The sequence below is a fragment of the Lissotriton vulgaris genome, chromosome 1_1, assembly GCF_964263255.1.
Source record: "Lissotriton vulgaris chromosome 1_1, aLisVul1.2, whole genome shotgun sequence".
Lineage (NCBI taxonomy): Eukaryota > Metazoa > Chordata > Amphibia > Caudata > Salamandridae > Lissotriton > Lissotriton vulgaris.
This window is the reverse complement of record NC_141685.1, coordinates 1,854,397,585-1,854,469,673: the sequence shown is the minus strand read 5'-3', so window position 1 is coordinate 1,854,469,673 and position 72,089 is coordinate 1,854,397,585.

The following is a 72,089-nucleotide window of genomic DNA, read 5'->3' as shown; positions in this document are numbered from 1 at the left end:
GAGTGCATGCTCGAATTTGGTATGTGCGTGCTCGTGGGAATGAATGCTTCGCAATGGTGTATGTGGCATGTGTGTGTCATGAGTAGAAATGCCATTTCTAGGACTTGGCATATTACTGTAAAATATGCCTGCAGTGTGATTGGCTGGAGCTGGCTGGTGAGCCTGGCTCCAGGAAGTTTGGATGGGTCTGCCCGGTGGTGAGTGCGAGATTAGCATGCTTGATGGCTTGGGAGGAGTGCCCCTGGTCCCTGATGGGCCTGGACTTTCCCCAGACAATGCTGGCTCCACCCCCTGTAGTGCGACTGATGGCCCTAGCCCTGCCAGTGAATCGAGAGGGTGGTTGAGGTAAACAGAGTACTTCAGAACCAGCTGCGACTGGTTTTCCCCCACCCTGCACCCTGAGACAAAGGGGTTTTTCTGTATAAGAAGGGGCTGTGTCCCCATACAATTTGTCCTGTCTTTGGTTTCCTTCCAGGATCCTGCCAGAGGGGGCTGCTGCTGCTGCAGGGGCCAAGAGGACCGCCACTTGGCTGTCTCCCTGCCTGGAGACCCAGTGTGCTGGCTCTGGCCCTGCCTTGCCCCTCTGCCTGCCTCCAGACCCTGCTGGAGCTTTTGCTGTGCCTGGAAGCGCTTTTCTTGGATTTCTAGCGCTAGGAGCGCTTTCCTGGTGTCCCAGCGCTCCATAGCGCTTTGCTTATCTTTTGAGCGCTGAGCGCGCTTCTCCTTAGCCCCTGAGCACTTGGGAGTGCTTGATTTGCATTGCCGGAGCCCACCCGGCATTGGAGCCGACTTTGCCGAATTTCGGCATAGCGAGTGCCACCTCGCTTTATATTTTAATTGAAGGCCGGTGCCACCCGGCATTGCCCCGTGGTATTTTATTCATTTTCGAGCCGGTGCCCACCCGGCATTGCCAAGAGATCACCGCCGCAGCCCAGGAGTGTGTGTTGCCCCGGCTGGGCCGCCGCGCTGCCTGCAGCGACCCGGAAGTCCCGCCTCCTGACCCCCAGGGCCGCGCTGCCATTGACAGCCCCGGCGGAAGTCAGGCGGCGTGCAGGAGAGACAGGCCAGGCGGGAGGCGAGAGGAGCAGCCGGCTCCGTCCACGAGGCTCCCGAGTGGAGGGGAACCCGCCCGCGGTCCCAGCCGAGCCGCCGAGGAGCCGCCCTGTCACCCAGAGACCCGGTGAGTGCCTGAAAGGGGAGAGGGGCGTCGGGACACATTGTCGGTGTCCGCCCCTCCCCCATAGCGCGACCTCGCGCCCGTAGTTGTTTAGAGCCACGAGGCTCTTGGGGCATTGCTTGATCTTGAGTCCCCCGTGTGGGACTCCAACGAAGCCTGCATTTCAGATTGGAGCCCCGAGGCTCCTAGGGGTAAATTGTTGATTTAGAGCCCGCGAGGCTCGAGTGCCAGTTATTTGATTTACGAGCCTGAGAGGGGCTCCACCTGCCCGCATTGGTCCTTATCGAGCCCCGAGAGGCTCCAGAGGCCACAGTTGTTGCCGAGCCCGGCGAGGCTCATTGCCCTACCTGCATTTACGAGCCCCGAGGCTCTGGGGCATTTTGATTATTTTTAGAGCGCTGAGCTCTATTTGCACATTTGCTTTGTGAGCCCCTGAGAGGCTCCTTGCCCACTTTGTTCTTGAGCCCTCCTGGCTCCAACGTTGCCCAGTCCTGTTTAACAACTGTCCAGCACTTAGTGGACAGTTGCCACGTTTAGGCTTTGTGTTTTGTGCTGCCTGCGCAGAACCTCCCGGACACTGAGACTCAGGGCATTCCGCCCCTTTCGAGGCCAGTTGGCCTGAGGGACATTTGTGAGTGTTGTGCTATGTGCACCCCACGCATTGTAATTTCTTGCTATGTAATTGTTGCGCATGTGTTCTAATCTGCACCACTGTGTTTAATGCCTCATGTGCAATTGTTTATGTCCGCTTACCTTTTCTAAAAGTGACCTGATTAGGTATTTCATGTTTATCCACTTTGCTAAATGTGACCTGCATAGTGGATTGTTGATGTCCCATTTTATGTTTAGGTTTCCTTCCCTTTGCTAAGAGTGAATTGCTTAGGTGTTGGTATTCCTTCCCTAGGTCCTGATGAGAAGGTCCTAGTTACCTGCGTAATTGCCTACAGTGTTTTAGGGTTGCGTAGGAGGTCTTGACTCTGTTCCAGTGATTACTGGATGTGTGTTGCATTTATAATTTTGGTGCTACTCATTCTATGTTTACGACATAAGTGTATATCTACCAGTATTATTTTCTGACAAGTGCCTACCCCTGACAGTGGTCCATTGCTGTTTTTATGTTTGTGCTTTTAAGATATGTTTTATCGAAATAAAGCCATTTTCATACTCTTACTCAGTATTGCAATGAGACGATAATCCCTATTCACATGCACGAAATAACAGCTCTGTATGTCAGTTGATAAGAGATATTGACACCACATGATAACATCGCTAACTATAACTTTTAATATCACCCTGATATGGTCAGCCTTGTACAAATATGTGCTCCGTATAGAATCGACAACCAGCAGGCAGTTCTCAGCAAAGCAGGTTGAATGGACACATACGATACATGACAGCACTGTTGGGTGCACAACATTGATAATGTAATAGACAGAACTGTGTTTTATTTGATACCGATGATTTGTCTTTGTGTATCTTGTTTTCTTTCTTTTGTTCTTCCTTGTGACGTATATCCCTCTCCAGAAAAGTTTCCACACCAGGAGGTGGAAATAGCCATACTTAGAAGTTCAGGTGATATGGTTTTTGATTTATTTTTGATGTATTCACTTAATTTGCAGTTGCTTAAACACCTTTCTATAGGTCCTGATGAAGGCAGAGGACACTATTGTCCACCAGTCTGCTGAAACATGTTGACCACATGTTAGATATAGCAGATATTTGCTCGTACTGCTATTTTTGCACTGTTTTTAACATTCGGACAAATGAGAGACACAATTAAACTTTTTTGTTCTCATTTTCTCCAATTTTAATTACACATTAGATATACTTTTTTCACTATTTTTGCTGCACTGCAATTCAGTAGCTGTAAGATTTACATCCTGGCCTCATTCCACGTGTTCACGCCAACTTCCTCTGTCAGATAGGAAATGTGATGAAATTGCTCAGTTTTTCCTAAACAAGGTGGAGTAGATCCACCAGGACATCTCCACCTGTAATCCTAATAACAAAACCATAGCTCAACACACTCCAGTAGAGAAAGCACCCCGGCCTGCGACCTCCTTTCTCCATCCGCTTTTTACTTGGCCTGTATTACAGCCTGAAGGTCTCTATGAAATGCTCTGCAATGTAAAATCTGGTTCCCCTTCAGATCCCCTTCCTATTTCTGTACTTAGGGCGCTCGATCCCCCGCATTTGTCTACAATCTGTTCTATCTTGAATCTATCTCTAAAGACTGCCACGGTCCCTGCCATTTGGAAACATGCAATGGTCACGCCACTTTTGAAAAAGCCAACTGCTGACCCGGAGCTTCTTGCCAACTAACGCCCCATTTCACTGTTACCTGCTTTTTCCAAGGTCCTTGAGCGTCACATCCATCTTCATCTTACTCAGTATGTGAGCTCCAACAACTTACTTCATCCCTCGCAGTCTGGTTTCCGGCCTGGTTTCTCAAGGAAACTACACTCCTGGGCGTCACAGAGAACCTACGGTCCCTGCTTGACAAAGGTGAAATGGCCGCGCTGATATTACTTGATCTCAGCGCGGCGTTTGACACCATCTCACACAAAATCTTTCTTGACGCCTTAGACACCATGGGCGTAGAAGGATTGGCTTTGGACTGGCTGGCCTTCTTTCTCTCTAAGCGCACCTTTCAAATTTTTTCCCATTCCGTCACTTCCAATACCTATTCACAGTCCCATGGTGTCCCTCAGGGTTCTATCCTCAGTCCCCTACTCTTTAATCTTTATGTTACCCCTTTGGTTCACATAGCTGATAACGCCGGTCTCACGTTATTCACATATGCCGACGACTCCCAGATTATCTTCTCACTTACCAACTCTGATATGGCCTCCTCCTCCCGCCTTCAGTTTGGTCTCGGAGAAATAGCAAAATGGATGAATTACAATCTTCTCAAGCTGAATGGCGAGAAGACGGAGGTCTTTGTATTAGGACAGAAGCCTAACCTGTGGACTCCGAGACACTGGCCAGCAAACCTAGGTCCCCTTCCCGTACCAGTGGAGCAGGTACGTAATTTGGGCGTTGTCATTGACAGGGGCCTGACAATGTAATGTCAAGTCAGTAAAGTATCAGCCACATGCTGAACAAATATACGTTGACTTAGAAAGATCCTGTGGATGTTGCCTGATGACACAAGGAGGACGGCGGTGGGTGCCTTGGTCACCTCTCGGTTGGACTATGGCAACATACTCTACCTGGGGGTGGCCAAGGCTGTCACCCGACGCCTGCAGCTAGTACAAAATGCTGCAGCGCGTTTACTCTGCGGTTGTCACAAAACCGACCACATATCCAGCCGCCTCCGTGATCTTCACTGGTTGAAGGTGGAAAACCGGGTGAAGTTCAAGGCTCTCACCTACATGCACAAGATTAGGCACAAGAAGGCATCTAGTTACTTACAGACCCTAGTAAAATCCTATTCACCTTCCTGTTCTCTCCGCTCTTCCTCCCAATGCCTCTTCTCAGTTCCCAGGATCAAGCTCTCCAGAATGGGAGGCCGCTACTTCTCTTATTTAGGGCCCAAGTTATGGAACTCTCTCCCTCTGGCCATTCGGTCTGAGGACAGCCTTATTTGTTTTCGTAAAGCCGTCAAGACCTGGCTTTTCGACCTTTAATTATTTGTCCAACCATCCTTTGTTAGCTGCAGTTTTTAGCGCCAGGAGACCCTTATGGGTAGCTGTCGTGCTTTACAAGCCTAAATAATAAAATAAATAAATAAATAAATAAATAAACGTGCTCTACGCTGGGACCATTGCCAAACTTAAGAAAAGACTTCAGCACATACAGAACGCCTCTGCACGACCGTCCTTTACATCCCCCGACACAGCCACATCTCCGCCCACCCGAGAGACCTGCACTGGCTCCCCGTCAGCAAGAGGATCACCTTCAGACTTCTCACCCACGCACACAAGGCTCTCCACCACATGGGTCCTGAATACCTCAACAACCGCCTCACGTTCTACACACCCGCCCGCAAGCTCCGCTCCGCCAGCCTCGCCCTCGCCGCCGTGCCACGGATCCGCAGAACCACCACTGGAGGAAGATCCTTCACCTACCTGGAGGCTAAGACATGGAACTCCCTCCCCAACCACCTACATCTGACCCAGGACCACCTCTCCTTCAGGAAGCACCTCAACACCTGGCTTTTCGAGCAGTAGCGTTCCCCTCCCCACCCTCAGCGCCTTGAGACCCTCGCGGGCGAGTAGCGCGCTCTACAAATGTCCTTGATTGATTGATTGATACTATAGGAGGTTTGGCAACGAGAATGGCACCACTGTTGTCCCCTTGACTGACCATACCATAAAGAATCAGCCCAAGAAGGTGATTTGGACAGAAGCCTGCCCTAAAACCTTTAAAACCCTATATAGGCCATATGCCCGGAGCCTGTGCTTAAGGTCCCTGACTTCTCCCAAGATTTCATAGTGCAGTCAGATGCTTCAGAGAATGGAATAAAGGCTGTACTACCACAGTTGAATGAGCAAGCCCTGACTAACCTGTATCCTTCATAAGTAGGAGGTTACACCCCAGGGATCAGAGGTGGAATGCTATTGAAAGAAAAGCCTTTACTATGGTCTGAGCACTGAAGAAGCTGAGACCTTACCTGTTTGGAACTCACAAATTCAGACAAATCACAGGCCCATCAAATGGTTCATGCATATGAAGGGTGAGAATCACAAACTGTTGAGCTGGTCCTTTTCCCAACAGGGAATGGACATCATGGTGGAACTATATCCTAGGTCAGACCACTCCAGTGCTGCTGGTCTATCTAGGCTCTTACACCTTATTGATGAGACCTCCCAGGAGGTCGGGTAGTTCTCTCAACTTTCAGCTGGGAGGGAAACATGTTCCACTGTATACACTTATGGTGGTCTTCCCCCAAAACATTTTTCCTTCTCCTTTCCTGTTTTATAAAAATTGGTTTTCATTGGCTTTAGGGCTCTGTGCACTTTATCACTGCTAACTAGTGCTCAACTCACTCCTTTATATATGGTAACATTGCTGACACCAAATTGGCTGATTTAATTTACTACATGTAACACAGGGTCTGAAAATTAAAGGCTGTTAATGAGCCTTCATCTCTTTTTCTGCCACCCAATTATAAAGCCCTGTTAAAACATGTCTTAGGCCTGCCATTACAGTCTATATACAGTTTTAAACTGCCATTTTTACATTTCAAAATAAACCGGGCCTAAACAATCCTTTTGAATATATATCAAATCCACCCCTAGAGTAGGCCCAAAGAGCGATTCAGCCGGGTGCAGTGTATTTAAAAAGCTGGACATGTATTGTTTAGTTTTGCAAGTCCTGATAGTTTTGATTGATAGGCTAATACCATCAAAGCTTACAGCAATACAATTTACAATAATTTTCAAATGCAATCTGTTTACACACAATAGATTAAAACAGGGAAAATGTTAGAACTGGGGGTCTCTAGTTGGCAGAGGTAGGTACCACTGTCCAAATAGGGACCCTTGCTTCTAGTCAGGGCAAGGAGATAACCCTCTTAGATAACCCCTGCTCGCCCTCTAGGTAGCTTGGCCTGAGCAGTCTAGGCTAACCAGAGGCAATGCGTAAAGTATTTGTACCAACACTCACAGTAACACAGTGAAAACACCACAAACTGATTCCACAACAGTTTAGGAAAATAAAGATATTTATTCTAAACTACACAAGACCAAAACGACAAAAATCCAACATACACAGTTCAAGAATATGGTTTCAAAAGAGTTCTTCAGGTTGTAATCAAAGTTCTTTAAGTTGCGTTAAAATAATCCACAGATGCGTGAAAAGTTCACAGTTGCGTCACGTTTACTCACAGTACCTTTTAGATGCAACAAAGTTCCACAAGGAGGAAGCTGGTGCGGTGGAAAACAAGCGATGCGTTACTCCTGAGACCCTGGGGAGGCGATGCGACAGCCCCGCTGCAGCAGCGGGCGTGTTGCGACGAATCCGGTCTGTATGGGGAGGAAGGCCGCTTGCATGGATTCCGGTGCGTAGGTTCCGTAGGAAGTCTGTTCTCGCAAAGGCACGATGCAATGATCTCGTAGGGGCTGCAACGATCTCCGGGGCGACGATGCGCAGTCCAGCGGTAATCCTCTCTCTCTCGCAGCTCCTCGATGCGATGGTTCTGCGACGATGCTCGCAGAGACGTGATGCGGTCCGCAAGCAAGCGGTGCGGTGATCTCACCCAGCGACGACAGGCTCTGCGACGACACTCGCAGCGATGTTCGATTCTCCCGCACCGGTCTGGTGCGTCCCGCAAACGAAGGATGCGACGGCTCCGGCAGCGGCGTCAGGTGCTGCGCCGATCTCGACCTTCGTAGCGGCGGGAAACTTCTCGCACTGTCGGGGATGCGCTCCGCAAGCGAGCGATGCGACACTTTTCAGATTCAAAAGTCTCTCAAGCTTAGTTTCGAGCTTCCCAGTTCAGGTTCAACTTCCAGAGGCCCCACAACTGGATCAAGCACTCTAGGAAGGACAGAACTCTCTCAGCAGAGTTCAGGGAAACTGGGGGTGAAGTACTTTTGTTCCTGGGACTTCAAAAACAGGGAGCCAGCTCTTCTCAGGCCCTTGGAGATTCCTTCAAGACAGGGGACACAGCTCACAGCAAAGTCCTTCCCCTCTCCTTGGCAGCAAAGCAACAGCAGGTCAGTCCAGCAGAGCAACAGCAGGACAGTCTTCCTTCTTCAGAGTAAGCTTTCTCCTTGGCAGAGGTTCTTTCTTGATTCCAGGATGATCTAATTTTCTGTTGTCAGGGGTCCTGTACTTATACCCCTAAAGTCTTTGTTCTCTCTGTGCATGTGGGCCCTGAGCCCGGTCTGAACCAGTTCTGGGTGGATCCTGAGCACTTTGTTTTGCTGGCTGCGTCTTTCCTTTCAGAGTGAGGGGCAGGGTCCTCAGCCGCCCAGCAGGAGGTGGAGCCAGCATTGTGGCAGGCAGGCACAGCCCTATTCAGCCCAGGTGCTAACTCCTCCCACCACTCAGGTTGCAATTGCATTCATTCAGCCTAGTGCTGACTCATCCAGCCTCTGGGGTTATCCCCCAGCCCCTGTCACTCACAAACCAGACAGTCAATACACAAACAGGCCCAGGCACACAGAAGGGTCAGACAAGAGAACAGTAACTTTCTAAAAGTGCTGTTCTCAAACACAGGATTTAAAAACCACCTTTCCTAAAAGATGTATTATTAAATTCTGAGTTCAGGGATACTAGATACTTATGTCCTATCTTGTTCCTATGGGAAGAAATGCTGTTAACCACTGTAGCCAGCATCCCCTATGTTAACCTATGGAGCAAGATAGCCTTACAATAGTGAAAAATGAAAATGGCTGTAATTCACTACCAGAGCATGTCACCTGCACTAGTGCATGCTCTACCTTTCACATACACTGCACCCTGCCCAGGGGGGTACCTTGGGCCTTCCATAGGGGTGACTGATGTGCACGAAAAGGGAAGGGTTAGGCCTGGTCAGTGGGGACACTGACCAGGAGGACATGGCAGTTCTAAACTGCCCATAGGCGCTGCAGTGGCAGGCCTGAGACACCATTTTTAGAGCTACTCCTGTGGGTGGCACAATCAGTGCTACAGGCCCACTAGTAGCATTTGTCCTCACCAGCCCTGGCACACCCAGTGCACTTTACTAGGGACTTCATGGTGATACAAATATGCCAAACATGTATATCCAATCAGAATAACAATTTACATAGGGAGCACTTACACTCTGGCACTGATCAGCAGTGGCAGAGTGTCCAAAGCATCTAAACAAGCAAAAACGAATCCAGCACAGCATCAAAAAAAATACAGGAGGCAGAGGCAAAAAGATAGGGGTAATCACGCCAAAGATGCCAGGTCTAACACGTGTCCCCTCCAGCTGAAAGTGGGGAGAACTACCCACCCTCTTGGGAGTTCTCTTCACTAAGGCGGAAAAACCTGGACAGACCATCAGCGTTGGCGTGTTCTGTACCAGGGCGGTGTTCCACCATAAAGTCCATTCCCTGTAGGGAGATGGACCACCTCAACAGTTTTGGATTCTCGCCCCTCATGTGCATTAACCATCTGAGGGGCCTGTGGTCGGTCTGAACACGGAAGTGAGTCCCAAACAAGTAGGGCCTCAACTTTTTCAGAGCCCAGACCACAGCAAAAGCCTCCCTTTCAATCGCACTCCACTTCTGTTCCCTGGGGAGTAGCCTCCTACTAATGAAAGCTACTGGCTGGTCTCCATTCTCCTCAGTGGCTTTTGAGAGTACTGCTCCCACACCATGCTCTAAAGCGTCCGTCTAAACTATGAACTCACTGGAAAAGTCAGGTGCCTTGAGCACCGGTGCTGTGCACATCGCAGTTTTCAGGGCATCAAAAGCAGTTTGGCAGGCGTCAGTCCAGTCAACTCTTTTGGGCAACTTCTTGGAAGTGAGTTCTGTCAAGGGGGCAACAATGGTGCCATATCCCTTGACAAACCGTCTGTAATACCCGGTGAGTCCTAAAAAGGCTCTCACCTCTGTCTGGGTCTTGGGGGGCTCCCAAGCCAGAATGGTATCAATCTTTGCCTGTAGGGGCGCCACCTGGCCGCTCCCCACCTGGTGTCCCAAATACACCACAGATCCCTGCCCTATCTGGCACTTGCTGGCCTTGATAGTGAGGCCTGCCTTTTGCTGAGCCTTCAACACTTCGCAGAGGTGTTGCAAGTGTTCCTCCCACATGGAGCTGAACACCGCAATGTCATCCAGGTATGCGGCGCTGAATTCCTCCAGCCCGGACAGTACCTGGTTAACCAGTCTCTGGAATGTGGCAGGGGCATTCTTCAACCCAAAGGGCATGACACGGAACTGGAAGTGCCCCTCTGGCGTTGAAAATGCTGACCTCTCTTTGGCCCCATCAGTTAAGGCAATCTGCCAGTACCCCGAAGTCAAATCAAATGTACTGAGATACTGGGCAGCTCCCAACCGATCCACGAGCTCATCAGCTCTGGGGATAGGGTGTGCGTCAGTCTTCGTGACCGCATTGAGCCCACGGTAGTCCACGCAAAACCGGAGTTCTGGAGGGCCACCGGGGGTAGCAGCTTTCTTGGGGACCAAGACCACTGGGCTAGCCCAGGGGCTGCTGGAGAGCTCAATCACCCCTAGCGCCAACATCTTGGAAACCTCTTCCTTGATGCTGGCCCTGACCTTGTCAGCTACCCTGTAAAATTTTTGTTTTGCTTCACAGGCAGACTGTCTCCAGTGTCCACATCATGGACGCACCAGTTGGTGACTCCCGGGGTCAGGGAGAACAGAGAGGAGAACTGACCCAACACTTGGCGACAGTCATTCTGCTGTTCTGGGTTCAGGGTGGGCGAGAGGACCACACCATCCACTGACCCATCTTGCTCTTTGACTGCCAGGAGGTCAGGGCGAGGATCACTATCCTCTTCCATTCCTGCATCTGTAGCCATGAGCATCGTTACTTCAGACCTCTCAAAGTGTGGTTTGAGGCGGTTCACATGCAAGACTCTCAGGGGCTGCCTGGGAGTCTTCAGGTTAACCAGGTAGGTTACCTCGCTCTTCCTTTCCACCACCTCATATGGCCCAGACCACTTGTCTTGGAGCGCGCAAGGCTCCACTGGCGCCATCACCCACACTTTCTGCCCAGGTTGAAATTCGACCAGAGTGGTATTCTGGTCGTACCATCTTTTCATTTCTTCCTGGCTTGCTTCCAGGTTCGCCTGAGCGAGTTTCCTGAAGCGTTGTGTCTGGTTGCGGATGGCCAGCACATAGCTGAACACATCCTGGGGGGTTTTCCCACGGGACTTTTCCCAACCCTCCTTCACCAGTGAGAGAGGTCCTCTAACAGGGTGGCCATACAGGAGTTCAAAGGGACTGAACCCTAAGGACTTCTGGGGCACCTCCCTGTAGACAAACAACAGGCATGGTAACAAGACGTCCCACTTCTGTCTCATGGGCTCCGCTAGGCCCATAATCATACCTTTCAGGGTCCGGTTGAACCTTTCAACCAACCCATTTCCTTGAGGGTGGTGAGGAGTGGTGAACTTATACGTTACCCCACACTCCTCCCACAGAGACTTCATATACTTAGAGATGAAGTTGGTAACTCGGTCGGAGACCACCTCTCTGGGGAACCCCACACGGGAAAAGATCCCCATCAATGCACGGCCCACCACGGGTGCTGTGATTGTCCTGAGAGGGACTGCTTCCGGGTACCGGGTGGCATGGTCCACCAAGACCAGGATGAACCTGTTGCCTAAGGCTGTCTTGGGGTCCAGGGGCCCTACGATATCTATGCCAACCAACTCGAAAGGGGTGCTCACCACTGGGAAGGGTTGAAGGGGTGCCTTCAACTTCATTCCAGTCTTGCCACTAGCTTGACAGGTTTGGTAAGATCTGCAAAAGGAACCAACGTGCTTTCTCATCTGGGGCCAGTGGAAGTGGGTGACAAGTCTGTTTAGGGTCTTGTCTTGCCCGAGATGTCCTGCAAGAGGCACGTCATGAGCCAGACCCATTAGGAAGTTTCTGAAGCGCTCGGGTACCACCAGCACACGGGCTGCCCCGGGCTCAGCAAACTTAGGCTCGCTATAAAGTAGGTCACCTTCCCAGTAGACATAGTGATCTCTGACTGCTCCACCTGCTGCCTGATCTACAGCCTGTTGCCGCAGACCAATGAGGGGAGGGCATTCCTTCTGCGCCTGACAGAACTCCTCCCTGGAGGGACCACCTTCTTGCTGCCAATGGGTCAGCTCAGGTAGGTCTCCCAGTTCGGCCACCTGTTCCCCTGTAGGCTCCAGGGCATCCCCCTCAGGTTCTGCTTCCTCCTTGACCGTGGGAACGGCTGGGGCTGGTTTCCCGCGCCCTCTGCCTCTTCCTCTCCTGGCAGGTCTCTGGGCCACTGTTTCAGGCTCCAGTTCTGCTGATTCACCCTTACTGGCTGCCATAGCACGCGTGGTCACGCAGATCCACGCAGGCAGATCCAACATCTCCAAGTGAGTTCTGTGTTCTATGTCCTTCCATGGAGAACTCTCCAGGTCGTTGCCTAACAGACAGTCTACAGGCAAGGCATCACTGACTACTACTTCCAAAAGACCAGAGACTCCTCCCCATTCAAAGGAAACCTTCGCTAGCTTGCAGAGGCACACTGAACTGTCAGCTGCCACTACAGGGCGGAGTACACCAGGGATGATTTGCTCTTCAGACACCCACTGACACCTCACGGATTTCACGCTTGCTCCTGTGTCTCTCATAGCCTCAATCTCCCTCCCATTGATGGTCACCTTCTGCCCATATTTCTTAGTGTTAGAGGGCAGTAAGGTTTCCTGGACCATCTCTTGGTCTCCTAGAGAGACAAGGGTCATGACTGGTAGCTCCCCCCAGTCACTAGAAACCAAATCCCCACCCAAAGCTACACTAGCTAACGCTGGGGCGGGAGCACCAGTGGGTGCAGGCTTCTTCTTGGGACATTTTGGAGCAATATGGCCCACCTCATTGCAGTGATAGTAGGTAGGGGGACCCTGGTTATTTCTCCTGTCTCTATTGTCCCGCCTGCCCTTAGAGGGCCATGGCTGTTTAGATTTGGGGGGTTGGGAATCCTTTTCCTGGGAACTATTTTGGGGCCCTTGTGAGAACTCCTTTTGGTTACCCAAAAGGAGTCCCCCCCACTCTTCTGCTGGGGACCCTGCCCACCTTTGGCTGTGGTACCCACAATTCCTCTGTGGACCCTGGTACTGGTCCAGCGGTCCGCCTCCTTAGCAAGCTCAATGGGGTCTGTCAGCTTGCTATCTAAAAGATGCTGGCGCAGCTCTGGAACACAAAGACTACTCAAGTGCTCCCAACTGATTAAATGCAACAACCCCTTAAAATCAGTTACTTTACTGCCCTTCATTCAACCTTCCAGTGCACGCGAGTACCCATTCACACACTCCATCCAAGTCTCAGACTCTTTCTTCTTGGAGTTTCTAAACTGCAGTATATACTGCTCTGGAGTAAGGCCATACCTGAGACATAAGGCCTCCTTCATATTGGTGTAGGTCATGGTACCTGCCATCTCGAAGGGCTCTAGAGCACTCCTCCCAGAAGCCTCGAAATGTTTCCACAGGCCCGCGTGAGGTTCCGTGACAATTTGAACCCGTGTTTTCAACATTGTCGTAAATACATAATTTTGGTATCAGTGAACCGCAAATGATCCATTTAGTATATCCTGGTGTTTTCGCCATGCTACAAGCAAGAGCACTCCTGTTACGAACACATTTCTGATCTACCCATGGCATCCATCTTAGATCACGGAAGCCATTTTGTGTTTCTTGCCCTCACATAGACAATGGACACGCAGTGACCTCTTTCACTTAAGGACACGTAAGCTTTAGCCGGAGATTCACCTTGCTAGTGACACGTGCACCTTAGAACAGAATACGCCATGGCTGCATGACTCGACAGAAACTGCCTCCTCTGCCCGAGGCCAGTCCTGCTATACTGGTTCTCGTGTTCGTTGGCCTGATCATGATTAGGCGGCCGAAGCTGGTAGCCTTGCCCATTTATGACCCACAGACATCTTTTATCCTGCTTTTCTATCTTCTGCACCTGGCTCTGCTCCTTTCCTTCTGGGTCTTTATTAGGGGGAGGTAACGAAATTTACGATGAGGCGGTCCGGGTCTTGAATGAAAAGTTGACATGGGATTATGATGGAATAGTGGGAACCCCTCGTTCGTAATGTTTTGACATCAGATATTGGTGACGATTCTTGTGCAACGCCAAATATTTATTGTTTAGGACACAGAGGTTTAGGAATGTACTAACATGTAAAGAATTTGCCCGAAGCCCAATATTCAGTATATAAGGAGCAACCCTTTTTGTACAAATCGAACAGGCTCCTAGATTCTGCCCGTGTGTAGTTTCTGTGACTTCTGTGTCCCTGCAGTAATAAACCTTTGGTCTTTGACGCCACCATCGAGAAGCCTGTGTTTCTGTTTATTTGTGCACCAAGACAGGTAGAACTCCGGGGTCTTCGGGTGTTATCCCTGACACCTCCGGACGGAACCAAAAAGTCCAGAACTCCAATTGGCGCCCAACGTGGGGCGACGTCATTCGGTACCGGTCCAAAAGCCTGAAGAGTTCGAGAAGCTTCGTGTGAAGATTCCTGAGGGAGGCGCCCCACTTCATCGATCCCGGCATATCGCAAAAGTGGCCCGACGATCTCTTCCACGAGGCTTCCCGTTCGGACAGCTGCAGTGGTCCGTTGCCTTGACCGTCGCCCTGTCTTGGACCCGAGGTGCAGTCCTTAGTACGGCGAGACAAGACGGGTTTCTCCTTGGTGACGTCTTCAGTACCTCAGTTAAGTATTAAGTGGTTGCTAGCTGGTTATTTCGTAAGGGTTGTTCCTGTTTGGATAATCGTTTTTAGTTCTTGGTTTGGTTTGGTTTCGTAAGATTTTCACTGGTTGTTCTAGTTACGATAATCATTTGGTTTAGTTTTGGGTACATTTGTTCGCTTTGGTAGGCCTAAGTTCTTGGTTCGAGTGCGCACCTTTGTTCGTGTTTTTGTCTGTTCTGTGTTTGTGTTCCGGGTTATAAAATGGTAAGTCGGAAAAATTGTATGTTGTCGTGTTTTGGTTGCAACAGTGATTCCCGGTTGGAGGATTCATGTTTGGTTCCTCCGATTGGAACTCCTCTTTATGATTTATATTGTAAGTTTGGAGTGGGTCCTATATCTTATAATGAGGTGTGGGTCCGATATACGGAGAAAGACGGTGTCCTTAGTTGGCCACTGCATGGTAGTTTTGAACCCCAAGTTATTGATAATTTAGAAACAAAATTGTTCAAGAAGAAAGCCCGGCCGGCAATGTTTGATTCTCTTCGTTATTGGCGAAAAGAATCTAAACAGAGAGAAATTAAAAAGTTGAAGAAAGAACAGAAAGAACAAGAGTTGACTTTAGAACAGTCTGCTAAGCAGCTGCAACTCAACGAGTCCGAAAAAGCAATGGAGGTGGCCAATAGAGAGCGTAATTTAGCGATAGACAAGTGCTATCCTGCCTTGCCATCGAATACAGCTAAGATAGTAGAGGACCCTGAAAATGATCCTCTTTTGTCTTACTTGTTACGGTCACCCCCACCGTATGCACAGGGTGCTACAGCTCCACCTTTTCCGGTTGCTGGACAGCCTGGTATACCTGCTCCTGCTCCCCAGAATCAAGCTCCTGTACCTCCTGTGGTCAATGTTAATGTTCCTTCGGCACCCCCTCCTCCAGGGTTGCCGGCTTCTTTACCTATACCTGTATCGCTTACACCTGCTGTTTCACAGGCTACTTTGCCTACCACTCCTACTGTTCCTGTTCTATCCGTCCCAACTGCTACTTTATTCTCTGCTTCTGCTAGTGTTATGACTCCACTGTCTGTTCGTCGGAGAATTACTGATTCTGTCTCTAATATTCTATCTCCCTTCTATAAAACTCTGATTAAGACTCCTGCTTCTGACTCTGTGCAGAGACGTAGTCAGCTTCCAAGTACTGAAGAACGGGGAATATTAGATTCCACAGCTCTTAGATGGATTTCGAAAAGTAGAAGATATAGTACTAGAGATGTATTAGATACATTTATGCAATGGAATGAACCGACACAAAGATATGTGTTCGATGAGATGTGCTCCCTTTTGCGTGAGGAATTGGAAGAAGATGACTCTGAGTCAAATTTAAAAGAATTAATTAATGTTCAGAAAGAATTTGCTGCAGGTACGATAGTTGGTCAAAAAATAAAAGAAGCGATGGAACTGATATTAAGTTATAGGAATGATCCATCACTTCGTTCACCGAGGGAGTTAGAAAAACATAGTACGAAGCAGAATCGTCAATATCCAATGAGGGAGGTTCCTCCAATTTGGCGCGAAGCTGTGCAAGCTGATGCGGTCCGTGGTATTGCAGCCGCTCCAGCGCAATTCCAGAGAGTGTGGATACACATTCCGTGGAAGCGAGCCGAAGTGTTAGCAGTGAAACAGGCCTTGCCTGATCCGCGTAAGAATCCTGCCAGATATTACAAAGAGTTAGCACAGACAGTTGAAGCTTGTGTGATGAATTTAGCGGACATTGACATGTTATTTGGGAATGTAGTTCCGCAACCAATCTGGGCTAAAATTCGTAAAGAGAATCATCCAGTTGCCCTAGGTGGTGATTGGGCAGCCATAATTGCAGTGGATGGTCAACAAATAGGTGGTTCCAAACCCGAACCTCTAATTGCTAATCTACCAGGTAGAATAATTGACTTAATGAAGACACTGATGCCAGCATTGCGCGTTAACTGGGACAAGTTGTCCGCATGCAGGCAAAAGAAAGACGAAAGTGTTTCCGACTTTTTCACAAGGTTCGAAGAGACTTTCGTGGATCATAGTGGTCAGGATATGAGTACAGAGACTATTCGTTGATAAATTTGTACACAATCTGTTGCCAGAGCTTAGTAATAAATTGAAAGATTCCGAGAGTGCGTGGGCTGTCTCTACGACTGCGCAAATACTTGCGACTGCCCAGTACTATGAAAATAGGGATAAAGAGGAGAAAGAAAAGTCAGAGAAGAAGACAAAAGAATTAAAAACTAAAGTTCTGTTACAGCAAGCGTATCCGCCTCGCACGAATTAGACTAATACGCAGCAAGGGTCATATCAAAGGACAGATTATAATTCCCAGAGACCGCAATACCAATGGAATCAATGTGCATATTGTAAGAAAGAAGGTCATTATAAGAATGACTGTCCAGTATTAGCGCAGAATAACGCTGCAGCAGCTCAGAGAGGTCGTGGTGGTTTTGTGCAAAATTCTAGAGGTCGAGGACGAGGTGCTATGCCTCCACAAACGAATGATCGCCCTTCTAATCATTTTGATCGGCGTAATGGACAGTCTGCTCAACAAAATAGATCTCAGCAGTATCATGTTGAAGATTATTGTGAAACTGGTGAGGGATTTCAGCAAAGTGAGTACTAGGACAGCCATGGACAAAGAGAGGGAGTAGTATCAGTTCCAGTGGATCAGAGTGGGCCTTATGTCGCAGTAGCAACATCAGGTGTAGTTGAACCGTTTCTGTTGGATACTGGTGTAGCAAAAAGTTCTATCATACATGAGAAACTCCCTGGCGCACCTTTGTCTGGCTTAACAAATGTTTCTGTAGGTTTTTCAGGCGCCCCTGTTTACAACCCCGTATCTGGTCCTTTGTCTATTTCTGTTGGACCCCGTCAATTGAAAGCACCCTTGATTTTGACGACTGGTTGTAATGAAAATCTACTTGGTTTAGACTTGTTAAAACGACTATATGCGACATTGTACTGTTCTCCGGAAGGAGTACAGCTTACGTTGGGTAAAAGAATCACCTCTCCAATGTACTTGTCGATGGATGCACTCCCGCCAGAGCTGCGTTCACTCCCTGATACTCTTTGGGCGACTGGTCCTAACGATGTAGGTCTTTTAGAAATTCCACCTTATGTAGTCACTTTGAAAGCGAATGTCAAATTTCCACGAATACCACAATACAAAATATCTAGTGAAGGTGAACGTGCACTTTTATTAATTTTGCAAGACTTAATCAAGAAAGGTGTAGTAGAAGAAACTAGAGGAAATGTCTGTAACAGTCCTGTCTTGCCAATTCTGAAACGTACTGATCCTTCAAAGCCTCCAGTGTATAGGTTTGTCATCGATCTTAGAGAGGTTAACAAGATTGTGATTCCACAGTTTCCTGTGGTTCCAGACATAACTGCATTGTTAACGTTGATTCCTGCAACAGCCACATGGTTTTCAGTTATCGACTTGAAGAATGCCTTTTTCAGCATTCTGATAGCCGAAGAAAGCAGAGATATTTTCGGCTTCACTTTAGGAGGTCGAAGCTTCAGGTTTAAACGTGCTCCACAAGGGTATTGTGAGAGTCCGTCTATTTACAGTCAGGCATTAAAAAGTCAGTTAGATTCCTTTGTACTTCCTCCTGGTTCTGCTTTAGTGCAATATGTAGATGATCTTCTAGTGGCTGCCGATGACAAGGAAACTTGCAAAGCAGCTACAATTTCCTTATTGCATCATTTGTCTAATTTGAATCACAAGGTGTCACCTTCAAAAATGCAATACTGTTGCCAAGAAGTGACCTACCTAGGTCATCTCTTGTCAAAGGAGGGAAGGAAGTTGACCCCAGAGAGAATAAAAGCAATTACGCAGATGAATGTTCCTAGCACACAGAGAGAAGTACGTGCCTTTTTAGGTATTACCTCATACTGTAGGCAGTGGATCCCAAATTTTTCTCTTTTAGCAAAACCGTTGGTAGCTTTGACTGGGAAAAATGTTCCGAGTCCGGTACCATGGTCTGCTGAATGTCAGGAGAGTTTTTCTGAGTTACGAAATGCACTGTGTTCAGCTCCTGTGTTGGGTACACCTGACTACAGTAAGCCATTCACGCTCTATGTTCACGAGAGAGAAGGTTGTGCGTTGAGTGTTCTGACACAGAGATTTGGTGATAAACAACGCCCTTGTGCGTATTTTTCATCAACATTAGATCCGGTAGCTAGAGCATTGCCTAGTTGTTTGAGAGCTACAGCGGCAGCTGCGGCTTCCATTCGACAATCTGCTGGTTTGGTGATGAATAACATGCTAGTGGTCATGGTTCCTCATGCTGTGGACACACTCATGAACCGAACCAAGACGCAACATCTTACCAGTGCTAGATTATCTGGCTATGAGCTGACACTGCTAGCGAGTCATATTCAGATCAAAAGATGCAATGTATTGAATCCAGCAACATTGTTGCCGACTAGACAGGAGTCGAGTGATTCTGAACCCCATGATTGCTGTTTCAGAACCGAGGAAGAGACAAAAGGACGAATTGATCTTAAAGACACTCCGTTGTCAGATCCAGATGGCACATTATATGTTGACGGGTCTTGCTTTAAATTGGAGAATGGTGATGTGACTGCTGCTTACGCAGTAACGACTTTGAGTACGATTGTGGAGACTGCAAGAGTGAGTCAGAATTCTGCCCAAGCTGTGGAATTGATCGCGTTAACGAGAGCGTGTGTTTTAGCTAAGGGAAAGAGAGTGAATGTGTTCACAGATAGTCAGTACGCGTTCGGCGTGGCCCATAGTTTTGTCCGTTTGTGGAAAGAGAGAGGTTTCATTACGTCCCATGGGACGAAGATTCAACATGGTCAGCTAGTTAACGACTTGTTGGAATCTCTAACCTTGCTGACTGAAGTTGCGATTGTGAAGTGCAGTGCTCATAAAGCAATCATGGATGATGTTGGTCGTGGGAATGCTTTTGCTGATGAGACTGCTAAACAGACAGCTAGAAATATGATGAGTAGAATGTATGTTGCAACGTCTGCAAGATGGGTTTCTGAGTCTGGGATGTGTGAGGACACAGTAGAAAGCGAGAAAGAAATTCAGAAAGAGGCGACTGAGGAGGAAAAGCTTGCATGGAAAGAAAGCACGGGTAAATTGGACTCGAGTGGGTGTTGGATTGATTTGTCGGAACAACAGCGTTGGATGTTGCCTGATGCGTATGTGCTTGCAGTAGTAACGATGGCACATGGAGCAGCGCATATCAGTTCTAAAGGGATTTGTAAGATGTTGGCTCCAGTCTGGAAGAATGATGGGATTAGTAAGTGTGCAGAGAGAGTGGTGAGAAATTGCATGATATGCCTGATGCATAATCCTGGCAAGGGAATCCCCACACCCGCTGGTCACTTCGCTCCTCCTTCTTGCCCCTTTGAAGTGATTCAGTTAGACTTCGACGTCCTAGTGGTAGTTTGTGCTTTTTCCAGATGGATCGAAGCATATCCACTGAAGGACAATACTGCCTTGTCCACTGCCAAAGTCCTTCTCAAAGAATATTTCCCTAGATATGGCATGCCACGGATTGTATGGTCAGATAACGGAAGTGAGTTCGTAGGGAAAGTTATGCAGAGTGTGTGTGCCGGTTTAGGGATTAAACAAAAGTTCCACAGTGCAAACCATCCCCAGTCTGCTGGTTTAGTTGAGGGTTACAATGGCACCCTCAAGCTGAAACTTGCTAAAATACAAGCATCCACGGGTTTGTCCTGGCCAGATGCACTACCCTTGGCTTTGTTATCAACGAGAGCGACTGTACATTCTAGAGTAGGGCTTAGTCCATACGAAATAGTGTTCGGTCGTCCCGCCAATGTTTGGGGGGTGCCTAGGCCGAAGGAATTTAGACAGCTGGAATATCCAATGTTGATTGATTACCTTTTCGACTTGACTGCTAAATTGAGTCTTATTCACCAACAGGTTTTCGATGCATTGCCAAAGCCACCGGAGAGTCCAGGTCATCAGCTGAAACCTGGAGACCAAGTCGTCATTCATAATTTTGCAAGGACGAAAAATCTTCAACCCAGATTCGTCGGCCCATACCAGGTGCTGCTAGCATCGAGAACTGCTATTCGTGTGGCCGGACGAAAGAACTGGATTCATGCGACACACGTCAAACGTGTGCCCCTGCCACTTCCTTACGATAACTGGGTGAAGAAGGGAATCGGTGCCTCTGAAACCGAACAAATACCCAGGTTTGTCCCTTTCAGCAATGCAGAACTAATCACTGACACATCGAACTCTGACTCTCCTCCTGAAACTGCTCTTTTGAACTCTGAACATTTGACACCTGCAACAAAAGAACATTTGCCATCTGCGAACCTGATCATTGCAACGTCTGCTGAAAATACACTGTTTCCAGATCAAACAGCTCCTGCTAAACTGAGATACAATTTACGATCTCGCAATATGGACAAATAAAGCAGGAAACTGCCTATTTTTCACATTTGAATTTTAATACATTGCCTCCAGCCAGGAAGTTTGCTATTGTTTTATTGTTTTAAAAATTGCCTTGCCGTCTGGGTAGCCGTAGGGTCGTGGCTGTGTGCCTAGTTGAATCTGCGGGGGTCAGACACAAGGTCGATCTTTCTGTTAGTTCTGGGAACTCCCAGGGCTGATAGAGGCATTTTCATCTACGTACACATCATCAGTGGTCGCGAGCGGATTGGAGAAGATGGAGCTTCCTGAGCTGCAACGAGAGAATGTAATTTATGTTCGCAGAAATAGACTGTACAGAATTCTTCACAGCAAATGCTTTCTAATGCAATGTGCAGTTACGTTTCTAATTGTTTTAATGACGTTGGTGGGTGGAATCGTTTTTGGTGTGCATTTGATTTTTATGCCGGTAACAACTACAGTACCTCCCCTTGATCCTGCTACTTCTACTGTTTTCTCTATGCATTCTTTTCACTCATTTCCTGAACACGAACAAGCTCGACGCTCAGAATTCATTAATAACACTTTTGTACAGCTCTTGCATCAACACCAACTGGTAGTTAACACTACAGACTGCTGGGTGTGTGGCTTGATACCCCACACTATGGATAAAGGCATTCCCTATCTAGTTTTGCCTTTTAGCTATAATGGACCATTTCAGGCCTTTCAGACTATTTTTGCCTATGCTCTTGAGACCTATCCTCCGCGTCCACCACGTTCCACTAAATACAACTCTGCCAACAAAGCTTTAGTCCAGGGAATTATTGACATGATTAAAGACGTCAATAATACTCCATCTTACCCTAGAGATGAATTACGGGTATATTTGAGTTGGAATTCTACAGAGTATCGCCTTAGTTTGGGAGAAAGCAAGCGTAAAAGCTCCACTCCAGTCTGGGTCGTACCTCACCGAGGTCAAGTCTGTTTGCAAGGAAATGGGAGAAATCCGAGAGCTCAGCTAGGGAGGAGTGAGTGTGTTGAGACTTACGTGTTTCCGTCTAACTCTTCCCCTGCCTTCCTTACTGCTAGGGGTACCTACTTCATCTCTCAAGACAGAGCATATACATGGCTGCCTGCTGACTTCTCAGGTTCATGTTATATTGCTCGATTATTACCTCCAACATACACTGCTTCTTCAGATTATCACAAGACCAGAGTAGCAAGAGGTGTTTTCAGCAAGGAAGATACCGCTGGTCAGGAAGCTGGAGACTTCTTCAAAGGTTTCCTTCCGTTTTGGGGGCCTATGGCCAATAGTAGAAATCTACGTCAATTAACACGGGTAGTTGAATCTACTATTACAGAAACTGCTGGTGCCCTTAGTAACTTAACAGCTGAGCTTCAGGCGGATCGACTCATGACGTTGCAGAACCGGATGGTTCTAGACGTAATACTTGCAGATCGAGGTGGGGTATGCAGAATGATCCAATCGAGCTGCTGTGTTTTTATTCCCAATAATGCCCCGACTGTCTATGAGGCGATCTCTAAGCTACATAAGATTTCCGACTCTATACACGTAGACAAGGGAAACTGGTCCTTCATGGAGTGGTTTTGGACTCTGATATCAGCGTGGGGATGGAAGGTTCTGATGGTCATTGGTGTCATCCTAGTATTTCTATTCTCATGCTGCCTGATTATCCAGTGTGGTCCCGCTTTGTGTAGTCTCTGTGCTGCAACATGTTTCAGAAAACCACTTGCGTTTGGAGAAAAGGCGCGAGAAAGAATGATGATGCAACAACATGTCACTGACCTGATGAGCATAGAGATAGACTCGGACATAGAGTAATTGCCTACGTAAGGGCAAAAGGAGGGTCTGAGGTTCCGTGACAATTTGAACCCGTGTTTTCAACATTGTCGTAAATACATAATTTTGGTATCAGTGAACCGCAAATGATCCATTTAGTATATCCTGGTGTTTTCGCCATGCTACAAGCAAGAGCAATCCTGTTACGAACACATTTCTGATCTACCCATGGCATCCATCTTAGATCACGGAAGCCATTTTGTGTTTCTTGCCCTCACATAGACAATGGACACGCAGTGACCTCTTTCACTTAAGGACACGTAAGCTTTAGCCGGAGATTCACCTTGCTAGTGACACGTGCACCTTAGAACAGAATACGCCATGGCTGCATGACTCAACAGAAACTGCCTCCTCTGCCCGAGGCCAGTCCTGCTATACTGGTTCTCGTGTTCGTTGGCCTGATCATGATTAGGCGGCCGAAGCTGGTAGCCTTGCCCATTTACGACCCACAAACATCTCTTATCCTGCTTTTCTATCTTCTGCACCTGGCTCTGCTCCTTTCCTTCTGGGTCTTTATTAGGGGGAGGTAACGAAATTAACGATGAGGCGGTCTGGGTCTTGAATGAAAAGTTGACATGGGATTATGATGGAATAGTGGGAACCCCTCGTTCGTAATGTTTTGACATCAGATATTGGTGACGATTCTTGTGCAACGCCAAATATTTATTGTTTAGGACACAGAGGTTTAGGAATGTACTAACATGTAAAGAATTTGCCCGAAGCCCAATATTCAGTATATAAGGAGCAACCCTTTTTGTACAAATCGAACAGGCTCCTAGATTCTGCCCGTGTGTAGTTTCTGTGACTTCTGTGTCCCTGCAGTAATAAACCTTTGGTCTTTGACGCCACCATCGAGAAGCCCGTGTTTCTGTTTATTTGTGCACCAAGACAGGTAGAACTCCGGGGTCTTCGGGTGTTATCCCTGACACCTCTGGACGGAACCAAAAAGTCCAGAACTCCACGCCCCCCAATGCTTATCAGGCACACCATTCATCTTCAATTCAATCTCATACGAAGTGAACCAGGCATAAATATCCTCACTCCTATGGTAATTCTGTACCAGGTCTTTGGGAATATATACTTTACCCCCATGCACTGGCTGCGCGCTGCCACCATTTGAACTGGCATCCACCTCCTTGGCTTTAAGATCCAGTTCTTTCATGCTCAACTCATGAGCCAAAAGCAATTTCTTTTCCTCTAGGGCACGGGCCTCTCTCTTGTCTTCCGCTGCCCTTTCTTTCTCCATTTCCAATTGCCTCAGTTTTATTTTCATTACTTCCAAGTCATATTCTCTCATTCTCTGATTTTCTTGTAACGCTTCTGGGGTGAGGCCCCTACTAGAGTGGTTGCTGCCAGCTCCTGAGCCTACTCTGCCCACTGGCAGATCTCTGCCTTGAAAAGCACTTTCTACATCCACAACATTATTTCCCTCTTGTGCCTCCCAATGGACCTTCAAGATTCTCTGCAGCTCCTCCTTTCTGTAGGCGCTCTTTATGGGGCACTCAAACTTCTGGCAGAAGTACCTAAGATGCTTTACCGGGTAGGAGTACAAATCTCCAATCGAGAATTCCAAATCTATAGCTGCCTCCTCACTGGATGCCTTCCCATTTAGAGACATGATGCTTTAGAAGAGTTACTCAAAAATAGCAAAAATCAAAAACCAGTAGTATGCGGTGGCGTAGTGGTCTGCACTCACTAGTGATGTACACCAATTACTGTGGGTCAAGTACAAATACAAGTTCAAATCCCACCGCCTGACCACCAATGTTAGAACTGGGGGTCTCTAGTTGGCAGAGGTAGGTACCACTGTCCAAATAGGGACCCTTGCTTCTAGTCAGGGCAGGGAGATAACCCTCTTTGATAACCCCTGCTCGCCCTCTAGGTAGCTTGGCCTGAGCAGTCTAGGCTAACCAGAGGCAATGCGTAAAGTATTTGTACCAACACTCACAGTAACACAGTGAAAACACCACAAACTGATTCCACAACAGTTTAGGAAAATAAAGATATTTATTCTAAACTACACAAGACCAAAACGACAAAAATCCAACATACACAGTTCAAGAATATGGTTTCGAAAGAGTTCTTCAGGTTGTAATCAAAGTTCTTTAAGATGCGTTAAAATAATCCACAGATGCGTGAAAAGTTCACAGTTGCGTCACGTTTACTCACAGTACCTTTTAGATGCAACAAAGTTCCACAAGCAGGAAGCTGGTGCGGTGGAAAACAAGCGATGCGTTACTCCTGAGACCCTGGGGAGGCGATGCGACAGCCCCGCTGCAGCAGCGGGCGTGTTGCAACGAATCCGGTCTGTATGGGGAGGAAGGCCGCTTGCGTGGATTCCGGTGCGTAGGTTCCGTAGGTTCCGTAGGAAGTCTGTTCTCGCAAAGGCACGATGCGATGATCTCGTAGGGGCTGCGACCATCTCCGGGGCGACGATGCGTGGTCCAGCGGTGATCCTCTCTCTCTCGCAGCTCCTCGATGCGATGGTTCTGCGACGATGCTCGCAGCGACGTGATGCGGTCCGCAAGCAAGCGGTGCGGTGATCTCACCCAGCGACGACAGGCTCTGCGACGACACTCGCAGCGATGTTCGATTCTCCCGCACCGGTCTGGTGCGTCCCGCAAACGAAGGATGTGACAGCTCCGGCAGCGGCGTCAGGCGCTGCGCCGATCTCGACCTTTGTAGCGGCAGGAAACTTCTCGCACTGTCGGGGATGCGCTCCGCAAGCGAGCGATGCAACACTTTTCAGATTCAAAAGTCTCTCAAGCTTAGTTTCAAGCTTCCCAGTTCAGGTTCAACTTCCACAGGCCCCACAACTGGATCAAGCACTCTAGGAAGGACAGAACTCTCTCAGCAGAGTTCAGGGAAACTGGGGGTGAAGTCCTTTTGTTCCTGGGACTTCAAAAACAGGGAGCCAGCTCTTCTCAGGCCCTTGGAGATTCCTTCAAGACAGGGGACACAGCTCACAGCAAAGTCCTTCCCCTCTCCTTGGCAGCAAAGCAACAGCAGGTTAGTCCAGCAGAGCAACAGCAGGACAGTCTTCCTTCTTCAGAGTCAGCTTTCTCCTTGGCAGAGGTTCTTTCTTGATTCCAGGATGATCTAATTTTCTGTTGTCAGGGGTCCTGTACTTATACCCCTAAAGTCTTTGTTCTCTCTGTGCATGTGGGCCCTGAGCCCGGTCTGAACCAGTTCTGGGTGGATCCTGAGCACTTTGTTTTGCTGGCTGCATCTTTCCTTTCAGAGTGAGGGGCAGGGTCCTCAGCCGCCCAGCAGGAGGTGGAGCCAGCATTGTGGCAGGCAGGCACAGCCCTATTCAGCCCAGGTGCTAACTCCTCCCACCACTCAGGTTGCAATTGCATTCATTCAGCCTAGTGCTGACTCATCCAGCCTCTGGGGGAATTCCCCAGCCCCTGTCACTCACAAACCAGACAGTCAATACACAAACAGGCCCAGGCACACAGAAGGGTCAGACAAGAGAACAGCAACTTTCTAAAAGTGCTGTTCTCAAACACAGGATTTAAAAACCACCTTTCCTAAACGATGTATTATTAAATTCTGAGTTCAGGGATACTAGATACTTATGTCCTATCTTGTTCCTATGGGAAGAAATGCTGTTAACCACTGTAGCCAGCATCCCCCATGTTAACCTATGGAGCAAGATAGCCTTACAATAGTGAAAAACGAAAATGGATGTAATTCACTACCAGAGCATGTCACCTGCACTAGTACATGCTCTACCTTTCACATACACTGCACCCTGCCCAGGGAGGTACCTTGGGCCTTCCATAGGGGTGACTGATGTGCACGAAAAGGGAAGGGTTAGGCCTGGTCAGTGGGGACACTGACCAGGAGGACATGGCAGTTCTAAACTGCCTATAGGCGCTGCAGTGGCAGGCCTGAGACGCCATTTTTAGAGCTACTCCTGTGGGTGGCACAATCAGTGCTGCAGGCCCACTAGTAGCATTTGTCATCACCAGCCCTGGCACACCCAGTGCACTTTACTAGGGACTTCATGGTGATACAAATATGCCAAACATGTATATCCAATCAGAATACCAATTTACATAGGGAGCACTTACACTCTGGCACTGATCAGCAGTGGCAGAGTGTCCAAAGCATCTAAACCAGAAAAAACGAATCCAGCACAGCATAAAAAAAAATACAGGAGGCAGAGGCAAAAAGATAGGGGTAATCACGCCAAAGATGCCAGGTCTAACAGAAAAAATTGATTAAAAGGGTTAAAACCATAATTAAATTGACAAGGAAAGCCTTCTAGTGCGAATCAACCAAGCCCATTTTAAAAATTTTGACACAGCACATACAATCACAGGGGATGTGTCAGTCATTAAAATGCGCATTGCCACTATACACTGGCGGGTGCCTAAGAGTCTGCATAGTGGTTTTAGCCAGCGAGTCCTCGGTGCACGATAGTCCGGACACTCAAAGAAGAGGTGGGCTACAGACTCTACTCGAGTGGAACAGGATGCACAAAAAGGGGAAAGTTGATAAGGCCGCTTCCAGCGGGCGAATACCTCACCTACTGGTAGAATCCCCACTCGAAACTTAAAATACAGGGTGCGATCAAACGGAATGGAGATAATGTCTAAGTAGGGTTCATATGCCACCACATCCTTGATCCTCACAAAAGCTACAGTAGAGTTGCAATGGCGTGAGTCTAGATGTAATTTTGCAGAGACCCAGTTCCAATACAACTTTTTAATGGTAGCTTTTGATGGGGCGGTTTTCAAAGTCCATGCATCCGGTAACCCTATCTCCATTAATAATCTTTTGACATCCCTCAGCCATTTGATCCTGGACCACCCTGCCATGGCCATAACCTCAGATAGTGCTTCCGCATAAGAGACTAGTTCAGGCACCCGCCATAACCGTGCACAAAGGAGCAGGGGACGAAGTTGTGCTTGGTCCCTGATAGGTCTACAACCTAATTCCAGTAGCACTGGCACTGTTGGTGTGCTCCATGGGAGAGCCATCAGATCTTTCAAGAATTTATTCTCTGATTTGGATAGTGGATCCAGGTTGCAGGCGCCCCACAGCACCGCCCCATTTAGAGTGGCATTGACTCCTCTGGCTTTATATATTTCCACAACTGGGGCAAGGGGTTTGCTAGTTGAGGAGCGTTGTTTCTTAAGTAAAGTGCCTCCTACCCTTTTGTGGCCCAGTAACATTTTATGGATGTGTGAATTCCAGGAAAGGGAATCATTGAGGCGGATACCCACGTAGTCAAACTCAGAAACTCTCTCCAATGGCTCTGAATTCAAGGTCGGAATTCTGCCAAATTTCTTAGGGGGGTTCATAACCAGGAACTTGGTTTTGTCGGTATTAATTACCAGCCCTCTCAACAGACAAAACTCCTGGAAAATATTCAAAAGGCTCTGGAGACCCATAGGGGACTTTGAAATAAGAAGAGTGTCATCTGCAAAAAGGCAGTGTGGGGATCTGTTTACCCGCCAAGGAGGGTGCGTCCGAGGGATTTCTAAGCAGATGGTCAACCACGCCGTTTACATAAAGCGAAAACAGGTTGGGCGCTAGGACACATCCCTGTCGGACGCCCCTTCCCACGGGGATCCTATCTGTTTTTTCACCCTTCGTACTCCCAACGCACCTGTGCAAAATTGCCATCGTGTAGTTTTACCAATAGGGAAAGAATGTACATGGGCAGCCCTAAGTCTAGCAAAACCTTCCATAACTTCTCCCTAGGAACCAGGTCGAAGGCAGTCTTTAGGTCTATAAAGGCCAAATATAGACTGCCCCCTCCCAGCACCACCACCTTCCAGTGGAGAAGAGTCAATCTGAATGCTTGCTCGATGGTCCCAGTGTCAGAGCTGAATCCAGCTTGGAGGTCCGACAAGATGTTATTGTCGTCCATCCAGTAGAGCACCCTTCTCAGGATTACCTCCCCTGCCACTTTTTGAGAGGAGTCAATAAGACTTATTGGCCTGTAGTTTGCAGGGTTGTCCCGACACCCCTTCTTGAATATCGGGACAACCTCTGCCCCCTTCCAGGATTCGGGAATGGGTGCACCCTCACTAATGGCATTTAACAGTGATGATACAAGCTTCCCCCACTCCCTGGGACTTGCCCGTAGTAGATCCCCCGGTATCCCGTCAGGCCCTGCAGCTTTCAGAGGCACCAGTGTCTTAATTACATCCTCCACCTCTCTACCAGTAAAGGAAACGTACTCTAATCCCCTTAGGCAAACACCCAATAAAGGAGCGGTCTTGGTAAGTGGCTCGATTGCAACATAGAGGGATGAGAAGTGGTTAAACCAGCTCAGGGCAGGGATGTTGCACGTTATCAATGTGCTGTCTGGCCTATCCCTAGATCTTATAAGGTTGCAGAAGCCTCTAGCATCCCTTTCCAAACTCGCTTTCCTCAGATCCGCCCAGAAGCTGTACTCCCATTCTCTCTTTGCTGCAAGCACAGTCTGCGAATAGTTTTTCCTTGCCAATCTTATATCGGCCAAGGACTTGCTCTTCACAGCACCAATCAAGGAGTTTTTCATCTCCCTACATTTTTTTGTGTACCAACCATGTGGGTTTGGCCTGATTTTACACTTATCAACACGAGAGGCCTTACTTGGAAGATAGAAAAGTTCACTCAGGGCGTTGGTGGTAGCACCAAAAAGCGCTGAAACTTCCTCAGGATGTAAGGTTGGTACACCTAACTTGGACTGAGCAGTAGCCAGAAGTGTTGAAATGGATAGGACTTTCTCTTCGTCCATAATAAGATTACTCCATTTTAGACGACTACCGCAATTGGAGGGATGAAGCTCCTGGTGGGCAAGCGTTAAAAGGGACGTATGTATCCCCGAATTCTCCGTCCAAAAAGGACAAAGAGCAAGGGAGAGCGGGTTGTGGTCACTCTCTACTGTGGGGAGTACCTCCATATCCAACAAATAGCCACAGGATTTTGCGTCGAGAAGGATGTAGTCTATTCTGGACGTATGATCCACCCTATTATAGGTATGCGCTCCAGATGGATCCAAAGACGTCCTACCATTCACTGCCCTAAGATCGAATTCCAAGTTTAAAGAGTAAATTTGGACTGCCACTTGAGACCACCTTCTAATCCGAGGTAAAGTCAAAGCTGGTATACCTCTCCTATTATCATCTTCAACAGTCCTCAAAGAGTCCTCCAATCCAAGAGGCTCAAAAGTTCAGTTAAAGTCACCTGCGACTAAAACATGAGAACTGTTGGAGCCCCTCCTTAGCAGGGATTCCAGCTCTGAAACTATAGGTGAGTGTAGACCTCCCTTTATGCCCCTAACGTAGATATTAAAAATATCTAGGGTCAACCCTCTCTTGGGTCCTTTGAGAGATATGCTCAGAAGATCGAGTGAATCAGTCAATCGCTGGATGACCTGACAGCCAAGTGAAATGGCGACCCATATGAGAAGACCTCAAGAGGGGCTGCCCTTCCCAGAAGGAGATAGTGCTGCTGGCAGGAAAAAGGATGAATATCCTACCTTGTGGCAAGGCTCCCTACTCCAAGTTTCTTGAAAGATACAAATGGAGTAACCCTCCACAAGGGTGTTCCATTCCGTAACAGCCAGCTTCCTTGTGATCCCCGCAACGTTCCAACTTAGAATCTTTATGACAGGATCAACCAGTGGTGGCTCTCCGTGAGGTACAAGGTTAGGGACCCGCTCGCCCTCGGGTAGTAGACAAGGGGCACTGTTTCCCTGCTTAGACCCACAGCCAGGATTAGCACCCTGTGTTAGTGGGCCACACACAATTGAGGAGGATGTCAAGCTAGTGTTGGTGGTCTCCAAAACACAGGGATCCAACCGAGGACTCGGGCCCAGAGGCGGAGGAACTACCCCAGAAGAGGTATCATTTCAATAGCCTGGCATCCTTCCGTATGTCCCCAGCCATGGAGTTTGCTGATAAGGCACAGAGAAGGGGTCATACCCGGGGAGAGCAAAATTATGCCATCCTCTGTCATCCGGGACAGTACCAAGATGATTGCCAACTAATCTCGGGTAGAAAAGTCAAATCAACTACTCCAATGCCTGCACTGCTAGTCCCCAGGTTCTGGTTAGAAATTAGCTGAGCTACCCTGGGGTCCTTGAAGTTAACAACCTCGCAGTCCCCCTCAAAACGCTTATGACCACAACCTACCCATCCTACCCTTCTGACACCCAGAATCAACCCATCTAGTTCCCTGGGCAGTGGTCTATTAATCCTTAACCAGTGCATGGTTTTATTTTTTAGCGTCTGGTAGGATTCTTGCTGCCCAACCAACAAGGGTGGTACGTTGGTAAGAATAGCAACAAAGGGATGGCAGTCTGAGGCAGATTAATAGGAGGTATTCTGGGAACCACTTTGGGAGGAAATGCATCAGGCTGGGTAGTGAGGGGAGGAATAGGGCTGGTTATTCTAGGTTGGGCTAGCTCATGACATTTGCTGGTTCCAGAGTTTCTCAGTTTAGCAATATCGTTTGTACCAGTAGTCTCAACACCTACGTGCTTCTTATGTTGAGTTTTATTAGCCCTAGGTTGATCTGGAAGATGGGATATATTCTTGGTGATCTGTCCTGGGTTTCGAGCACCCCCTTTAGCAGTAGCAACAGAAGGAGGAAGGGACTCTGACACCGGGACCCCATTAGCCATTCCACTTACATTGGATGGATCTTGAGGAATGGTAGAGGTCGCCATAGCCGCTTGATCCCCCCCAAAATTGCTAGCCCCAGTCCTAGGGTGTAATTTAATTAAGGATTTGGTTGAGAAGAAGTTATCTAATGTTGCTTGTTCGAAACTGTCCAAACGATCTTCTAGCTTTTTGACTCGTTCTACAATAGGGGTCAATAGAGATTTCATCAATTTCTCTATCTGGACTATCAACGGGATATCTGGGGATATGATCATGGCAGGAGCCGTAACCGGAGTGTCACATGGTTTAACTAATAACTCTACTGGAAACACCCCCGTGTCGTCCTGAACACAACCTGTACCCGCCCCTTTGGACTTTTGAATTGCTCCCACTCTTAATCCAAGTTTCCTAATTTTCCTAAGGGGTTTAGGATGACAACCTTTACGGGGACTAATATTCCTTTTCCTTTTATTATGGAGGATTTTAGTTACCACATGAGGTAACACAACTGGTGAGGCAGTAAGTTCCCCGTTACTAGAAGTGGTATTTGGGGTAAGCATGAGGGGAGAAATGTTAATAGAGCTCATTTTCAGTAGGGAGGTCTAAATCTAACATGCTCTCCACCCTGTCAGGGCTGAGCGACAGGGATATTTCATGGGGCTTTTCGAAGGGTGGACAAACAATCGAGTCAGGGTTGGTTAAGGATGGGGCAGAGGGAATGGACACCAGAGAGCCCAGGTATGCCCGCTTCTCTAAGGGAAGTTTGAGGAGTTCGATAGATTGCCTGCGCTCAGCACGTCTCTCAGCTAAGGCAATCTCTCTGTCGATCTCACGAGTAGCCCTGGAGAAGTACTTGTCTAGAGGACCCAGGATTGCAGCCCCTACCGTAGGGGGAAGGGGATTAAGTGGGGGAATAGATAGATGCAAAGACATATTTTAAAGGTCTTAGTGCAGGAGGATGAGGCAAGGTCACTAGGTACCACAACAAAAGCGCACACGAAGCTAATAGACACTTGTAATAATATCCGTGTGTGATGCTCACCAAGATAGCAACTCACTATACCTTTACACAGTCAGGTCCAATAATCCAATAGTTTAACGCTGGATGTCAGAGAGTGGGCCCAGCCCAGCCTCCTGCAGCCCCTGACGGCCACAGACGGCCCGCTCTTGTCCCGGGCTTCTCACGCGCGCTCCCGCACAGCTGCAGTAGGTCTTGTTCTTATTGGATATGGACCGGCCAGGGGGCGGGGCTAGCAGGGAGAGTGGCCCAGGTGTTGCGAGTTGGCCAAGCAGGGACTCCTGGGAGATGGAGTCCCCGCACTATCGCTCGCAGCCCTGCACTGCCCCTAGGCTCCCCAGTAGTAGCGTCCTCCACTAAGCAGCAGCAAGTCCCCTGCAGACCTCCTCCACGACGCGGGACCTGCGAAGCGGGTTCCGCGAGTAGTTGGCTTGATGACAGGAAGAGCAGCCCAGCAGGATAATCCAATTAATGCAGCAACCTCTTAGGGCAGAAACACGATGCAGAGAGTCCCGCTGGTCAGCGATCAGGAAGAGTTTTTCAAGTGACCTGTGTGCAGGGGGCGGGGCTAGCATGGAGAGCGGGCCAGGTGTTGCGAGTTGGCCAAGCAGGGACTCCTGGGAGATTGAGTCCCCGCACTATCGCTCGCAGCCCTGCACTGCCCCTAGGCTTCCCAGTAGTAGCGTCCTCCACTAAGCAGCAGCAAGTCCCCTGCAGACCTCCTCCACGACGCGGGACCTGCGAAGCGGGTTCCGCGAGTAGTTGGCTTGATGACAGGAAGAGCAGCCCAGCAGGATAATCCAATTAATGCAGCAACCTCTTAGGGCAGAAACACGATGCAGAGAGTCCTGATAGTGAAAAACTCTTAACTTTTTCACTACTGCAAGGCCTACCTCTCATATAGGATAATATTGGGTTAACTTATTACATTTATTAACGGATAACTTTTGTATGGGAATAGGTGGAAATGTAATTTTTGGTGTCCAGAAAATTGTAATTTAAAATCCTCATTAATGGTAAAGTCAGACTTTAAGTCACAGTTCTGAATATATCACTTTTAAAAAGTTGGAATTTGCGTGTCCTAATTATTTGGTGCCTGCAACCGTTGTCCTGAGTTAAATTATCAGATGTAATTGGCAGTTGGCCTTTGTGTAATCCTCTCAGACAGTAACACAAAGGGGACTAGGTTTTGGCATGATCAGCCATTCTGACAGAATAGGAGAGGCAGTGCTTTGCACAGTCCCACTTACATTTCAAAGGTTCTGCCTCAACACATACACAATGGACTTCACTCTAACCTTTTGTCACCCCAGATATCCTGTGACCAGAGCAGGGAAGAAGACAATTCCAGAACCATCTGTGGGGGAAAACTCCAGAATATTCTTCCACTTTAAAGCTGGCACAGGGTATAAAAATAGGACCCTCAGACCCAGTATTGAGTACTCTCCTGGACCTGCAGATACTACAGAAGAAGGACTGCCCTGATTCTAGAAGATGGCCATGTGGTTAGCGAACTGCCCTGCTACTTGAGGCCTGCCCTTCTCTCGGAGATGGAAGACTGGATCTGCTCTCTCCATCCCAGGCAGAGTGACTCCAAAGGTCAGCTGGCTGATCTCCTGTTCTGAACTACAGGACAACACAACCAGCTCCAGCGGCATCCCTACAACTGCCAAGCTGACCTGCTACAACTAGCACTGCATGGATCTGCAACTGGACCTGCCTGAGCGCTGCCAGACTTTGCTAGAGTGAATCCCTTATCCACAAGAGGTGCCTCACTAGATCCGGGGCCCTTGGTTAGCACCAGAGCGCAATCCTTTGAAGAAAAGGGAGAAATCATGAAGTTTTGGGCTCTTTATGACTGTGAACAGGCCTGTGCATGTCGAGATCTTGCCACGCTCCAATGTGAAAATATGCTCCGCTCATTGAGTTTGTAGACTTTTTCCCACTACGCCCTTTGCATAGCATGCTCAGTTCTGAAAATCACCACACCGCGCAGTGGATTTTTTCCTCACTCGCCAACGTTAAGTTGGTGAGCACTAGCGAAAAAATCTTTCTCCAAACATGCAGCCACGGATGCACATTAGCGTTCATGGTAAGAAACCGTTGTTCTTATTGAGGAAGCTACTGCTCGAGTAGAACATCAACTCGAGTGGCAGAAAGAAATAGTGCCCTCTAGCTCTGCACATGGTGCAGTTCACCCTGTTTTTCTAGCACAAATCAAACATCTGGTGCTACAACTCAGCACAAACTACATGACCTAATCCTCTCTGCTGGTTGCTGAACCCCAAGTAGCACGGTGGAGTTTTTGGTCGCTTCACGGAGTACCATGTAGCAGAACTCCGCGAACTTCGCCCAGGCCTACTGTCCATTCGAGGTTCTGGTGAAACCTGACTCTTCGCACTACAGTGAACACCAGGGAGATATGCACTTCGCGTTACAGCATCAACAGCCCACAGTGATCACCAAAATAAAGCTCACACAACAGGTTCTTCGCACTGCAGCAATGGCTGTCCACGACATCCAGTTTGATCTTTGAACTACAGCGCCAACTATGCCCTCACTTCAAACTGGACTCTTCGCACAGGACTTGAGAAGGTAACTTTTTCAGTCAGACTAACCTGGAGCTGTATCTGGTTGATGATCTTTCACTGTCGGCATGAACTTGTGACTTTCCCCCAGTCTACCATGACCAGATAACTGTGAGGCACACTAAGTGCTGTTGCTTAAACTGAGTCTTTCGCTGCGCTCTACAATGTTAGTTTTCATACCCACAGGTGAAACAAGTGAACTTAGTTCAATGCAACAGCTCTGAATGTGAAAGACAGATTATTGTAGCCCCACAGAACCCATCCAGTATATAATTGAGGTGGTGTCAATGTTTTTTGATCACTAATAGGGAACAGTGGTAATACACTAGAAATTGAATATATATTGCAGCATATTTATTTTAAAATAGTTATTTTAAAATGTCGGAATCTAGTGCACATATTATTGGCAACATAACACAAGATAAAAACCAGCTACGCTCCTCAAATAAGAGTGACAACAGGGAAATATCATAAAAACACAATTTATAGGCCTTAGCACAATCTCTGTGCTGTCTCCAAGCGCTATGCTAGTTCTAGCAGATGAACAATTCAGCAAAAATGTTTGCAATATGGCAAAGATTCTTTGTAGTATATATCAAGTATTGTAAGCAGCATTGAGTACTTTGGGGAGTTGACTTAGCATGACAATTTCTACATAGGAGAGACAACTGTGTTCTCCACATAGTTACCTATGTAGATCTGCTTGATGTTAGACTGTGCATCTTTGAAGTGGCTTCTCCTGACTTTTTTGACTCTACCTCCTGTATTTTTGATGCTGTGCTGTATTTTGTTTTTGCAGACTCAGAGAATTTGGGCACTTTGCCACTGCTGATCAGTGTCAACGTGCAAGTGCTCCCTGTATAAATAACTATTCTGATTGGTTATTCATGATTGGCATATTTGATCTACTGGTAAGTCCCTGAGTGTGCCAGGGCCTGTAAAGTAAATGCTACTAGCGGGCCTGAAGCACAGACAGTGTCACCCACATGAGAAGCCCGGAAAAGGTATCTCAGACATGCCACTGCATTGTCTGTGCGCAGTTTTAAACTGAAATGTCAACCTGACAAGGGCACCCACTTTCCAGGCCCTAACCTTCAATTTTCTTTACTTACATGTAAGGCCCCCTCAGGTAGGCCCAAGGTACCCCCATGGGCAGGGTCTAGTGTATGTGTAAGGTCGGACATGTACTGATGCTCCGATGCCCTTCAATGCCTGCAGTTATCGGCATTCCTGACGCCAGCTCTCGCACTGACTCCACCGTTGTCAGCGCCTGCATTGTGCATTGTGTTATCGCTTAGCCGATAACCATGGAGGGTGACTCCATGAACTTGCTGACTTCACATTGCATCGCTTCACCGAAACCGATGTCGCACCGCCGCTGCAACCAACTTTCCCTGTCCTGGATTTGACACATCGCCTACTCGCAGATTCGATGCCTCACCACCAAGTGAAAGCAAGGGAGCCGGCCTGAACCTTACAAGCGACACCTCACCTCCATGACGCCGTGCATCATCATAGACTTCGTTCCAAGGGTCTGTGTGACTATGTGCCCCAACAGAGCGGTCGGCACCATCCATTTGAATTTATAGCTTTCACAGCTACGTAATAGCCCCAGGTGGAGCTATTTGTTTTCTACAAGGTTTATTTTGAAAATAATAGTTTTAAGTTGCTACTTTACTACCTGTATGTTGGATGTTTGTACTTTTGGTCTTGTTGAATTTAGATAAAGATACTGTATTTTTCCAAACTGGTATGGTGTCCATTTGTGGTGTTATCACTGTGTTACTGGGTGTTTTGAGTACATATTCTCTACACATTGCCTTTGGGATAAACCTGTCTGTGTCGTGCCTGCCGTGGCCAGTACCCAGTGCAGCGGAGAGCGTAAAACTCCCTTAACCCTGCATTAGAATGCCTTGCATTCCCATGTTTTGGCCTGATTCCCGCACTTCCAGCTACTCACATTCGCTTTTGGGTGAAGCAACAGCGTCTTCTTCTCTTGGTCTGCTTTGGTGTTCGTAGCCCCTCTTCTCTGGGGATTTAGGGTTTCTATGTATGGCGTTGCAGCATACCGTCCTCGTCTCCAGCCTCTCCTTGTTTTCCTCAGCTCCTCCTGTATGACAAGCATTATCTACATGTTTGCAGAGTGGTGGAGAAAGGGGTGGGGCCTCGGAACAGCTCTCAGCAATCTTGCTGTGTAGGACTTAGTGGAGATAATAGAAGGGGTTCTTTGTTGCGAAGGATCCTTATCTTCCAAGGGGACTTCAACTGCCAACCAGTAGTGCACAAGAAGGTGCATTTGCAGAGTGGTTGAGAAAGGGAGCAGAGCTTCCGACCAGCTCTCAACAATCCCATTGTATGGGACTTACTGAAGGTAACAGGAGGGGTCCTTGGCCCCCAAGGACACTCACCATCCCAGGGGACTTCATCTCCCAACCAGCAGTGCACCAAGAGGTGCATTTGCAGAGTGGTTAAGAAAGGAAGCAGACCCTTTAATGGCATCTGAGCAATCTCCCTGTGTAGGGCTTATTGAAGGTAACAGGAGTGGTTCCTGGAACCCAAGGAACCTCCACATTGAAGAGAACTTTGTCTCCCAACCAGTAGTGTAAAAGGAGGCGCATTTGCAGAGTGGCGGGACTATTGAATAAAATGAATGCGGGGGAGGCCCAAATGGCCTTCTCTGCATCCCCGGGGACCACTACCTTCCTGGGGTAGTAATGTATTAATGTGGGGCACCCACTAGGCCTCCCCACAGGCCAAGGGATGCAGGCTCCCATGGGCAATAAATAATAAATAGAAATACGGGGAGGTAACAGGGGAGCTAGATGCTATGGATGCTGTCCTAATTGTGAACCTAAAAATTATAATGAATACAGAATCAAACTATCAGGTTTCTTCAACTCAAAAAGAATAACCAAATAACACACATTCCGAAAATCACTTTACTGGCTTTTGGTGAAAGTTGGGGTTGAATTGAACCTTTTGGCACAGATTTACGAAGCACTTGCATCTCCTTGTGTCATGCAAGTCAACGCAATTGCTTAATGATATTTAAAAGCCACGTAAATCGGTAGTTGCCTTGTGTCAGCGTTCACCTTCAAAGTAACACAATACAGTGCCTTGGGCTGCCTTGAATTTTGTGTGTCAGGGAGGCATTACATGGGTGGTGTATGGGTGTGCCTGTGTGTCCTCCTATGTATTTTGATGCAAACCCTGATATACTAAAGTCTGTAAACCTGGGCTTAAGAAGACAAAATAGGCTGCCTGTCCAACCTTTGCATAACAAATAAATATCTTTATTTCTCCTTTTTACCTCCTCTTTGCATGTGTGCTTCATTCTGCAGGCCATATACAAAGAGAAACCAATCCTGCTTACAACACAGGCACCATGGCACAAGGGTGCCTGTTTTAGCGCTAAACAGCCAGAAGTGTGCCAGTGTAGGGAGAGAGATGAACAGTGACATATCTTTATAAAGAAGGCAAGTTCAGCTCTCTCTCCTTCATGCATCAATTATAGCTGAACAGAACTTTTATAACAGAAGTAATACATACAACCATATATATATATATTGTAGGCTGCAAATTGTTCATAGAATGTAATTCGCATTAAGAGCAATATTAAGTGTAGGGTGTGTATTGATCAAATATTATTTACTAGGAAGCTCATGAAGGAACGACTGTAAGTAGGTGGGTTTACTTATTCTGCAAGATGCATGTTAGAAATTGGGGTCTCCAGTTGGCAATAGTGTACGCCTTTGTCCAAATAGGGACCCTTCCTTATAGTCAGGATAAGGGGAATACACTACTGAAAAAAACCCTGCTCACCCCATTGGTAGCTTGGCAAGAGCAGTCAGGCTTATCTCAGAGGCAGGGTTTGAAGCATTTGCACAAAGCATACAGTAATACAGTGAAAACACTACAAAAGGACACCACACCAGTTTTAGAAAAATAACCAACATTGGGTCATGGTATGAAACAATCTTAATCGGGGCAAGATGGCGGACGCATCGGTGTCCGAGTGAGCAGCATCGCCAGCGGTCTCGCTGCCTTAAGCCTTTATATCCTTCCTGATGGCTTAACGGGCTATCGGTGAGTGTTGATAAAGAGAAGCTGAGTATCTCTGAAAATGCAAATCTCTTAAAAACGATAATAACCTTTAAAACTCTTACTTGTTTTATGTCCCGGGATGCGGCTTGATATATGGTGCTGGGTTCGACGGACGCTACAACCTGCATGGCAGCACTCGTCACTCCCGCTTCTGAGGGCGAAAGTGGAATCCAGGACTGGAGCGGGGTCTAGCGTTACAGACAGCGTTAGCTTGCAGCAATCCCCTGCCTCTCACACGTGTTCTGGAGTACAGAGAAGACGCAGGGGCAATACCAACGGGGCTGCTGATGGAGGCACTAGCGCAGCAATGGCACCAAAGAATTCTGCAACGGCTCTCAAAACACAAAATAAACCTAAGACAAGGGCAACCACAGCAGCACAGGATGGTGTTCAGACAGTGGATAACGCCCAGAATGCACAGAACAGCAGGAATGCTGGTAATCCTGGTAATCTCATGATACAGGATGCTCCTCGGAACCCTCCTCTCCAGATCCCACAACAGGTAATCCATAATACTGATTCTGACTCTGTGCCTGGTTCCATAACAGTTCCACTATCTCAAACAGCCTCTGCTGAAACTACTACTAATAATAATACCCGCGTAGTAATGGGGGATTCTGGGACTTGTAGGCAGGGAGCTATTCCCAAAATTGAGGACATGTTTGCTCAGAAAAAAAATAACAGTAAAACACAAGAACCGGCAAACATCGGTTTGAACAGCATCACGGGGAAAGCCACCCTAACCGGAAATGAGAGGTCAAAGACATCTTCTGTTATTGGATGTAACAAAGTAATTGGCACTGGGAATGGTAAAGGTGGATCAAAAATTGGATTAAAGGAAAGTCAAAATCCAATCCCTCCATCCCTTCAGATATCTGAGGATTTAATTGATAACGCGTTACCAGTGCATGGTGTACCAGAATCTCTACCGGTTGGGGAAGATGCTGAATCATTAGATTCTGCGGGTAAATTTTACTCTATGACTGACTTATCAGTGGCACTAGAGTCCGATATCCATGCAGCAGATGGTGGATGGAGAGATGATTTGAGTACCAAGAGTCTGGGTTCACAGCACGATTCACTTGATTCACTGGGACGGGAGGAGGGCGAAGAAGAAGAAGATATAGGGCAGTCTGAGGATCAGGATGAAGATCTCCCTCAACAGAGACTGGAGGGCGCTGTCAATGATTTTATGTCTATTACAGCACATACAGGTTCTTTTTCCACTGACTCAAATTTGGCCATATCACAGAACCTGCAGCCCCAGGATACTACGCAACCACAAGCGACTGGTACTACACTAGATACGCTCTGTCAGCTCATGATTCAGCATCGGGAAGAGACAAGGGCAGAAAATCTTCGCACGCAGGGTGCTATTCGACGTCTACAAAATAATCTTAGAAAAGTCGCTAAATCTTGTAATGAGACATCTGCAAGAGTGGCTGAGGCTGAAGGGAGAATATTGGCGATAGTAGATACAATGACAAATCAACAAACTTAAATTTCATCATTGGTAGGGTTGAGAGATGAGATAAATTGGAAACTGGTGGATTTGGAGAACAGATCATGTAGAAATAATCTACGAATCTTGGGTATTCCGGAGGGAAATGAAGGTGGCAATATAAGGCAATATGTAATTGACCTATTTTCAGAAGCCTTCCCAGAACTTATACAATGGAAATGGGATTTGGAAATTCAACGCGCACACCGATTTCCATTTCAAAAAAATACCAGAAAGGGCACTAATTTAAAGCCCAGGGCGATCTTGATATGCCTGAACAACTTTTTGGCAAGAGAGGCTCTTAATTACTTGGCAAGGCCAGATAGGAAAAGAAGGGGGGGAGGAGTTGAATTCTTTGTTCGGCCTGACTATTGTCATGCCACAGTAGAACAGCGATGGCAGTTTCGACAACTAATACCTGCCTTCCAAGCGAAAGGTGCTCAGGCCTTCCTTCTGAATCCCTCTAAACTTAAAATAATCTTTAAAGAAAAATCATACTTTTTGACCTCGGAAGGGGCAGCTAAAGAGCTCTTGGCTTCATTTTGACTTCAATATCTGCAAAATATGTTTGACTTTATTTTCTCTGTATTAGCATTCAAATAGTCTTATTGATGGAATTGCAGCTAACTAATTAACCTATTACTTGCTGACTAAAATGAGACATTTTCTTTTCTTTTCTTCTCTCTACTCTTTTGAATAGGATTCATAGTAAGAGCTTAAGATAGTAAGGATGTAGAGGAGGGGTGGTGAGACACTAGATGCTTCTCACATCATCCATACTAGGGACTACTAGTCCTTATGCCCAAATTGGGGTGGGGTCAAGGGGAAGGGGAAGGGGAAAAGGGGCGGGGAGGGGGGACACTAGGGTGGGTGGCGGGTGCAAGCAAAAACAGTAAAAAAAAATTGTTAAGCTATTGGATTGTTGCTTCATCATTGCTTTCTATTACCTAGTTATTTTAAGGGGATGAATATAAAAATTTGAATCTGCATATAAATGATCATTGTTTTAGACAGCTTGGATGTATACAAGTGGACAAAAAGAGAACTGAATAATTGATGATGATGGGTAAACCTAAAATATGTTCTTGGAATGTCTGTGGAATGAATAATAGGAAAAAACGGGGGATCTGTAATCAGATTATACAGAGCATGAATATAGACATACTGTGTCTCCAAGAAACGCATATCAGATGGAACGATAGAAACATGTTTAAGGATCTTGGTTAGCAACTGTTAGCATGTACCAAACAAGGTACCACCACAAAAGGTGTGACAATCCTTATGAGATATGGACGAGGGCTCTTAAAACGTTCAAAAGTAGACCAGTATGGAAGATGGGCAATAGTCGAGCTTGAGATGAATGCTAAATTATGGACAATTTGCTCAGTGTATGCCCCAAATTCAGATGATCCTGAGATTTTAGATTATCTTAGTCTAGAATTAGCAGATTGGCCAGCTTCGCTTATTTTTTGTGGAGATTTGAACCTGCATCTTGCAGGAGGGTTTGACATATATACTGACCCAGGTATAAAAAAAAGACGTATAATGCTGTCAAAGGGCTGATAACAGAATATGGTTTAAAAGACGTGGGATTTATAAAAAACCCTTCTTCACCTGGATCCACTTTTTTTTCTAATCCCCATCAAAAATTTGTACGTGTAGATTATTTTTTTCTGAATAGTAGTCTAATAAATAATACACTATTTAAAATATTTCCCCGAATAATTTCTGATCACAACCCAATACTAATAGAAATTCCGACAGTGACTGGCTCATCCTCAACTCTAAGATCCTGGTCATTTGATCGGAAATTACTTGCAGATCCATCATATCTAGAAACAATGAGTAGTTGGATTAGAGACTTTTATCATTTTAATAGAAGCAGTACTTCTACTCAAATAGTTTGGGATGCTTTTAAAGCAGGAGTCCGGGGGGAAACACTTTCCTACTCAATTAAAAAACAAAAAATTATCAAAGAGAAAACAGAACAGAATATTAATCTAGTACGAGAATGAGAGAAAAAACTATCTCTAAACATCAAGATGCTGAACAAATTAAAACTACACATAATGCTAGGGTCTATGAAATATTTTCAGCTAAATTAGCGAAACACCTTGCTACCTTTCGTTCTCAGATCTATGAAATGGGTGAAAATTCTGGAAAGATACTTTCAAAAAGAACCAGGGAGAAAGAAGTCTCAAACTCTATTAATGCAATACAAGATGAGGCAGGTCAGGTCCATGATGATCCAGATCAAATTCTTGAGGTATTCCGACAATTCTATTCCCAATTATACAAAATTGACAATATGGTATATTCTCACGATACATTGCTAAATTTGATAGGACAAAATAATATCACAAAATTAAATGATTTACAATCAAACTCCCTCGAAAAGGACATTACATGGGATGAAATTGAATCAGCGTTACTTTCTTTGGCTATGGGAAAAGCCATGGGCCCTGATGGTATCCCTCTTGAATTTTCTAGGATATTTAGAAATGTTATGAAAGAAGACCCACTACTTACATTTCAGGAAGCTCAGAGAGGATCTCCAGCTGTTTCGTGGAGTCAATCCATATTGATGGCTTTCCTTAATAAGGATAAGCCTCCCCTGAACCCAGCGTCCTTCAGACCAATTTCTTTAATAAATGCCGATAGCAAGGTCTTCTCCAAAACATTAGCCACCCGTATGTCAACAGTGATATCTTCTATCGTCTCATGATGGCAATACAAGTTTATCCCTAATAGAGACACTGCGGGCCATGTCCGAAGAATAATTGCTCTGATGGACTGGGCCCAAACTACTAATACACCCATCGGAATCACCCTGTTGGATGCTGAGAAGGCATTCAACAGGGTGGCCTTGACTTACTTATGGGATATATTGACTTTGAAAGGCTTTAGCCCAAAAATGATTAAGGCTCTGAAAACTTTATATTTATCACCATCTTCACATATCAAAATTGGGTCCTGTAAGTCTAGTCCATTCTCTATCTTTCGCGGTACCCGTCAAGGGTGCCCATCATCTCCACTGTTGTTCTCTATCTATATTGACATTTACCTTAATAAACTTAATCAAGAGGAAGATATAAAACCTGTGGAGGTGGCAGGGACTTCTTACAGAGCTTTAGCATATGCTGATGATGTGGTAGTGACTATCACTGATATAGTAAAGGCAATGTCAAAATTTGAAGAGATAGCGGAAGAGTTCGGTACCTTCTCAGGCTATAAATTAAACTCCTCAAAAGCCCAAATTTTATTCGTAGGTCAAAATCCACCGATACACCTTAACATAGTACCCACTGCAACATATTTAGGAATTAAAATCACAACTCCAATCTCTGACATACCCAAGCTTAATTTTACCCCTATTATCAAAAAGTCAAATACTACTCTGGAACGGATAAATCACTTACACCTGTCATTGCATGGCAGAAACATTGTACTAAAAATGTTAATAGTTCCGCGATTTTTATATCTCTTTCGAACTATACCCCTTGAGTTTCCTATAGAATTTTTTAAACAGTTGGAGAGAATGGCGGGAAGATTCCTATGGGGATACAAACGCCACCGTAGAGCTTTTAAAAAGCTGACTCTTCCTAAGGACAGAGGAGGATGGAGTACACCACATTTTTTATTTTATTATTTAGCATCAATATTGCAGTTCATCAATCCCTTGATTATTGGCTTTAAAGTCCCAATTCATGAAGCACATTTCCCCTCCATTTATGAATTCTCTTTAGGGTCAGAAGCTCGTGGTTGTTTTAAAAAAAAATATTGAACCTAGTTACTTCAAGAAAATTAAATTCAAGACTGTAATAGCAGCATATCAGGCATGGCAGATTATTAAGCGACATTTAGGGATCCCAAAAATTCTGAGATATACCCCCTTGTCATCTAAACACCTTCTGCCTGATATTTTTAGAGATCAAATTATGTTAAAATGGACTAAACAAGGAATTAACTCTATTAGTGATCTATGGCACAATGATGAAATGATCTCTTTCTCGACTCTTCGGGCTAAGTTTAATATTGTGGCTCTAGATTATTTCAAATACTTTCAATTACACAGCTATTTCAATACTTTATCTCCAGAGCTACGATTAGGGCTTCAGAAAATACCTCTGATTGAATCTCTATACATTAAAAGAAAGATAGGATTTCTTCATAACTTATTGATTTCATCATATTCAGACAACTTAACTGTAATTCAAGAACTTTGGGCAGAAAAACTGGGGGTGACAAATGTATTGATAGAAGACTCCATTATGTTGGCTAACTCTATTTTACTTTCGGGTAGATCCCGTACTCAGCATTATATGGTTCTCTATGATTTATATCATACCCCTGAAAAAATTTCTAAGTCGAGAGCATCCACAGGCACTGCATGTAAGAGATGTTCGTTAGAAGCTGCGGCTGCAACACACATGTTTTTTTCTGCCCGATGCTCACATCAGTACTAAACCAGATACAGATTTTTATGTCTTTAATTTTTAAATGTAACATTATTCTTACAGCTGAGATTGTTATGCTAGGTACCTCCTCTATCAACATTCCTGAAGATCAAAAAAAACCTCCTATTTATATGTATGTCTGTTTCTCGTGCCTGTGTTACTCAGGAATGGATCAGTCTAGATCCGCTACAATTTCACACTTGGAGGGCTCGGCTTCTAGCAAAGTATAACATAGAACAGGCAATCTATGCTGTGAAAGGTCGTGTTAAAAGACTAATGGGGGGGAAATTTGGGATCCAATTTATCAATGGATACAGGAAGAACTGCGAAATTAGTACCCTTTTTATTATACTAACTAAACAGACTCTTCCTTTTGTTTTTCTTAGATATGAGCATATGTTGAACTGTAACCTACCTCGTTTCTTGTGTTTTTTTCTATTTTATGTTTGCTATGTTTATGTATTCCTTTGCAATGTGAATTTTGTATCTGATTTTGCTTGCAATAAAAATAAAAATAAAAAAAATAACCAATAATTATCTGTGCAAACAAGACCAAAATGATAGAAGACCATCATGCAGTAAACAAAAATATGTGCTTTGCAAGAATAACTTTAAATTGCAGTTCCTTGAAGTGGTAGCTCCGGCTGGGGCTACTGTAGAGCTGAAAACAACAAAATCAAACAGTTCCTGCTGACCAGGTCATTGTGGACCGGTGTTAGTGTCACCTGATTCGTAAATAGTACCTTTGGTTCTGGCCGACTGCTTCGGTGCGAGCTGGTCGTGACAACCATTACAGTTGCGATGTGAAGTGTATCAGTGTGGTGTGCAGGGCCCTCAAGTTGTGGTGCAGGCAACAACTCGGTGACAGTCGTCCAGCGGTGTTGGTGAGACCAGGGCTGCAGTGCGGAGTGAGGCGGTGCGAGTGGTGCTGCTGACAGGTCACGGTGCAAGCGACAGTGCCAGTTGGTGGGAGCTGGCGTAGGTCGGGCCAGACTGCAGTGGGGGATGGGGCGGTGCATTGTGTGACTTATGAGCGGTGCCCCAAACCACGATGTGGTCATGGGTGTGAGGTCAGCTGGTAGCGAGGTCATCGGTGCGATCAGGGCGGCAGAGTGAAGCAAGGTGGTACAGAGTGCGGGCCCACAAGTCACAGTGCAAGCAGAAGCTCGATGGCGGTGGTCATCATTGTCGGTGAAACCAGGCCTGCGGTGTGAGGTGCAGCAGTGCCCTCTCTGGCGCCTTCAGAACACAGAGCTCACAGCGGTGTCAGTGATGGTGTTGGCTGCTTTCCCTCTCTGTGGCATCTGAAACCCGAAGTTCCAGAGGTAAGTGAAGTCATTGCTATCTCTGAAACTTCGTGAACAGGAGGCAAGCTTTATTTCAAGCCCTTGGAGATACTCAGCGACAAGTGAAGAAAGTTTAGTCCAGTACTTTCACTGCCAAAAGGCAGAAGAAGCAACTGCAGGACAATTCACCAAATAACAACACAGCAAAGGGGCAGTACTCCTCTGGCAGTTATTCCAGCATTTCTTATTGGCAAGTTCCTTGATCCAAGTGAGTTCTAAATTCATGGGGTCTGGGCCCCAGTATTTATGCTCAATTTCTCTTTGTTCTCTTGGGCAGTGAGTGTATGTGCTCCATCCAAACCAGTTTGGTCCTCTCTGGCCCAGCTTCCCAGCAGGAGGTGGAGACAGAATTGTCCAAGGCAGACCAGGCCCATTCAGGTGCAAAGAAATCTCCTCCCAATCCTGTAAATGTAGCCCAGGTGTATTCAGCCCAGCCCTGACTCATTCAGGAAAGGCAGGAAACACCTCGACCCCCCCCCGTGGCCGTCTGAAGAGACTGCACATCCCCGCCCCTATCACTCCAAAGCCAGACAATCAATTTACAAACCAGGAAGCACACAGGATGGCTAAGCAAGAAAATACCTACTTTTTAAAAGTGGTATTTTCAAATACAGAACATAAAAATAATCTTTATAAAACATGTATATCTACATTCTGAGTTCAGGCATACTAAACTCCATTACTCTATTGCGTCTCAATGGGAAGCTATACTCGTAAAATGTTACAGAGCACTCCCCATTCTATTCTATGGACAGATAGCTTCAACAGTGAAAAACGAATTACACTATCCTTCTCTATCAGGACATGTCACACACACCAGAACATGTCCTACGTTTTTCGTAAAATGTATATGTAAATGTATTTGCTTGTCCTTTTATCCTTTATGTATCCAGCCCCCCCCTCCAAGTCTGTTGTCTGCTACAGTTGATTCCTATTTAGCGCTCTGATACCCTAAATGGTCAAGTTTGCGCTCTTTAAAAACTCTAAATAAATAAAAAATACACTGCACCCGGCCCTTAGGGGTACCTTGGGCCTACCTTAGGGGTGAACCATGTGTAATAAAAGGGTGGGTTAGGGATTGGCAAGTTGGTGCAATTGCCAAGAGAACATGGCAGCAGAAACTGTCTGCAGACACTGCAGAACAGGTCTGAGAACCATTTGAAAGGCTGCTTTGTTGCGTGTTTATCTAGGTTCCTGATCGATACTGTGACCTTATGCCCCTATTCGGCTATAAATCCATTTATTCCCTATATTGGCATAACCGTTCAAGTGCGATTTTCTGAAAAGTCATCTCTGGCCTCACACGAACAGAGCCACATTCCAGCATAGTTCTCTCTGCCACTTCCTTTGCGACCAATTAGTGCAATGACAGAGCAGTAGTCACTATCTGATATTCCTAGATAACACTCCGAGTTCTTCAACAAGATAAAAACTCAGCAAACCTGGAAATCCCTGCTTGCTATGTTTTGATTAGTAATGGAACTCTAATGAGCAACTGATAACTATCACTTCCTAGTGACATCTTTAATTGACGTCTTATGTCCAGCAAACTTGCGTCAAACCCGGCACCTGTCAGGTATAAATATTACCAACGTTGCCTTAAGCAATGTGAGCTGCAAGCTACTGTTGCTGATGCTGGCTGCCTGCAAGACTCCGTGTTGGTAACTCTAGCACTCTGTCGCTGCAGCCTGCTATCCTGTGGTGGTGAAGCTGCTGATACCATTATCGCCGCTAAAGCGCGAACTATGGTGCAGTACGCTTAAGGAGCTGAACAGCCGTCCCTCTGCGAAGACATCCAGCAGATTCCAGCTGCCCGCGGACGCTGTCCCCCCTCCTACCTCGACGCGCTGAAGAGAAGCCGCTGCCTTTCTCGTGCAGAGAAATCCAGTCCCGGTGCTTCCGGTTTACCCTCGCGGGTGACTGGGATATCGAGAGAGACCCCTGAAGGAGATACCAATCCTCCATCATTCTATTCAGAGGTATGGTGTTGACTAAACCCTTAGATGAGAATTCTTGAAACAAACCTTGGCAAAACCAACTTAACTTAAAGCTACTTACTTACTCCCCTTTCACGTGTTAGGCTTAGGTCAGGCACACTGGGGTAGGCTTAGTTAGAAGCACCAGTTGAGTATGTTAGCCTAATGTATATATGACTGTATATATGTTTTATTACTTTTAAACCATTGTATGGCTAAGAAACCATATCAATGCTTTTACAGTTCTATTTCGCAATACTTATCTTACTGTACGTACTTTTTATAATAACAATTATTGCAATTGTGGCAATACATTTCTCTTGTACGAGAAGAAAGACTGTTCAATAAATGTTAACCCTTTATTGACAAACGCCCATCTCTCTATTCTCTACATCTCGTGAAAGTAAACTGCACTAGACTGACTGAGTGAAATACATGTCTATTGTTTCACACGACCCTAGAGATTGACTCTTGATCTGAGGAGCAAAGTTGTCATGTTGCACGGTTGTTGGAAAGCTGAATCCCTTCTTGTCTGTGCCAAGGAAGCTGATCACTTCCTAAGCAGAGAAGAAAGTTTCCAGTGACCTCTGAGCTAGTTGGTAACACAACCCAATTAAGTTTAGCATAGTCAGTGGAGGCCTGGAATATCCGCAGTTCCACGTCGATACTACTGTTTATGTTATTCCAATGCGCAGGGCCTAGTGGGAAACTAGGAACTACACTACATGGCGCCCAACGTTTGGTAAGGCGATAAACTAACGCAAGACTTGTAGAGTAACTCAGTCGTGCATATTTCACAGACCCCTTTCTCCCGTAAATACTCCAATAGACGTCTGGAGTGGGTGAAAGGTTAAAATCCGCCCGACCTTAGTAGGAAGAGATTCCTATGTAAAGCTCTGGTTTATTCAACGTTGAAGGATACAGTGTTCCAAAATATTGTGCACCTAATCTTTGTCTCCTTGGAGACCTACTGCAAACCTCGCATTTTTACAATGCCAGAAAACGGAACCAATGGGGCCGCAGCAGATGCGACTCAGCAAGGTCCCGAACACACAGACCCGGATGCTATTATCATCCCGGTCCACTTAAGAAGATCTATAACTTTAAAACTTATAGAAAACGGACTGACACCACAAGGTGGTACAGTAATTTTCGTGATAGAGGCTCACGAGTATCGGCAGACAGAGGTATTCTATTCATGGATAAACTTTCCAGCGGTAAACGCTAGAACAAAAGAGTTTCACTATTACAAAATAGAGAAACCTCCGGAAGAGTACGCTCCTTTCGAGGAGATTGAAATTCCACTTAAATTTCAAGAGCACCTGCTCTGGTTTAATGGCGCCCTAAAACATACTGATCACATAACTAGGCTTGGTGCACTAGGTAGACCAGGAGCCACGTGGCCGGTTCTAGCCAGCTACACACCACATCCTGACATTGTAAAAATGTCTAAGGAAGAGCTGTTAGTACAGCTAAACACACTAATAAAAATACATAGGCAATTAGTCCAATATGTAATGCGGACTGCAACAGTCCAGCCAGCTGTTGATACACCACAGCTGACCCCTCATCAGGGGAACACAAATAAAATTACACCACAGAGCATACAGTCATGTCTTGGTAAAACACCCGTAAAACGGGAACAAATTCCTTTCTGGTTAGCATAGAAAATCACTCAAATAGAGGCAGTATTTCCTGATACTACCCCTATTGAGAAACACAGAATCTTGACCATCTGCCTTCCTGTGGGAATTGCACCACACGTGGAGGACTGTGACACTTGGGGTACAGTCTTTGCTTCCATTTACACAAAAACACACGGTGTTCCGTCTATGGCGGTAATATCAGAAGTGCTAAAACAGATTCAAAATGAATTCGGTCCAGAGCCCGCTTTAAATCTAGGTATGAAATTACTGAAAGATTTCAAGCAGGTCTCGGCTATATTATTAGCCAATATAAGAGGAGAAGCAGCATCTGTGGCGATTCGCCAGAAGTTGAAGGAAACAGATATAAAAGATCCTGTTGAGCTTGCCAAAATCATAGAAAAATGCTATGAAGAATTAGGTAGAGACAGCTTGGGTGGGAAACCGGTAAAGCCCCAACTGCTCGAAAATCTTGAAAAATTATTTATTAAAAATAATTCAAACACTCCTAAAAAGAGCTGGGATGGAAATAAACAATCCACTCCCAAGGAAAAAGTTTTCCAGTCCAGAGGAAGGTCTCCTCAACGGAGGGAAAGAACTCCGACTCGAGAACGCCAGTCTCCCCAGAGGGAGCCCTCTGAGAAAAGATATAACCTTAGAAATAGGGATAATCTAAAAAAACCTGATAGATATCAAAGCATTGATACACGTCCCTCTCGATCTCTTCCACAGAATTCGGAAAGAAGAGGACGGTCAGACCCAGGAGAGCACACCAAGTCCAAAGACAAGGAACCTGCTCAAAATAAGAAATCTCAATTTCCTAAAAAGAAGGTAGCCAGTATTAGAGTAATCAACCATGCCGAGAATACTGAGGACACAGTTGAAAAACGGGGACTGGGCATTGACAATGTTGGACAGTGCAGCAGAAATCAGTATAGCGCGCAAGATCTTGATGAGTCATCTGGAGACAGTGGACACGAATGAATACATTCAGGTTGAAACTGCCGACACCAGACTTAGCGAGCCCCATAAAATATACGAAATAACATTGCGTATAGAGGGTGATAAGACTAGGAAAATTAAGGGTCTGTTTTGGGATAAGCTCTCAAAAGGCTATGATATTCTGTTAGCTGAAAAAGATTGGCCCCCGGAGTTTGTCAGGGAGTGCCCTCGTGGCGAAGAAGTGATTATGCCTGCCTTCTCGAATCACATTCCGATTCACAACAAATATACATATGCAAGGAAATGGGCAGTAGCCCAGGCACCTGCATTGTAAAAAAATCATGTAGGATGGGATGAGGATTCAACTCCTCACAAAATCCAATTAAAAAGTGAACCAACTGCCCAACGGCAGTATCCCATAAAGCAAGAAGCTAAAAAACAAGTCAGGGAGATCTTAGATCAACTTGAGTACCAGGGGGTGATTGAAACATGCACCTCTCAAATGAACAATCCTTTGTTTCCTGTCTCCAAGCCAGACAATTCATATCGTCTAGTTTTGGACTACAGACATCTTAATACATGTTGCAAAACTTTTGCAGTACAAAACTCGCATAGTGCAGCCCTAATGAATAACATAGTTAGGAAAAAATATAAAACGACATTAGACATATCTAATGGTTTCTTTTGTCAAAACATTGCACCAGAAAGCAGATATTTGACCGCTTTCTCTGCATTTGGGTCACAGAAAAAATTCTGTCGACTCCCACAGGGGTTCAAGAACAGCCCAGGACTATTCTCAGCTAGGGTAACAGAGTTACTACAAATCTATGATGATGAAGCATTGTCTTACGTAGATGATATTTATCTCACAGACGACGACTTGGATACTCACTTGAAAAGAGTGAACACCATTATACTTGGGTTCGCAGCAGAGGGTTACAAATTCAACTTTAAAAAGTCCCGAATTGCCCATCTGACAGTACTATTTTTAGGGTACTAATTATCAAGTGAAGGGAAAAGCCTAGCGGACAACTTCTTAGAGAAGTGCGCTGTACTCCAAGCTCCAAAAACGCTGAAGAATTTACAATCCATTCTAGGTTTTCTGAATTTCGGAAGAACTTACATCCTAAATTACGCAGAGAGGGTTAAATCTCTCTACGAACTAATTAAACCTGATTTTAAACAAATCAATTGGACTCAAAAACACACAGAAATTTTGAGATCACTGCAAACAGACATGTTAGCAAAAACTAAATTAGATACACGTGACAACACACGTGATCTTGTAATCCGAGTCATCCCAGGAAGATGCGGATTCACGTACCTAACCTCTAATGAGGGAGAAAAGGTACCAATTTCAATCAAATCTCATTTGTACACAAAAGCAGAAAAAGCATTCAGTCACACAGAAAGAACTGTGAAAGCAGTGCAAATCGCATTAGCAAATGAACGAGAACTAGCACACGGCAAACGGATTAATATCCTTACAGCGGAATCCGCCTTCGAGGCGCTATTCAGCCCAGTAAACCTGCCTACAGTGTCACTGGATCCGAAATGGATACAGTGCATAGATTCTCTAGGAGCGGAAGCCGTGAAATACTATTTCGCCCCGCAATTTGTAGAACTGAATGATTTAGAATATGAAGAAGAATATCCTCTGCCAATCGAAATTCTGCCTTTCCCACTATATGCCTGTATAATCTATACAGATAGCTCTGTACAGCATTTCAATGTAGAGAGAAAATCCTACGATGCAGCATGTGCGATCATTAAAGGTCGTTGGCTGTGCGGTAAATTCAGACCGAAAGTAACAAAAACTGAATCTGTAAGAAACTGTTCGGTTCAGAGTACTGAAATCAGATCTTTAAAGATGGCGCTCGAAAATGCAGAACGTGAATTCCCGACACTTATCGTGTGCGATTCTCATTTTTGTGTCAACTCTTACAACAATAAACTGCAGAGTTGGATTGAAAACAACTACAAAGATGACACAGGTGCCACAATAAAGCATAAATTGCTCTGGGAACAGGTAGCTCTTTTACACAAAGGACTACAAAAGACTCACGTGATTCACGCACAGAGTCTTCAACGTGATGGCGTTCACGTTGCAGGGAATTCATTGGCTAATACAGCCAAAGCGGAAGCAACTAAACCGGCTTCCGTAGCCACAAAAAAGCGTACAGATAAATACATAGACGGGGAAACCATGCTGGCAGTAAAAACGACCGTAAAAGGCGACTGTGCAGCACTGCCCGTAAACTATCCACTCAATTATGCATACATAATCGATGCAAACTCCGTTCCTTTTGCTCGAATCCCTGGAGTGGGGGACAGAGTAATTCCAAACATGAACAGGAGAATATTTTTAATAGCAGACGCACACATGGGTTTGGGTCTTAGGCAGAGAGAGATCAAGGAATCACTGACTGAATTACAATCAGTATTCTGGTGGCCGGGAATGAGTGTAGAACACCAAATATATGCAAACAACTGTGAAAACTGCAATAGGGATCGCAGTAGCGAACCTTGCCACCGGCTACCAGTCAGAAAGAGCGTTACGCTGCCTGCACCCCATCCTGCGTCCTATTAATAGTTAAGACGAAAAGCACTTAAAAAAATGAGGCCTCCAGCGCTCGGCTGACGCTAGAACGGTTATAAAAGATTTGTGAGTCAATATCGGCACATACGCAATTACCACGTTCCATTCTGACCAGGGTCCTGCTTTCAGCTCTCGAGCTTATAAGGAGGCCATGGCTAGCATGGGAATTGGGTTGCGGTATTCTTGTCCGTCGCACCCCGAAGGGAACAGTGTGGTAGAAAGAAATAACCGTGACATAAAGCAATCTATAACAGCGAAGGTATTAGGTTCAGGCGCTGGGTGGGTCAAACATTTAATAAGTGTCCAGACTAGTCTTAACAACATGCCAAGAAATTCTCTAAAAGGTTTCAGCCCATACGAACTATTGTTCGGAATTAGAATGCGAGTTCAGGACCTCGATAGTCAGATGTCAGTGGTACAAGAAGAAACAACGCACTTTGATGTAAAGGATCGTTTGGCTGTTTTACAGGAACTGAATGAAACAAGAAAATCATTAAGCAACATAAAGTTAAAGCAACAGCCAAGTACCACTGACGAGGCACCACCCGCAACAGCCCCAGCAAGGCCTGTCTGGATTCCAAAGATTGGGGATCTAGTCAGAGAAAAGATCGCGGTGAAGAAGGAATTTGGGCCTTCTTACAGAAAAGCAGTACCTGTCTTGGCAGTCACCGGAACAAGATCAGTTGTGCTACCGCCCCTTGCTGGAAAAAAGGAGAACAGAGTCGTGTCTATCGATCTGGTAAAACCACAAGCATGTGGCCTATAATCAACAGTAGGCCCAGTGGACTCCCAAGAAACAACAGAATACCCAAACTTGCAACAATCCAAGAGGTTCAAACTGAAAGACTAATCACATTCGATCAGCCTGCAGTGCACAATGAAGGACTATGCAATAATGCCATGGAACTCGTGCCTCTTGAAACACAGATTGAAACAGTTCGTCAAGAAACAACACCAGTCTACAATGATGTGGCATCAGAAAGTGCTACCGAGAGACAGATTGAAAGAACAATCCCATCAATTGACAGAACTGCCTCTGGTTATTTCATCAACTTCGACAACTCCTCTGAAGATTTAAACGACCCCGAAGTGATGCCAGAAACAAAAAAGTATTCTAAGGAAAATACAACAGGACTCCTTCAACAAATCAAAGAATTATATCTGGATTCACCGTTGATTGAGCATTGGATTATTTCAGGGGTATTCATACTCCTACTATGCCTAATTTTAGTTTTAATTTTAGGAAAGTTCATTACAATTGAATGGACACAGCAAGTCAGAACATCAACCTAGTCCTGAAACCACACAGATCATCCCACGTGAAGAAAAGAGAACTGTCAACAGTAAATGTCACAGCAATTCCAATACCTGGTGGGGTAGTATGGGAGAAAACAGACTATGAGATATATGGTCCGGTCGAAATCCTGAAGTATCCGCATCAACTAAAGGTTTCCTTAAGTGACTTTGTGACACCAAGTACATTCTCTGATGATTGGGACTTTAACAGTATTAATGACATGATGTCTGATTTAGTAATGTCAGCTAGATTCACAGATCATGATTATTTACATGGTTCATCTAGTTATGAGCAGTTATTCTGTTACACCCATTATGGGGATCACTACTTGCATAAATCTGCACAGCCTAGAAATGTTTTTATGTATAATCAATGGGAACATTGTTCTACACCACCTAAAAGCAGTTCTAAAGCATTTTTTGAGAAATTCAAATATTTTTCAGGGTTTAACACCAGTGATGCAGAAACGTTTTATTACAAACTGTTAGATAAAACAGGAATGAAAACAATGCTGACAAATTCTAAATTGATATATTCAGAAGCATTTTATGACAAAATGATGACATTTGGTTTTGATTATTGGAAAAATAATATTGAAACGAAAACAATTTGGGGTACAAAAGATTGGCAGGTGCAAGGCATAGAAGCACTATTTAGAACCTGCATGATACCAGAACAAATGTTGTTTTTAAATGACACAATACATCAAACATCTTGTCTTGGCCTAGCTAAGATCAAAGACCTTAAAACACCGTCTATTCCAAAGCCAATACCCGAGAATACAACCACAGATATTGAGTTAGACGTGTCACAAATTTTACATTTCAACAGAACACATCCTGATTGGAAAAAATGGTTAATCTGGCCTACAGACACAAATAGCTGTCAAGATAGATTCCTGAATAAAACACAGGGTTTGAAAATGACCAGATTAGACCCAAGATACTCCCAGAGACAACATCCAGGGATTATAACCACATACAGTGTAGGGAAACTCTGCCTTGAATGGCTAACTTCGTCCACACTGGCTGAAATTAAGCAACACTTGTCTTTACTAAAAGATGGTGCTGATTTGCGCGATATCATTCTTGGACCACGCAAACAGCGTTACAAGCGTTTCATAGCGACCAGTATCTATGCTGCTTACAACGAGGCTTGGAAAGTAAAGCAAATTGAAACTGCTGAAAAAATACGAGAAATTGATCGTATTAATTTGGAGAAATCACTTTCTGTGGTAGACAATGGGTTAATGACTCTGTCTTCCAGAATATATTCGTTGGACAATATTGTATCCTCTGCCTTTGATGTGATAGACAGAGATTTGCTTATGTTACAACATGGCCAGTCTCAATTACGCTCTATTATAGAATTAGGCTGGACGCTGCAAAATCTTCGTTCAGGCTATGTGCCTTGGCGTTTAATCAATGCAACGTCATTATTTTCCAGTTTTAACCTTACTGATAAACAGATCAGTTTGGCACAGAAAGGAGCAGACTATACAATCCTGAGCATCGAAAAACTCGAGAGATTACCATTGACAATGTCAGAGAGTCCTGTCATTGAATGGATAATACACGGAATTATCACAATTCCGATAACAACTTTCCGATTTAAAAAGTGCCTTGAGTACATACCTGCTGGCCAGTATGAACAATTGGGTAAAGGATATGTAAAATCCGAATGGAAATTACCATACACTCATTCTTGCTATAGTGACAGCGACAAAAATGTATTTCTTAGTGGTGAGAACTGTAAACATTCACTAAGCGGTATACTTTTGTGTCAGGGTATTAATTTACACGGAGCATGTGATGGAAATTCAAACAACCTTTCATGCCACCAGCTAGTCACACCTGCAACTCAGATAGAGCCCTTCTTTATGCAACTTTCGAACGGGAGTTACATTCTTAGAACGGATCACAGATGTTGTGGCCTCGTGCCAGGGAAAAGTTATCTAGTAGAAGTAACATCCATGGTCAAATGCTGTATGCAAGCATTGTTTCCGAGTGGGCCTCCAGACATAGTGACTCCCATCTGGCCTCGTCTGAATCTCTATTCTATACGAATTGATACATTAAGCAAAATGAAATCTGTACTTTTACAGACAACAGTGCCTATAACGTCATCTAAAGAGACGTATGATCTTCTAGTTGCAAGGAAAGCTACTGAAGTTCATGACCTTTTATCAACAAATTGCCCCGTGCATTTCGTAGAAATGTTCAGCCAACTCCTTAACATGTCTAGTGCAACAAGCATCCCAGGCATATTTAAGACAGTCTTTACGGGACTGCTAACACCCTTCCAGGCAATTTTGGGAATCTTTCCTAATTTTGTGCACTCCATTTTTGGCGGCATACCATTATTTTTGGGACTCGTCGCAGGGATTCTATTTTTGACCCTCCTGCTTCGTTATGGCAAGCCTCGGCTCAGACACAGCTCCCATGGGAATGGAAGAGACAATCCTAGCAATGCGCTACCGGGACAGGATAACTAACGTCCTTGGATTGGCCAGGCTGAGAGATCTAAACATGACCTGGTTCCTTTCATTCAGACCGATATGGCAAAATTGCATTTTACCTGTGCTACGGTGTATGCTTTGCGGCGATGAATGCGTGTTGGACATCTGTCTTTCACTTCCAGTACCAATGGACGTCGATACTTTGCTCAGTCCAATAACGGCTCACGCATTGTGTTGTCCCCAGCGGCTACCAATCCTGATGACGGCATTCGTGGAGACTCCTGTGCTACAGCCAAGTGGTAACAGTGGAGCGAGTGACAAAAGCAACATCATCCAGGTACAACGTTCTGTGAGCATTGCTGGTCCTGCCTTCGATGACAGCAATCATTCTCACACCTGCCAAGTTTCAGCGCTATCTAATTTGGTTGAACTATCACCTGAATTTGTAGACCAATTCTTTGAGAGCCTGTCTGATACGATGTTCTCACCCATAGAGAAACAATAACTTTTTGAGAAGCTTTCAGACACACAGCGTTCCCATGAACTCTGAATTCGGCCTTCAGTTTTGATCAACAAAAACTGCCAAGAGCTTTGGAAATCTATTTTTCCCCGTTCAAGCTATAATTCTTTGATTTGGACAAATTTTTTAATATTGACCTTTTTTTTTTTTTGGCACGTACAATTCTTTGCTTAACGTAAAAACTATTCTTAGAGAACAGAAGCTTCACACTTCTATTTCTAAACACATCTAGAGACATAACAATATTACACCAGCCTCTAGCACACATGTTATTACAATGCATTTTTATGTGATGATTTATCTCGCTTTTCTTCTGTCAGAGATACTTCATGTGTAATTCCTTTTGCATAATCGTTCATTGATTTCATATGCAATAATTTTTTGAATGATTACTATGCTTTAAAAAACGTACAGTACCTAAATTCATGTATTACAAGTACGCCTATTTCGAATGCGTTTATGTATTTTGGGGTGGGCAATGTTACACATGCATCTAATTGCTTTAGTTTTAGTAATTTTGATGGACATTAACCCGTGGAGTGGGTGTTGCGTGTTTATCTAGGTTCCTGATCGATACTGTGACCTTATGCCCCTATTCGGCTATAAATCCATTTATTCCCTATATTGGCATAACCGTTCAAGTGCGATTTTCTGAAAAGTCATCTCTGGCCTCACACGAACAGAGCCACATTCCAGCATAGTTCTCTCTGCCACTTCCTTTGCGACCAATTAGTGCAATGACAGAGCAGTAGTCACTATCTGATATTCCTAGATAACACTCCGAGTTCTTCAACAAGATAAAAACTCAGCAAACCTGGAAATCCCCGCTTGCTATGTTTTGATTAGTAATGGAACTCTAATGAGCAACTGATAACTATCACTTCCTAGTGACATCTTTAATTGACGTCTTATGTCCAGCAAACTTGCGTCAAACCCGGCACCTGTCAGGTATAAATATTACCAACGTTGCCTTAAGCAATGTGAGCTGCAAGCTACTGTTGCTGATGCTGGCTGCCTGCAAGACTCCGTGTTGGTAAATCTAGCACTCTGTCGCTGCAGCCTGCTATCCTGTGGTGGTGAAGCTGCTGATACCATTATCGCCGCTAAAGCGCGAACTATGGTGCAGTACGCTTAAAGAGCTGAACAGCCGTCCCTCTGCGAAGACATCCAGCAGATTCCAGCTGCCCGCGGACGCTGTCCCCCCTCCTTCCTCGACGCGCTGAAGAGAAGCCGCTGCCTTTCTCGTGCAGAGAAATCCAGTCCCGGCGCTTCCGGTTTACCCTCGCGGGTGACTGGGATATCGAGAGAGACCCCTGAAGGAGATACCAATCCTCCATCATTCTATTCAGAGGTATGGTGTTGACTAAACCCTTAGATGAGAATTCTTGAAACAAACCTTGGCAAAACCAACTTAACTTAAAGCTACTTACTTACTCCCCTTTCACGTGTTAGGCTTAGGTCAGGCACACTGGGGTAGGCTTAGTTAGAAGCACCAGTTGAGTATGTTAGCCTAATGTATATATGACTGTATATATGTTTTATTACTTTTAAACCATTGTATGGCTAAGAAACCATATCAATGCTTTTACAGTTCTATTTCGCAATACTTATCTTACTGTACGTACTTTTTATAATAACAATTATTGCACTTGTGGCAATACATTTCTCTTGTACGAGAAGAAAGACTGTTCAATAAATGTTAACCCTTTATTGACAAACGCCCGTCTCTCTATTCTCTACATCTCGTGAAAGTAAACTGCACTAGACTGACTGAGTGAAATACATGTCTATTGTTTCACACGACCCTAGAGATTGACTCTTGATCTGAGGAGCAAAGTTGTCATGTTGCACGGTTGTTGGAAAGCTGAATCCCTTCTTGTCTGTGCCAAGGAAGCTGATCACTTCCTATGCAGAGAAGAAAGTTTCCAGTGACCTCTGAGCTAGTTGGTAACACAACCCAATTAAGTTTAGCATAGTCAGTGGAGGCCTGGAATATCCGCAGTTCCACGTCGATACTACTGTTTATGTTATTCCAATGCGCAGGGCCTAGTGGGAAACTAGGAACTACATTACAGCTTGTGTGGATGGCACAATCAGTGCGCAAGGCCCACTAGCAGCATTTGATTTACAGGCTTTTGCACCTTCAGTGTACTTTACTAGGGGTTTACCAGTAAATCAAATATGCCAATCATGGAAATGCCATTCCATACTACAATTTACAATGGAAGTACTTGTGAATTAACACTGAACAGGTGTGAGAAAGTGTGCAAATACATTAAACCAGCAAAAACAGATTAAGAACCAGGAGGTTATAAAGCAAAAAAGACAGGGGAACACACCAGAACATGCCAGGTCTAACAATACAGTTTAAAGACATGGGATTGCAGGTGTTTGCAAAAGACATTAGGGTGAACTTTATTCTTAAGCCTGTTGGAAGCGAGTTACACAGTAACAAAATGTTGTGATAGAGAAATTACTGTTAGTTACCTTTCATATTGGAAAGATGCAAGTAGTGAGTACAAATGCCCAAGCTCCTATACCCAGAAAGCTAGTAACATAGTCAGATCTCATCCATATCATATAAGCTTTTGTAGAGAGTGGTCAGTTAATATTTGGAACTTTTACTTTGACATATTTGTTTCAGTAGTGATTGGAAATGTAGTTCTCCCAATTGACTTTCCAGAAGTACATATAGAGCTTGATGTTGCCTATCATTCAATATCTAACATAGTGGTAAAAGCTTCCTGATATTATGAAGAGTACAATTAATTGATTAGATATCTTACAGACAAAGATTGGGAGGAACACATTGTTAATCCTTTTAGCCTTCGGTTTCTCTTCTCCAATCATTGTGCCTCCACCCCCTAGTTTGTTAAATTCGTTTTTAAAGGCTTTAGGTTTCAGTGCACTTTACCACTGCTAACCAGTTCTGAAGTGTGTGGGTTCTCTCCCTAAAACATGGTAAAATTGACTTACACCTACAAACATACACAACATTACATCCAACAGTATACCTAAACTCAACATACTCACTTTGCCTGAAGCGAAAGCTGATGACCATCAGATTTGGGACATTACCAAGTTTGGCAGTCCAACCATCATGGAAGTATAATGGACCCAGGACATGTAACTTATGGGGTGCAGAGAGGCAAGATTTTATTAATCTGATCTGTATGTGCCCTTTTTTAAAATCCATTTGGATTCTGTTATAGAAGAAATCCTTCAACGAAAAGGGCCTTCGAAATTGCAGATTAGCCAATATTAAAGGTCTAGACTCAACAGATTCTCAATTGAACTGTAAGATGATGAAATTCTTGATAGTATATGAAAATAAAATGCGCCCCAAAGAATCTCTAGACTGCATATAAAAAACTTTTTTTAGCTCACTGTACAAATGCATGTTATATGGAGCACTAATGTGAAAACAATATTGTTGAATACTTTTATGACACTTTCTATTTTAGTTTGTTTTATGTGATATAAAATTGTATTTTAAATAATTTAAATGCTGGTCAATTAACTTTTAGGATACTGTTATGGTTTTTATTAACTTAAACAATAAAGTATAACTTGGAATTGGACTTACACCTGCTTGGCATATGTAATTTTATTATATGTCCCTAGTAAAGTCATATATCATATAGCCAGGGCCTGTAAACAAAATGTTAGTAGTGGGTCTGCAGCACCTACTGTACCATCCACTTAAGTAGCCCCTTAATTACACCCTGTGCTTCCCTTGCAGACTGTATGCAGTTGGAAACTGCCAATTCAAGTGTGCAATATATCCCTCTTGCTAAGACTTAAAATCCCCTTTTAATGCATGGACATCACTCATAAGGTAGGCCCTATATAGCCCATAGGACAGGGTACATTGTATGTAAAAGGTTGGAACGTACTGTTTTGTTTTACATATCCCACTAGTGAAAAACTCCTAGATTTGTTTCTCACTATTAAAAATACCTACCTCTCCTATTGGATAACATTGGGTTACCTAATTACATTTAATATGTGCCAACCTTTGATTAGGAGCAGGTCAGTAAGTCATGTTTGGTGTCTGAGGAATTGTTATTTAAAAGCCTATTTTGGATTTTATGGCACAGTTCTGAAAATAATGTTTATCAAGTAGAAATATACCTGAATACCTGCATGCACTGCTATGTGTATTTAACATTCAATTTCTTAAGTGCAATACACAATACAACATACACAAATTTCTTCAAACACACATTTTTATTAATTTAAATCAAACATCAGCCATAGTTCAATAGTCCATCTATGATGCTTATGATTCTAACATCAATTTTTGTCAAAACATAATATCATGCAGTCATATACGATGAATCTTCAGTCATTGATTCCATAGTATTCTTATATCGCTCTGTACATTTCAGGACAATAGTGCCTTCCTTAGGGGCCTCTTAAAAACCAAAATAAACCTAACATGATGTGTTATGTTACTGTTCCACCAAAACTTGCAACATCAAGAAAGAGACAATCACAAACAAACAGTGTTCCCCATATCTGCCTGACTACCATGTGCCTATAGTGTCATGCGTACTATAAGTTTGCATTGTTGCTAATGAACTCACCTGACATATTATTGTTATATCATATTATTGTTATACCATCAGTGAAAAAACCCTAGCTAGAAAACAGTGTAAAATGTAACACCACCAACAGCTGTGGCTACCAACGATGATATATCACAAAACTCCCTCTTCAGTCCGTGCACTGTTGTGTTCGAATACCAAGTGCACTCACAATAAGCAGGAATCATGAAGTATTCCAATGAGAGAACAATACCATCCAGTTCTTCTGTAAAAATATCACTCATCAGTATACGGACGTTGTGATTGTTTCATGAGCACGACTACTATAAACAACTTCAACGTACCTTGGAGAATCAATTAAGCAACCCCAAACGCTTTAGAACTGGATAACCAATGTTCAGACATTTCTCAAATCAGTCTTTCAGCCTTAAACAACAAATGGAATGGGATTAGTTGCCAATTCCCAACACAGGTCTCATCATATGCACTGTATCCAGCTGATACCTATGAGTATCTCATTGTCCTATCTCATCCTTTTCACAGTATGCCCGTCAGTAATATGCCAACTTCACCTCTCCCCCACTTCTGTCCGCTTGTATGTAACTTAATCACAATGTATTCGATATGATGACACCGACGATGGCCGATGCAATGCATTTCCATTCCTCCTCTTACATAGCGGCCATCTTAGTCCTGTAAACCAAATTCAAATTGCCGATCCCTGAAGGCAGACAAAGTGATACATATCAAATCCTCTGCTCTGTAAAACAACCAACTTAACCTAAAAATACTACGAATACTTGCTCAACTCCAATGATAGTGTGTAACTAGTGAGATTATAGTGTGATCTACATAAATTGGCCTTTCATAATGAGATTGTTCTTACATTACACAGGATTCACCTCCCTTCATCACATCAAAGATGCATATCATAATAATGTTGATTACATGCGTGAATATATATAATTCTCGATGTATGTACATGAATAAGTATCTTCATCTATTTTAGACAAACCAAAGAACTTCTTTGATTACAATCAGAATGCACATACACAACATGACTAATGATGGTATACACCAATATGTAATGCTTCACTCCAATCTCTGGTTATTTTGTACACATAACTCAATGATCATAGAATTGCCTATTGTAACATGTGCAAAGATTCTAAAGACTGGATCAAGGGATTCAAAAGGTGAAAACAGTGTGTTTACAGGAATGTAATGGTGTCAGAAGCAAGTAAAATTGCTTACACTTTTATAGGAAGCAACTCCTATCCAGCTTATCATTAAATCCCTAAGGGGTCAGGGTGTTGTCTGTTTTTATGCCCAAAACTTCTTTCTGCAAAAATGTTTTGCTGGGGTCTATGCCCTCCTTTGGCATCACGGTTTCCAGAACCAGGAACCGTAATCGTGAAATTTTGTGTTGCTTCTCCAACCAATGTACCACTAAGTTTGAATTGGTGTTCTTATTGCAGATCATGCTTTAATGTTCAGATATCCTGATCTTTACTTTCCTTTCAGTCTTTCCGAATTAAAGGAACCCACATGGAAACGTGATGGAATGAATGGCATTTGCAGTGTTACAGTTTCACAAATGTTGAAGTGCTACTGATTCACCCGTCCTTGGATGTGTAATTGTGTTGCCTATTATGATGTTGTTACAATGAATGCAATTCAGACGTTTTTTCATCCCTTGTAGGTTAGAATAAACAGGCTCAGATTTAGATGAAAAAAGTTCTTTGTTATTTCTGGTTCTAGTGTAAGCTTTCTGTTCTGCTGCCCTGCCTGCAAGAGGTATTGCTCTGCTTACCTGCTATCTAAGGACGAAGGACTAGACATGAACCTTGCATCCAGAATTTCTCTAAGGTCTAGTAAACTTGCCTCCTGTTCTAATCTACAAGAACACAACAAGCCCCAACACCCTTGATCCCTGTCCCAGAACTCTGCCTACTTTTGAGTCTTGACACCCAAAGTAGTAGATCCCCACTCCTGTACCCTTAGAAGCTGATAAAATGATACTCTGCCAGCTCAGCTGTGATCCCCAACAGAGCTGACGTAACGCAACACAGCCCTTGCAAATCCTGATCAGAACTGATGTAGTGCTATGAAACTCGATGCAGACGTCACATTGCAGCCCTCGCAGCTCCTCACTGGAAACGGTGCAACACAACTTGCTTCAGGGCCCCACATAATTCATCTGAAAAATGTTTCTTGACGCAGGTCCCCGCATCACTCCTGCTGTGCTGCACAATGCCCTACATCAAGGACATATGGTACAATTCTCAGTAAGCCTGACCAGGTCACTATATCTGGCCTTTGCTTCATCGTGGTTGTCCTGAACTTGTGACTTTGTCCGGAGCAATGAAACTAGATAACCACAATTCAGGCGTTGTGCTCCTAAGCACTATTTGTATCTAAATCCTAAAAATTTCATATCTCCAGTTCTACTAATTGAAGTTTTGTCATTTGTAATATAATTTGTTTCTTTTAACTCTATTTTTCTAAAATAGTGTGGGATTTGTCTTCTGCTCCATTTTCACGTTATTTCTGTTTGTGTGAGGCATAAATACTTTACATATTGACTCTAAGTTAAGCCTGACTGTTTTTGTGTCAAGCTACAAGAGGGTTAAGCACAGGGTAATTTAGTGACTAGAGTGGTTCACCCTGGCAGGAATTGTGGCTTTTGCTGAGAAGGGCGTGTGCCCCCCTCAAACAGCAAGCCTACATCTCACATCGGTACTCACTGATGGGATTTAGTACTTGTGTTTGTCCAGTGATTTGTGTTACTCTAAAATCCCATGTAAATATTTGATACCAGATTCAACTTTTTCAGCTCTCATTTACTTGCCATATTTTTCCTTTTTCCAAATGTAATTCCTGCCTCACATTTGTGCCCCTGTGATTCTTGCCTGCAAAGATGGAGCTGGATCTTGACAACATTGAAAGCTACAGGATGGCCAAGCTGGGCAGAGAGATGAGACTGGAACCAGCCAAGGGCTCTCCAAGGTTTACGGATGACATGTCCCTCCAGGGAGGAGGTCCAGAGAATGCAAGTTGCTGCACAGGAGGATGAGGAGTAGGGTAATCTGGATGAGGAGGAAGAGGAAGTAGAAGCTGAGAAGAACATCTTTGCAACACTTCCAGAGTTGTAAAGAGAGGAGAATCTTCTGCCATGGGCACCAGAACTAGAGGAGTGTGGGAGACCCACAGGAGTGAAGTACCCTACTGGGTCCCACATAGGGTGTAATAATCAATTTGTCCTCTCAATCCGTGTCCCCTGAGGAACTGGAGTACAGGAAAGCTGACAGTGAGCTCAAGCTGCAGCGGTCCTAGTGGGAACTGGCTACAAAAGCATAAAGGGCTGAGGCAGAGAGAGCCTGAAACAGGATCCTGCAGAAGAAAAAGCTAGATCTGGAGAGAATTAAACTATTCTGCGCTCATGAAGTGACCCACAAGGAACTTGACCTAAAGCTAAAACAAGCCTCAGAGTACAGCAGAAATGGTGACAGCAACCATATAGTGTTCTCTGGAGACGGGAGGGTCGACACACCCAAAGACCTGGTACCAAATTTTGTTGTGGATGATGACACAGATAAGTGGTCTAAGGCCTATGAGGGTGCCCTAGAGATGCACAGTGTCTTTAAAGAGGATAGGGGAGCTTATCTCTCGAGGTACATTCTCTATAAAGGGAGGGATTCACTGTTAGTCCCAGGAAAGAGGGACAGGAAGAAGTATGCACTAAGGAAGGACACACTTATCAGAACATATATACTCACTACAGAAAGGTACATGCAGACATTTAAGGACCGTCAGAATCAGTGTCACTAGTCTTAGGTTGATTTTGTGGATTACTTTTGTAAGGCACTGCATGGTTGGTTGAAGAGTAATGAGGTAAACACATAGGAGGGTAGAAAGGTAGAACATTTTTATTATGCTTGATTAATTGAAACCATTGCACACATTAAAACATAATTTGAAAGGTATCTTGTTAATATACAGTTAAAAAGCAGTATTAAAATACCACATTTTTGGCATTAGTTACAATTTAAAAGGAGAGTAAACACTTAGGAGGAGGTGTATAGTTCGTAGCAAGGGAGCACATGCACAGTCATTGTTTTCCAGAGCTATGGTAAGACCTGATTGACCGCAAGCTCCCTGCAGCAGGAATCAGAATCAGAAACAACAGAATTTGTATAGGGCGCTACTCACCCATAAGGGTCTCAAGGCGCTGAGGGGGGGGGGGGGGGCGCTACTGCACGAACAGCCAGGTCTTGAGTTGTTTCTTGAAGGAGAGGTGGTCCAGGGTCAGCCGTAGGTGAGTGGGGAGGGAGTTCCAAGTCTTGACTGCCAGGTAGGAGAAGGATCTTCCTCCAACAGTGGATTTGGGTATTCGTGGGAAGGAGGCGAGGGCGAGGCTGGCAGATCGGAGCTGGCGGGTGGGTTTGTAGAATGTGAGGCGGCTGTTGAGGTGCTTCGGGCCCGTGTCATGGAGAGCCTTGTGTGCGTGGGTGAGGAGTCTGAACGTGATCCTCTTGTTGACGGGGAGCCAGTGCAGGTCTTTCAGGTGGGCAGAGATGTGGCTGTGGCGAGGGATGTCCAGGATGAGTCGTGCTGAGGCGTGCTGAGACACTAAGACTTCTAGATTAGTGTGAGGGAGATTGAGAAGGTACCTGGGAGTGATATTGTAGAAGTTTGATCAGATTACCCCGCCCCAGAGTGAATGGGAGGTCCATACTGACCCAGACAGGTCTCAAAATAGTGTGTGGGGGGGAGTTCCCCTATCCTTTTAAAGAGTAGGAGTGATTATGGTGGGCAGTGGCCCAGGGTGCCCCACTAATAACATCAGTGCTTTAATTGCTCCCAGTTGGGGCACAAGAAAAGGGCCCTGTTCTGTACCAAGAAACCAACTACTGGTGGGACCTCTATATGGGGGGGCGGCAATGCGGCTTGGGTGGGGGGAAGTAGTCCCCATTGCCAGGTGGTAGACCATGCCCTTATCTCCATTTGCTGGGATATAAACTCAGAGGGTGAGCTTGTGATCCCTTTGGGCAAAAGTCGTGTCTTTTACCAGGTCAAAGTGAATGAGATCCTGGTCACTGGTTTGAGGGACATCGGGCCAGACACACCGCTAGGGTGATTCAGGCCCAGGAGAAGGACTTATTCTGACCCATGTTAAGGTGGTGGGGAGGTGAACCAGAGGAGGATTATAGTTAGTCCCCAGTTTGCCCTTGACTGCATTCTGGGAAATTATTAGCCCGAAGTGTCAGGTGAGCTGGGTGGGGCAGTCACTCATGGTGCCTTGAAAGCTAAGATTTCTGTGAGTAACCCTCATAAACAGAAGGCACAGAGGCCCAATTGAAAGGGCAGGGGAAGAAAGGCTCACTCCTGATTCCTGGTCAGCCTCAGAGTTGAAACACTGAGCTGAGTGGCCTGTCTCAGGCTACCACCCCAAGAAAGGTGGGAAGGATAGTGAAAGCAGTGTGGCAAGCTTGCTGGGCTATTGCTGCTCATTGAGAGGAACCTCATTGATCGGAGAACCCCAGATTGTGCAGTGCTTAACTCTTGGCCTTTGTTAGTTGCTATCTTTAAAGGCAGAATGTTTCCTGGTTTGTGGGCAGAAGTCTGATTCAAGGGACGGAATGGGTCACATCACATTTTTGGCCATGGTGGTACATTCTGCATACTGGGATGTATCTGTGAGTATGTTAAGGTTAGGAGCTGCACATATTGGGTCCAAAGATGAGGAGAAGGGTTCCCTATGGGTCAGTCCAGTGGCTCAGGAGAGTGTAGACAAAGGGATCCAATTGAGTACAGAGGGGCATAAATCTGATAAGTGCCACTACGTAACCGGACCTTCGGACATGTTAAGCAGGGAAACCAATGAAGTTATTGATTAGTCTACCCTGGACCTGTGGAAGACATGAGAAGCGCCACCTGAGCCCTCAGAGGTCTGCTCTGCTCATTAAAGCCTGCCTTGATCTGCAGCAGAGGATTGCCTTGCTGCTAGATGCCTGCCTTGCTGCTTGAACCCGGGACTACTGGAGTGACTCCAAGGACTAGTTGACAGGCCTACTGTTTGAGCTATAGGGACATAATGAGTTCCAGAGACATTGAACCCTACACCTGGCCTCCACTGGAGTGATACAAAAGGGGGTGGCAGAGTGGGCTAAAGAACGGTGATGGATTAAACCCAGATCTTTTGACTGGGTGTGAGTGTTTGATTGATGCAGATGCTCCGTCCATCACCACCTCCTTTTGTACCACTTTTGGCCGTCATAGGTTTGGCAGGCTATGCTCAGACGTGAGACCCTTGCTCACTTTGCCACTGGATTCAAGCAAGCCGGGCTGAAGACGGCTGGAATGCCAGAAACCAGTCCCCGGAAGCTTGTTTCCGGTCCAGGGAAGACAAGGCTTGGCAGTTCGGGCTGGACTGTTCCCATGAGGCACAGGGTCAGACTGATTTGCATATAGCCATGTCTGAACTGGAGTGGCAGAGTGGGCTAAAGAACGGTGATGGATTAAACCCAGATCTTTTGACTGGGTGTGAGTGTTTGATTGATTCAGATGCTCCGTACATCACCACCCCCTTTTGTACAGCTCCACTGGAGTGAGCCCAAACCCCTCCAAGTAGTGCCCCGTAGGTCCTCGACCCTTCCCCTTATAAGTGCCGTTAGAGATGATGCTCCTGCCTAACCCTATCAGTTTAGACTTACAAACCAGTTCACGAAAACGTGCCAGGAGAACCAACAGAAGACTAGGACCGACCTGACAGCGGATTCACCCAAGGTGCATCACCAGTCAGTCTAACCTCACAGCAACTCCTGCTACATTCTTTTCCGTAGTAGCAAATTCTGTTCAGAGTGACCTACGTGCAACAGTACCCTGCCCCATGGAGCCCTCTTCGGCTGTGGCTTGTAGCTTCATCCTGCTGGAGGTTTTCGACTTTGAAAATGTTGTCTCTGTCTAAAAGTAAAAATCTTCACCAGGTTCGACAGCGACATGGTCCACATTAACGACAATGACCTCCTCAGCCTGAAAGCCAGTTCCTCACACTCATGGGTATTACTGCAATTATGGACGGCTTCACTGAGACCTCGCCCAGCTACCCTGGCAAGGATGACTCTTCCTCAGCCACAGCCTTCTGCCTTGGTCCACTAAGCTCTACCTTCTCTTACACTTTCCTTGTGAGAAATGTTTATGTTTGAAGGTAATCCGAAACCGGGACCAATCCACTTTGTGTATCCGACCTACGCTCAATTGCGGTCCACCTTAACATTTGACCATGGTCTTGCTTTTCCAAATACTTGCTGTTGGTGCTGAGGTCTTTTAGACTTGCGATTTCACCAACAATTTAAAAATTAATAACTGCGGTCCTAAATATTGGGTTTAATGTGTTTTGTTCTCAGTGTAGTTAGTAAATTGTTCCCAGTATTTTTCTTGTTTTGTGTTTTAATTTTATTACTGTTTGCATGAGGCATAAATATTTTACACATTGCCTCTAAGTTAAGCCTGACTGCTTTCGTACTAGGTTACCAGAGTGTTAAGCACAGGTTCATTTATTGACTTATGGGGGTAGCTTTACAAGCCCCTTGCGCCTCATTTACGCCGCCGTTGCGTCACTTTTGTGACGCAGCGGCGGCGCAAATCCTGCTCCATGGTGCGGGAGTACTTACAATGTGACGCATCTGGGAGATGCGTCATGTTGTAATACCCTGCGCCACATGTAGGCGTTCCTGTGCAGGGGAAGGGGGGCGTTCCGGCGCAGGAACGCCTCCTAAAAGTGGCTTGGTGAAATCTACAAGATTTCACTCAATCACTTTTAGGCCCATGCTGCGTCAAAACCCTGCGCCTGCTGAGGCAGGCGTAAGGATTGACGCAGCATTAACTAGATAGGGCCCCCAGAGCATTGCTGGAGGTGCGGCAACTACAGCAATGCGTCACTTTTACGGCACAGATGCGTCACGCATCGGTGCCGTTTTTGCACCATGGTGCGCTGCATTATAAAAGCGGCGCATCCATGATGGCGGAGTTGTGGCGTACAATAACTGGCGCATCCCTGCTGATTTGCAGGGATGCGCCAGTTATTGTAAATATACCCCTTGATGTTCACCCTGACCAGGATTGTAGTTGTTGCTTGAGTGTAGTTATTACCTCCTTCAATCAATCATCCTATTACTTACAGGCAGCAGTTACAATCATACATCTGCCAACTGTTCTTTGTAAATTGGGGATGTCCAAATTATTTCCAATCTGCACAGTTCAATGCTCATTTTCATGCAGCGCGGCATGGATTTTAATACATCCAGGTCTAACTTTATGTCAGGCGCTACCTACCAGGTGACTTAATACTAACTGTGTGAAATCGGCTCTTCAACAGGATACTGGATGAAAAATTGCGGAAATAGTGTTACAACCGTCAGCACCATGTGAATTGGTACGTTTGAGTATTACGTTTTACTGCACTTGACTACAGCAAGCCTTTTGCTGACATTAGTTATTCGTGATGTTTATGTCATATAATACGATTTACCTCAATACTCAAAATTTGCAGCGATGTCAGATTTGTACTGTTCTGGCATGTGGCTTCTACTTGCACCTCTTCAAATGAGAATTATACAATTTTGGGAGATCTTTTGAACTTATGTGAGTTTTCCTCTAGCTGCTAATGCTAACTGCTTTGGCATGTTCGAGGAAAACAGAAAACATTAAGATTCCTATCCGGATAAAAGTTGGCCAAATTCATGTCATAAAGGTGAAATGCAGAGTAAATTAACTATTTAAATCTGAGGGGAACATTACTTTTCGCCAGGTTCTACGTGACGGGAAAAATGGAACGCTCAAAAGAAATTAAAAAGTCGGATCAATTATAGCTATTTGGTGCCATCTTGTGGTTACTTTTCTGATAACGTTTGCATGGCATTCATGCCATAGTGTTAGTTCTTATAAATTATGTTCTATCTCATCATCTGTACAAAGAAAAAAGAAAGCTGTCAAATGGCATAGTTCTATTAATTTTGTATTTAACATTTATTGCAATACTTTTCCAGCTAAGACCAACTTAAGGTGCATTTATGTCCATGTGTTAAGGTTGATTGTCCGATCACTGATGTCATTTATCAGCTAGCCCTGACGCAAATCTGAGAATAAGTCTACAGCTTGGGTGAATATCAAATTACTATTGGTGTGCTCTCATTTGATTAAAATTAATATTCAGCTCACATATCTGGTATTTTTGACTCCTTACAATGTTATTTAATTACTCTTGTTGTGCGTTAGTATTCAGCTTCTAATACAGCAGTAAAAGAGCTATAATAGGTTGTAGGAATCATGCTTAAGGTCTGAAACCTGGCTGAGGTTCATTGAAAACATGAGTTCAGCCCCTGATCACCTTCCTATTTAAGGTTTTGCAGCCCTTAAAAATATATATGTTTTGTACGTGTGTGTGTGTGCTTTTAAGCTTTTTCAAAGTAGTTGTTTTTTATATGGCCTTGAATTTGACATGACAATGCCATTAAGCTGATGCATTAATCTACCTCATTATGTAATCGTTCTGCTCTAATTTTAGATGTCATGTGGTGGTGGTAAACATCTGGGCAACAGCATAATATACAAACATATCAAGCATATGTTGATTGATGTGGCTTATATGTTAGAAGAGATAACAAACATGTTTTTTATAACTAAAGAAATAAGGGTTTCTCAAAGTTAAAAAGTTTCCCTATAGTTA